This window comes from Bidens hawaiensis, unplaced genomic scaffold (genome assembly GCF_021521415.1).
Source record: "Bidens hawaiensis isolate Kalapana, Puna unplaced genomic scaffold, B.hawaiensis_p1.1 tig00024994_1, whole genome shotgun sequence".
Classification (NCBI taxonomy): Eukaryota; Viridiplantae; Streptophyta; class Magnoliopsida; order Asterales; family Asteraceae; genus Bidens; species Bidens hawaiensis.
Window position 1 is genome coordinate 14960 of NW_027493968.1, and position 70796 is coordinate 85755.

Below are 70796 nucleotides of genomic sequence, written 5' to 3' on the forward strand. Positions count from 1 at the left end.
GATGAACATAATAAAACACGGAAATATGGTATCAATGGAAACGAGTAAGTAGAAAAAATCTAGATTAGAAACTAGATAGAACATAGACTTTTAATTCTTCATACCCGAAAAGCATAAACGTAAGCTATATATATGGTCTTACATACATGACCAAACATGAAAAACTAACTCTAACACAAATAAATTATTAATTATAATATACATACACAAGATAAATAATAAAAGAATATGCAAAACCCATGTTACCATTATATATGTTGTAGGGTGATAATGACTATAGAGAAACTAACGAAAAACACAAATACCCTAACTAAATAACTAATATTGACTATGATATAGAAAAAAACAACAAAACCTAAAAAGAAAAAGGAAAAATAACATTATTAGATGAGGTTGTGAGTGCTGGCATCACAAAATGGAAGTGTGAATGAAAGGGGAGGGGGGGGGGGGGGGTTCCAATCGTGTCACACGTTCACCTCAGCATCTCCAATAATCATTCGTGACCCACACAGGATGGCCTAACTCTTTTTAAATTATATCTTTTACATATTTACCTTTTATGATCTTTAACGCTTTTACTCAATGGTTTTATTAATCTTATTGTACTATTTCTCTCTTTATCTTTTTATGATATATAGTTTTATCGTATTATACTTGCACTAATGTACTTTTTAACAATTGTTTTAAATCTAAAGAGGCTCAATCTACTATCATAATAAACAAAAACAATTGTTATACCACATGGCACCTAATTGTTTTATTTTTTTGCCAAGTGGCATCATTATTGTTCAATTTTGAAAGTCAAAATTATCTAATTGAATAATTAATAAATATTTTAAACTTTCCATATTAATGATTTATCTATAATTTTATAGTAGTAAATAAAGTAAAAAATATAAATAAAAGAATGTATATAGAACTTTTGAAACTTATTTTAGTGTGTGTAAATTCGTGTTGCATGTTTTTAGTTTATTAGGAACCAGTTCAAAATGTGTCACAATTTGTCTTTACTCTGAGGCTCTTAGCAATACAAAAATAGTTCATCTCACTTAATTATTTTTTACTTCTAATTATATATAATCAAATTTTTTATATGTATTGATAACTTTTGTTAAAGTGACATAATTAAACATTCAAGGATAATAACTGACTGATGGTTGTGCAAATCAGTACTCTTTATTTTATATATAATAATTATGTGAATTATTTTGTCACATGTTAAGTGATAGTGAAATTCATTATGCTTATTATACTTCATTTGCAAGTCAATGTATTATAAAACTTGCTTCACTAGATTTTCGGGCCAAATTGATATAGAAATAGAGTTGTTTTGATCCCCATAATACAATGGTGCCATAGTGGTTTTTGTTTATACCCATTTATATTCATGAATCAAAATTCATATCTTCTTGGATGACTATCTTGATGGTGATAACATTGTGTTGTCTATTATAGGAATAACACTTATTTCTTTTGTTTTTCCCCTCAAATTTTGCAAGTTGAGATCATAAAATATAATTTACTACTAGAAATGATACGAAAACGGTTGTAATTATAGGTGTTGCAAACCAATTATATACACAATCATTGTAAGATCATGAGCAGTGCGTTTGAAATACTAATATGTTTCCTTAGGTTAGTTGCTTAATATTATGATTTATGTGTGTTCTATCTTCTATAAAATAATCTCGAAATTGTTTGATATAAAGGAAGAATGATGATTTGGTTTTCAGTGAGATATTTATTTTTTTGTGAATAAAACATTTGCAATAATTTACTTTACTCTGATTTACGTACTGAGTCACAACAAGTTCCACTTTAAACACCACCACTTTTAGTATGACTTGGAACATGTTGGGCAAGTTCAACTTGTATTTGACCCTTTAAGTAAAAGAGTCAAATTTGCTATTTGTGTTCTCTTATAGCTGGCAAAATGGAAGGGTCGTGTCAGTCGGCGCAACGCTTAAGCACCGGTTTGGCTGGTACAAGTTTGCTCAAAACTGGTCATTTTAAGAAAAATATTACTTTAGGTTCGGAATATGTTTTCTTTACAACTTTTTTTTACTTTTACACACAAATATAAAACACTATAACTGTTAAGTTTCTTATATATTTTTGGAGTTAAGTAAAATATGTCAAAATCATCTAAAGTTATAAATTTAGTAAGACGACATGTTTGAAACTGAAAAAAATTGTTATAAAATGCCTATAACTTTATTTGTAATACACCTTCTTTGTCGATATTACCAAATATGCAGTTTCCATTACTTATAACTTTATAACCTATGAGGCATGAATTTGAAAAAAAGATATGAAGTAAGCCACACAAGTTTATTTTTTATTAGTTATGGATGGTTCATAGTTTAATATCATTAAGCCCACAATTTGAATCCTTTGGTAATATTTTTTACCGATAGAAACTCTTGCAGCTGTTGGTTCAGTAGAAAAATATGTTGAAACTAACACAACAATATACTTAGAAGCAGTTTGTTCACATTTTTAGCTCTTGTGCTTTTTTAAGAGTTTTGATGTGTTTTTTGTATATGATTATTGCAATATAAAGAATCAGAATCATATAATAAGATAATTAATTAGATTTAATTTTTCAGACCCGTGTAATATACGGGTTTCTAACCTAGTTTCATAATATTTGAAAATAGTTTCCATTTTGTCCTCTCAACCAATATTTGAAAATATCGCTCTGTCCTTCATACAAGTTGCTGTCGAAGAATATTATATCACCTTTTCCATTTTGTCCTCTCAACCAACATGTGTGCCAAGTCATATTTTATGTAATCTTTTGTATTTATTCATGTCATGAAATTTATATTAAAAAATGTTTTTACAATTATTTGTTTCATTATTAAATGAGTTTAAATCTAAAGCTGTTCTTTTGATTTCTCAATTTAGCATAAACAAATACACCTATATTTTGTTATGTTTATGAATTGAGACATCATAATTAAGATATTTTATGTGTCGAGAGTCGAGACTAGATCACTTGATTTAGGTTTTTTCCTCTTACAAGAGATTTATTTGAGTGTACTAAGAGTATTGTAACTTTGCTGTTAAAAAAAAGATAATTTCTTTAACGACTGCAAGGAAGAATCAATACTCAAAAGTTATATTGTCATTAAAACCCATAGAATTAGATAGATAGTTAAATGTGTATAAATGTGTTTTGTATATTCACAATTGTAATTAAGGTTTGTACAAGATATGGGGTTACATACTTAATCATATTTACATAATACTACAACCTAACTCAATCATTCAACTAATTACATTGTGTCTAAGGGCTATGTGTAGTGTATGGGTTACAAAATGAGACGACTTGTGCCATGTGGCGCCCAATTAGCAAAAGATGACTTTTTGTTTTAGGGGTATAATGGTGTTGTAGCCCTATATATACATATATATATTACACACGCACACATATATAATAATACACACAAAACACAAACAGGCGACAAAAAGAACCCCCCTCGCCCCTTTTATCCCCGAGGGGGGGGTATCCTAAAAATCGGTCATATCGCCTCTTTTTGCCGCCCCATTACGCATGGCTTAATAGATATCTTATAACAAAAATTTAGCATTTCTCGGTTAACGGATGAATGGATGATCAGCAGGGCCTCTTGATCCCACCCACGTGTCTTGGTATTTTATCTATGTTTATGATTTTATTAAAATTGTATATAACAGATAGTTTTACTTTTGTTCATCTTAAACTTATGTCTACCCAAACTATAAAAGTTAATAAACTTGTAAGTTTGCATCCACCTTTTTCCAGATGATAAAAATCCAGTATATGTTGCTACACATTTAGCCTCTCTCTTCTTAAAAAAAACAACTCAGAAATGGGTATGGAGTAACACAGTTTCACGTGCTTTTTCCTCTAACAAAACCTTCGATTTCCAACTTTTGTCTATTATTGATTTATTATTTCATATCTACACTACACTACACACAACACATGCATCATCTTCTTCTTTAACAACCCATGACCTCAACCCACACTCCAATGGCTGCTCTACTCAAATTCCAGCATCCGACACGAACAAACGAAACGGCCTTAACTAAATATTCATGGGTTATACTTACTTGGGTACTCATTGTTGGATTCTTGTCTATGCAAGTAGAGTGTCATAGTTCAAAGAGTTTTGTTAAGTTAATCAAGAAACCTGAACCAATATCCAATCTTGACTCACCTAATTTTGCTTTCCATGTTGGTAATGCTGATCTCCCATGCACCAATTGTACATCCAGCTGCAAGGTTTGTACATTCTAATTTATTTTAACTTGAAAATGGAACAAAGATTGAAACTTGGTGGATCTTATTTGTTTTGTAATGTTTGTTTATATAAAAATTGAAGATTGAAGAGGTATGCACCCGCCTTAACATCGAGCGGGGCGGGTCAACCCACAAGATATAGACAAGAGGCTTGAAATTAGGATGTCATGAAGACACAAAGCCAAAACCTATGCGCATGGCGCATATCACATATGCTCACGCATCATATATGCTCACGCATATCACATCTGCGCGTGGCGCATATCACATATGCTCACGCATCATATATGCTCACGCATATCACATCTGCGCGTGGCGCATCTGCGCGTGGCGCATATCACATATGCTCACGCATATCACATCTGCGCATGAAACATCTGCGCGTGAGAATAAAGAGAAGACCTTGCGCATCCCCAGGATAGGCGCATATCACACATACACATAATCAACCACGTCCTTATCCAAATCAGGATAAGGACAACCATGATTATGCTCATCAGACAACATTCCAGAAGGTATCCTTTAAGGAATAAAGAATATGCTGATGTTGACAGCTGCCAATGAAGGGTGGACAACTCAGCAAAACCCATGTGCTACCACGTGATTGAACATGGGTCAGGTGAAATACCTTGGTCAGAGAATAATCAATGAAAAAGCACCAGGTGTCCTAAGGACACGTGGCGCGAAGCAATAGGAGGAGGCCAAAAAGGCCCTAATTGGGTCTGAGCCCAATCATTGGAAACCCTAACACTATAAATACCACACCACCTCCACAAGGAGAGGTAAGCAAGAAAATACATTCTAAATCCTTACTCACTTTCAGATTATTATCTTCTCCTACAATATCTTATTCTCACACCGGAGGGTTACCCCAAAGAGGACCCCTCTGTCCCTTTCTGAGGGGTAAGTTCACGGTGCTGCTCGTTTTGTAGGTGGAAGAACTCATACTCCGAAAAACCATCGGTGATATAGCACACTCATACCCGAGGAAAGTTGATCGTCTACTAGTAAGTCGATCCACGTTTCTTCATTGGCGCCCTCACCTGTTACAACGGCAACAAAACCACTATCTCATCAGTTCTCTCTGAAAATCTTCACCATGGTTTCCGGTGTTCGAAACAGCGATCAAGTTCTGGAGGATAATGAGCTTGAGGATGTTAATGAGGGACAGCAGTTTCCGAGGGCGCCGCATGATACTGCGCGCACCACCAGTAACCATCTCTTCATCACAACACCTCATAGCCAGACTGAAACTCCTCCAGACGATCTCACGTTCCAAAATCTGACTGGTGCAAAACAAAAAGGACCAATGGGTCCGGAAGTTGAAACCAATGACCCTAAAGAATGGCTCATAAACGAACAACGGCGTTTAATGGACAAATACAATGAGCTGGTCAAACACAAAAAGTTAGCCGACTTAACACAAAGGCTCGCATTTGATAAACAAACCATTCAGGGAACAACAAAAAGGGCGCGCGCGCCGGAAGATGGTCACTCTGTTCACACCGAACACGCTGATGTTAGTGATGAGGAAGAGGTGCACAACATGAGGAAGACGCGAGATACTCATGCATGAGGAAGACGCGAGATACTCCGCGCTCACATGAACATAGCGCCTGGAGCCAAAGCCGATATGGATCTATACACACCGTAACACCCACAAGCGAGAGGGCAAGTGGACGTAACCACACCATATAGGCCAGCCATCTTGGTGAAGCATTCAAAATTCACTGAGCGCATCGCGAAGGCTCCCATTTTTTACACAAAACCAAGATGCCAAGTGGTTTGGGCAAGTACGATGGCACAACAGATCCAGACGATTTCTTACAAGGTTTTTATAACACTGGAAACCTAGAAAGCTGGACGATGCCAACATGGTGTCACATGTTTGCTCGCTGCCTCACGGGCGCAGCGCGTGTCTGGTTCGAAAGCTTGCCGACAGGACAAATCGATGGGTTCGAAGAGCTATTGGAGAAGTTCTAGGCTCACTTTGTACAGCAGCGCAGACACACGCGCGACCCCGATGACATCATGCACTGCGTGCAGAGGAATGATGAAACTATTGAAGACTACATAACTCGTTTCAATCAGGAATCTCTTGCAATTGGAGGTATCACTGAACAACTCTTGCGCGTGGCCTTTATACAAGGTGCGCGCAGTGATCAATTCTGCAGAGCTCTCGTGAGCAGAGATGGCATGCCAACCACTTGGGCTAAGCTTATGGAAGCATCGCGAGTCTTCGCGCGAAATGAAAAACAAATTGCCCAAGACAGAGCAAGAGATAGAGGGCATCAAACAGAAGCACCACGCAACAATGAAAGGAGGGGCAAACAAAACTCCGTATGGTCCAGGTTGCAACAAACCAGTTATTCTCCCGCAGAAAAGCAAGCGCAACCAAGTTCACCCCAGCCCCAAAAAGACATTCGTAATCGCGGAGAAGGTGACAAGAGGGAAGGCGGCAGAGAGCCTAACAGACCTCTACCAAGAATATGGACTCCCCTCACCAAAACGCCCTCGCAAGTGTTAAGCACAGAGAATGTCCAGTTTAAAAGCCCCAAGCCATTACTCCATAAGGGACCACCAAACAGTGGCAAGTATTGTGAGTTTCACAAGTCCAAAGGGCACAACACCGATGCATGCCACCATTTGAAGGATGCGATTGAAAGAGATGTGAAATCAGGCAAGTTGGCTCACCTGGTGAAAAACCCAAGACCAGAGAATGAACAACCAGACGGAGCCTCAGCCAGCAAAAAATTCAAAAGAATCTGTGTAGCTGAAGGAGGAAGGCAAGGGCAAGGATCGAGGAAGAGAAGCGCGCAAGTCCAAGGGGATTGGCGCGAGCAACAAGTAATCTTCCCAAGAATCAGAGGAGGCCCATCTATCAGCAGTCCTCTAGTCATCACTGCACACATCGCTCATTATGAGGTGTCAAAAGTCCTGGTGGACACCGGCAGTGAATCAGACATCATGTATGAGCAATGTTTCAGGAAGTTGGATCCAGCAGACCAAGCAAGGCTCGAAATTGTGAATACACCAATCTCGGGTGTCTCAAACGAAATTATTCACCCCCTAGGTCAGATACAATTCGAACTAACTATGGGGGATGAGAAACACAAGCGAGCTGAAATTGTTAACTTGTTGGTCTTGCCCAACACCTCATGCCATAATATGATCTTGGGTAGAGGAACGATTGCCCAATTCAACGCCATACCGTCACCAGCGCACGGCGCGTTAGGGTTCCCAACACCAACAGGAGTAACATTTGTATACCGAGATCATTTGTGCGCAGTAACAAGTATACCGCGAGAAGGGAGAATGAAGCTTCCAATGGCAAACAACGCGACAGAGGAATGGATTCTCAACCCAAAATTCCCAGAACAAACAATCACAATTGGAGCTGCGATATCAGGTGACACAAGGGTGAGAATGAAAAGATTGCTCACAACGTATATATCGGTCTTCGCGTGGCAACATTCGGATATGACTGGGGTTCTGCGAGACCTGGCGCAGCATTCTCTCAACACATTCAAGTCTGTAGAGCCAATTGCTCAAAAGAAAAGAGTCATGGGGGATGAGAAGGCAAAGGCCATGAATGAGCAAGTAGAAGATCTACTGCGCGCAAATATCATCCGCCCAATACGATACCAAACATGGGTAGCCAATCCTGTGATGGTAAAGAAGAGCAATGGGTCATGGAGAATGTGCATTGATTTCAAGGACCTCAACAAAGCGTGTCCAAAAGATTGTTACCCCCTCCCAAACATTGACGCGAAAGTGGACTCTGTGGCGCCATTTAAGATCAAATGTTTCCTGGATGCCTATAAGGGCTATCACCAAATTCAAATGGCACCGCAAGATGAGGACAAGACTGCCTTCAGAACTGACAAGGGTGTTTTCTGTTACACAAAAATGCCCTTTGGTTTGAAGAATGCAGGAGCCACTTACCAAAGACTCATGGATGCGGTTTTCAACGAGCAAATTGGAAGAAACTTAGAAGTCTACGTGAATGATTTGGTGATTAAAAGCAGGGAGGAAAAACAAATGCTCAAAGACATCGAAGAAACCCTTTGGCGCCTAAAGGAAGTAAACATGAAGCTCAACCCGAGCAAATGCACATTCGGCGTAGAAGAAGGGAAATTTCTCGGTGTAATGGTCACCAAGGATGGTTTCAAGGTGAACCCAGAGAAGGTGGAGGCTATCCTTGACATGCCCTCACCATCCACCATGAAGGAAGTTAAAAAGTTGAATGGTAGATTGGTATCAATTAACAGGTTCCTAGCGAACCATGCAAGCAAATCCACCCCATTCGTTAACACATTGAGAAATTGCTTAAAGAAAAGCCAATTCAAGTGGACGCCTGAGGCCGAGCAAGCTTTCAGTGAGATAAATGAATGTCTGATAAATCTGCCTGCGCTCACAGCTCCACTACCTGGCGAAACTCTAACGTTGTACCTGTCAGCAGGAGAGCGCGCCATTGGCACAGTGTTGTTGGTGGATCGCAAGGGAATCCAAACAACAATCTATTATGTAAGTCGGGTGCTGACAGATCCTGAGACGCGCTACACCATCATAGAAAAGTTAGTTTTATCACTAACATATGCGTCGCGCAAGCTTCATAGATATTTCAATGGTCATCCCATTGAAGTCCTGACTGATTACAACATCCAGCAAGTCTTGCGACGTCCCGCGCTCTCAGGAAGGCTGACAAAATGGGCGCTGGAATTAGGGGAGCACGCGATCACCTACAAACCTCGTCCAGCAATCAAGGGACAAGTCTTAGCTGATTTCATTGCAGAAATCCCTGAAGGAAAAGTCGAAGAGGCTAAGCGCGAAGTAGACCCTCCGCAAGCCAATAATGAAGAAAATGTTTGGAGATTATTCACTGATGGAGCTTCAAACAATGAAGGGTCCGGCGCAGGCCTCAAACTGGTGGATCTAGAAAGTCATGAGTATACTTACGCAATCAGGTTGGATTTCAAGAGCACCAACAATGAAGCTGAGTATGAAGCCCTGCTGGCTGGTCTGCGCATCGCGCACAAGTTCGGAGTTAAAAAGCTAGAGGCTCATGTCGATTCATACTTGGTAGCAGCACAAGTCAATGGCCTTTATGATGCCAAGGAGAACACTATGCCTCTGTATTTAGAGCAGGCGAAGAAACTCACCGAGCAATTTGACTTCTTCAGAATCATACATATTCCGCGCAGTGAAAACAAGTCTGCCGACGCGCTGAGCAAGATGGCATCAACCAGCTTCGATCACTTTGGCAAAGATGTCAGGGTGGAAGTAATGAGCAACCTGTCGGTGGGAGCGAAGTCTGTCCTTGTAATTCATACAACACCTTCATCATGGATAACTCCAATAATGGAATTCTTGAAGGAGGGAAAGGTACCGGACGATCGCGCACAGGCAAGGAAGATAAGACACAAGTCGCAGAACTACGAACTGCTTGATGGTACGTTATATCGACGTTCTTATCTTGGACCGCTCATGAAATGCCTGGATGCCGAGGAAGCAAGCTATGTGATTAGAGAGATACACGAAGGAATCTGTGGAATACATGCTGGCCCGCGCATGGTGGTTGCCAAGGCAATGAACGCAGGTTACTATTGGCCAGGCATGTACTTGGACACGTTAAAAGAGATCCAAAAATGCAAAGCGTGTCAGAGCTATGTGCCAAACACCATGCGGCCAAAGAACAACTTGATTCCGGTGACCTCCGCATGGCCTTTCCACAAATGGGCAATCGATATTGTGGGTCCCTTACCACAAGCGCAAGGGCGAGTAAAGTTTTTGATAGTGGCAGTAGACTATTTCACAAAATGGGTTGAAGCCAAGCCACTAGCAAAAATTACAGCCGAGGCAATGAAGCAATTCATTTGGAGCCACATCATATGCCGTTTTGGCCTGCCAATGGAAATTGTGAGCGACAATGGCAAACAATTCACTGACAGGAAGATATCCAGTTGGCTCAAGGAATTGCGCATCAACCAAGTCTTCACTTCAGTATACCACCCTCAAGGGAATGGCCAAGTGGAGCGCGCGAACCAAAGCTTGCTGAATGGGCTGAAGAAAAGGTTGGAGGGAGAATCCCATGCATGGGTCGAGGAGTTGCCTAATGTCCTGTGGGCGCACAGGACATTAAGCAAAACCAGCAATGGCGAGTCCCCGTTCAGCCTAACCTATGGAACGGAGGCTATGATTCCAGCAGAGATTGGATGCCCATCTTATAGAGTGCTCATGATGAGTAAAAAAGACAACGAGCAAGAAAGGAGGTTGGATCTCAACTTACTTGAAGGGCGCAGAGAGGTGGCTATCATCAGTGAAGCCAAATACAAGAAAAAACTAGAAAAATATTACAATCAGCGCGTGAAAGAATGCCACTTCAAGAAGAATGATTTTGTCCTTCGAAACAATGAAGCTAGTCGCGCAATACCCCCTGGAAAGATGTCTCCCAACTGGGAGGGACCTTATCAAGTCTCGGAAAAATTGGGAAAAGGCGCATACGCTTTAAAAGATTTGAATGGAAAGAAGATCCCGCGCACATGGAACGCAGCACAGCTTAGAAAATGTTTCATGTAAAAGTTGTCAAGTTTGTAATCAAGGCTCTTTAAGCCATTATGAATAATGATGCGCGCTATTTTCTCTTAATGTGTGTTCTATTACCTTTTGCATACATGTTTCACACTTCTCTTTATTAATTTTGAGCAATATGACAACATTGTATTGACATCAAACTAAAAATAAAATGAAGTAAAACATACATGCGCGAGCTTCAAGCTCAAACGCGTTAACGAGTTTTAACTCTAAAACGTCAGGGCCTTAGCCCAATAATATGAGCCTTAGCTCAGGGCCTTAGCCCAATAATATGAGCCTTAGCTCAAATTACTCACAACATCCATCCTACATGCTGCGCAGCTAAACCATAAAAATACCTAAGCACAGCTAAGGCAAAGCACATGCCAAAACATAGTTGTTAAGGTCTCAGGTCGAGGTCGCGCATGGGATTATAATGGATATAAGAGTAACACATACTGACACGTAAAGGCTAAAAAACTCATTCATAATTCCCTATAATAAATGCGCGATAACGTCGCGTAAAAGAGGAATAATGAAATGCCAAGGCACGTGTCAGCATATTCAGAATATTGCAAAATAACTTGAAATATGACAAGGATTAAGTAAAATAATTTCCTTACAACCTTGTTCAAGTTTCAATGTGCAAGCATATCTTATATTCAACAAGCAAACACATGCAATATAAAGAGATGAATTGGGAATGCGCAAGATGCGAATAAGGGAAAAACAAAATTTCATTCCAAAACATAGAAGTTTACAAATTTACAAAATGATGAGATAAAAACTACAAACAAAAAAAAAACATGAAGGGCTTCTCAAGTCTCTATATCAACATCAGCCTCTTCATCACCCTCATCATTACCTCCTCATTCAGCATCTGGCGCAGCCCGCTCCTCGTCATCTCCAAACTTACCATAATCAAGCTGTTCGTCTTGAATGGAGTCGTCTTCTATCACGATAGTGTCAGGAGTAGGTCTTTTGGCCACGCCAGAGCCGCTAGCAGAGGCAGCATTGCCCGCGCCATCATCGCTGCCACCAGTCCCTTCACATTCGTCAAGTAATTTCTTTAGTGCGCCAAGATCGGGCTGGTCAGCAAGCGCGGCTATCTGCAAGTCACAAGGAAAAGTATGAGTACAAAAGATTAGGAAAATAAGTCAAGATAAACTCATTAAGGTTAAAATACCTGCTCAAGGATGGGAATGGGAGTATTCAAATACTTCTCCCCCACCTCGGCCATGTCAGCGCAGACAACGTCGAGCTGATAAGGGTAGTCGGATGGATTCTTCTTCAGCATGCCATATTCATAGCCATCCTTAAACCCTTCAGCTCGACCCACCAAGCGCGACGCATCATTGCAATCCATCACAAGGGTCTGAAACTCGTCTGAGTATTTCATAGCGTAAGCGCAACGAGTCACACCCTGTGAAACTAGCCATTGACGATCCTGCGCGAGGGAAGAAACAGACGTCTCAAGAGCAGGAATCTGAGAGTTTAACAACTCAACAGTTTCCTTGGTTTGTTTTAGCTCTTCTCTGTCAGACGCTGCTGCCGCCAAGGATTCATTCTTTTCCGCTCGCGCAGCATCGAGCTCTTCTCGGCCAGACGCTGCCGCCGCCAAGGCTTCATCCTTTTCTGCTCGCGCAGCTTCGAGCTCTTTCTTCAGGCGCGCAACCTCACTCTCTAATAAAGATTTGTCAGTGTTAGCCTGCACAAGAGTTTGATCACGCGCCTCTGCCTCCAACTCCAAGTCACGCGCTCGACGCGCGTACCTGGCCGCATCCGCTTCTGCCGCCTGCAGCTTCTCCCGCGCTTCACAAAGGCAGCGTTGGCACTTGCTCGGTTCTCGCTAAGTTCTGCTTGGAGTTTCTCAGCTCTCTCTCGAGCGTCAGAAAGATTCCAAGCAGAATCTTAGCCTCTTGCTTGGCCTCCGCAAGGGCATCACACACTTTTATATAATCATTGCGAAGCTCTTGGGAGGCAGCAAAGAACGCAGACCCAGCAAAAAGGTGGTCGTTGAGCAAGTCCACGCGAGCGCGGTCCTCCTGAAACCTCCTTTCAGCCGGAGGCACAGAGTGAGCCCAGAAGTCTTCACACACGCCCATGGATTGAAATGAGCTATCTTCAGTAATATTCCAGCTCGAGCGGTATATGTGATCGGCTTCCTGCAAACACAAAGCAACGCAAAAGAAACGTTTTAGCTATCTACACTAATTTGGAAGTCCGCACAGCGGAGCAAAACAAACTTATACCTGCGGAGAGCCGGCAGAAAAGTCAGCGCCAGCCCCACGAGAAGAAGGCTGCGCCACGAAATCTCGTGGCGCTACAGGGCTTGCGCGGCCGCCATCGGAATCTTCAAAATTGACCTCCTCATCATCATCTGTAACAGGTCTTTTCTCCTGCGACTTGGAAAAATCAAAAACAGTCTCGCGAGGAGGGCTACGCGCATGAGGAGGTGAGGGAGGTCTTGACGCCGTTAGATCAGCTCGTAAAATAGTCTCCTGCTCCTTAGTAATCCCAATGAGAGGTGATTCAGTGCTTGTTGGAGCAGGAGCGGAACTAACGGCGCCGGCGCCAGCAGTGCCACCAGCAGCTTGTGTGCCAGCTATAATTCCTATGAAAAAACCAACAAGGAGAAATGATTCATGACTTGATCTAAAGGAAAAAAATCAGAAAATCAAAGCGCAATAAATACCTTGGCGCACCGCCGTCCGCGAATTGAGCATCGCCATGAAGTCCATTTTCCCCCTTTTCGAGGGTAAAACATGGGACTTCAAAGCAACCTGCGGCGCAGCCTCGGTACCTTGCTGCGCCTGAGGTTGAGCCACCAAAGTCGCCGGCTCTACAAACATTTGAGTGAACAAAGCTTCATTAATAACTCTATCGGAATCACGCTCATAAAACCACAAAATATAAACAAAGTATACCTGTTGGAGAAGATGAAACATCAGGCGCAGCGCCGCTTCCCTTGTCCGCCGCGCGAAGAGATGAGGTGGCAGCACCATACCTCGTGTGGACAGGAGGATTGCCCACACCTCGAGGCAAAGAAGACGAGGAAAACTTGGAGGTAAACCCCTTGGTTTTCTCAAGTCCCTTCGCTTGGGTAGGAGGATCCTGGGCAACAGGGGCATCATTTTTCTTCTGTTTTTTACTGGCCCCTGCACCAGTTTTGCCTGTAGCTTTGCGCTTGAGTTGTGGCACCTCAGCTTCTTCATCCACCTCTTCTTCCGCAAGCTCCAACTCATAGTTCTCGAGCGCATCTACAATACGTGCGACAGAAATGTTAACCAAATTTGGTATTCTAAAGACATAAGCATAAGTACAAAGGCTTACCAGGCGCATCGCTGTCAAAGCAAAATTCTAAATCGACAGGGATGAACATATCATCGAAGCGATCGGGGAAAGCAACTTCCCCAGCGCCCAGCGCGACAGAGCCGCCCTCCATATGCTCGTCATAGGCGGCGTGGACGTATTCCTTGCTTACTGCATAAAACAAGACAAATGATATCAGCAAAACGAATTATATTCGCGCAGAAATAATGCAGTGAGCTAATAACTCACCTAAGCCATCAACTTGGATGACAGGCTCAGTCGCGCTGTCGGTCCACCTCTTGCTCATACCAACCCCCACCAGCGCCTCCTCGCAAATATTCTTGACGGGGGATGGTTCAGCAGTTAACTTGTTAACCCATGTGCCCGTTGGGTTCTTAAGAACATTCTCATCCGCGGGCGCAGAAGTGATCGCGCGCATGGTCATGCGGATGGGAATCACACCAGCCTTAATATAAAAAAATTTTTCAGACCAGTCATGAAGGCTTTTGAAGGATACAGTGCAGCACTTAACCTTCTGACTGCGTGGTATGAATGAGAACCAAGAATCTTGGATTTTTGGCTTGTAAAAATATTGAAAGCGCCGAGGGGTGGGCTCCTCGCGCTGAGCTTTGCACATGAACTCAAAATGAGTCATGCGCACTAGTCCACAAGGATGGACTTGGGATATGTGAATCCCATAAAACTGAAGGAGCGCACCCATGAACCTTGTCATCGGAAGACGAAGGTTACAGTGAGTGAAAAAATGAGAGTATAAAGAGATATAGCCGGTGGGCGGAGCTGCCGCCGTTTGCCCGGCCGCCGGGAGCAGACAGCTGTACTCAGGGAGAAAACCCTGAGAGGCGATGAGATTGTCGAAATCAGATTGTTTCAATTTGCAGGGAATCTCATCCCATTTCTTCACTGTTCTGTTCTTCCCCACCTCCTCCGACGAGGCCTCGGCAGCCCGTTTACCCTTGCCGGTCTTCTTCAAAGTGGACATAACTAACGATTTTACACGGCGTTTGCTGGGGGAAATTGTGGTGTCTGGGTTATCAGATATACAATTGTGAATCAAACAGCGGTTACTTTAAGCACGGAAATCTGGAAGCAAAAGACAAAGGCTCTTAATCGGAATGAAAATTGAAGGAGAAAGAGCTCTGAAATAACAATGAAGATGAAGAAAAACAACTCAAAAGGCTTGCTTTTATAGGCCCAGAAGAGAGAAAGAAACAGATCAGAGTTACGCTCACGCGCCCCCACTCGCAGGTGCAGGCCAACATGAGCGCGACACGTGTTCCTGATACTGTATGAGGAGACATGAAAGGTCACTGTAGCACCTCGAGCACACGAAAAGTCTGACACATAACGTCTCCATCTCTGACGCATGTCAGCACCAACCAACCACGTACATGGACGATTCATTTCAACCAAAAGGATAGAATTTCGCGCAACGCACATATGAGAAATAAAAAAGAAAAGACAAACCCTATTAAAAGAGCAAACTATTAAGTTTAATATCTATCTTACCTCGCTCGCGCGAGACAAGACACACATTAGACTGGGGGGGCTTGAAGAGGTATGCACCCGCCTTAACATCGAGCGGGGCGGGTCAACCCACAAGATATAAACAAGAGGCTTGAAATCAGGATGTCATGAAGACACAAAGCCAAAACCTATGCGCATGGCGCATATCACATATGCTCACGCATCATATATGCTCACGCATATCACATCTGCGCGTGGCGCATATCACATATGCTCACGCATCATATATGCTCACGCATATCACATCTGCGCGTGGCGCATATCACATATGCTCACGCATATTACATATGCTTGCGCATATCACATCTGCGCATGAAACATCTGCGCGTGAGAATAAAGAGAAGACCTTGCGCATCCCCAGGATAGGCGCATATCACACATACACATAATCAACCACGTCCTTATCCAAATCAGGATAAGGACAACCATGATTGTGCTCATCAGACAACCTTCCAGAAGGTATCATTTAAGGAATAAAGAATATGCTGATGTTGACAGCTGCCAATGAAGGGTGGACAACTCAGCAAAACCCATGTGCTACCACGTGATTGCACATGGGTCAGGTGAAATACCTTGGTCAGAGAATAATCAATGAAAAAGCACCAGGTGTCCTAACGTGGCGCGAAGCAATAGGAGGAGGCCAAAAAGGCCCTAATTGGGTCCGAGCCCAATCATTGGAAACCCTAACACTATAAATACCACACCACCTCCACAAGGAGAGGTAAGCAAGAAAATACATTCTAAATCCTTACTCACTTTCAGATTATTATCTTCTCCTACAATATCTTATTCTCACACCGGAGGGTTACCCTAAAGAGGACCCCTCTGTCCCTTTCTGAGGGGTAAGTTCACGGTGCTGCTCGTTTTGTAGGTGGAAGAACTCATACTCCGGAAAACCATCGGTGATATAGCACACTCATACCCGAGGAAAGTTGATCGTCTACTAGTAAGTCGATCCACGTTTCTTCAAAGATGTTTCAAGATTATACTTTTGTCAAGGAAATTGGCATGCCATTATTTTGAAGATGCATTTAAATACTTAAGCTTATGACTAAAAAAAAATTATTCTTGTTTCTTCTAGATGTGTTTCAAATATCATGGTACAAAATATGAAATTAATCAAATCCATAACTAGTACTAGTTTCTTTTGATATAAAGTTAAAAGTTAAAACTTTGGGCTTTGGTAGTACTTTCTATAAGATTTTATAATATCTTTTTAAATATATTATTTGTGAGTAAATCACACTTTTTGTATTGCATAGTTCGACCTTATTTTCATTTATCAGATTAATTTTATGTTAAGGATTTGTCATGGATTTCGTCCTTTTTACCAAGTAGTGTAAAAATTATGTTGATTTACAACATGACTGTTTTGCCCTTACTTTTACCTAGCAGTAGATTTAGAGGGTGTGAGAGTTGTTTTTATAAAATTATTTGGATTCTTGCTTAAACATGTTTGACCACAAAAGTCAAAAGTTAGCTCTAGTTTGGTAATGAAGAGAACAATTCTAAACTGACACACTAACTTTTAATGCAGCTGGATGATCTCAAGCCATCAAATTGCTCATCCGGGGAAGCTTCTTACACTAAGTTGCAAGACGGGAGCCATACGTTTGAAGTGTGCGCCAACGGGCCCCGTCCGACCCACTGTGATTCATACAACTGGACCATTGGTTAACTAACTATCCTTCACCCTATTTGTTTAATTTAGTTAAAAATGCACCATTTTTATAAAATACTGGAATATAACATATTTAGTTGCTCATTGGTCATGCAGACACTGTCCCCCCTACAGCATACGTGACAGCACCGACATCATTTACAAATAGTTCAAGCATTTCTGTTAATATAACGTTTACTGAACCCTGCAGTGGCGGTGATGGTGGTGGTGGTTTTAGGTGTTTATCTGCAAATGACTGCAGCGTAAGTAGGTGCTTCCTAACGGTTATGTTAAGAGTGTGTATCTTTAGGTTTTGAACTTTAATCTGAATAAGTCAAGTTTTTCACTTGCAGCTTATAGTTTATGGTCCGGGGCAGGTTATTCCAAGCACTCTAAAGACTATCAAACCGAATCTTCAATATTCTATTTCGGTTCATTTGTCTATAAATGATGAGTATGGAAGAATAATGTTAGTAACAGATAAAGGGTTTTGTAAAGATGCAGCCGGGAATCAATTTACGCGAACAACGGGGTCCAGTTTCTTCGTTCATTTTGGTGAGAAGAGTTTTTTGAGGTCAACAAAGTAATCTTAAAATCCAAAATTTGACTTAGATATAGAATTTCATGAAAAAAATTTATAATGTATACAGAATGTTTTATAAATATATATTGAATCAAATATTTTTGATTATAAATTCAGTTAAAACAAAGACTAGTTTTGTACGATGAAAGTAGGTGGTTTGACTCAGAAAGTCAAACTGTACTCACTGATTGATTGATATTACAGATAGAAGAAATGTATATGTTGACTTGAGGACTCATATACCCGAACAGCTACTTCAACTCGATAATAACGTTAGATCAGTTCAAGCGACTAACAAATGCAAGAACTTGAAGTTGTATCTATATTTTACACAACCTATAGTCAACACATCAAGTGAAGTATTGAAATCTCTTAAAGTTAGTCAAGGGTCACTTGTTTCAACCACTAGCAACAAAGATAGCCTTGGAAACCGAAGATTCGGGTTTCAGTTTGTAGATATTTCCGATATTGCTATTGTCACCACGAGACTTGATTCAGGATTGCTTCTAAGCAGACAAGGGTCCCCAGTTTCACCGGTTGCACCAGTCACATTTCTTTTCGGTACATTTAAATATGAGTTTAAAACATATCAAGTTTGACTTCAAAAGTCTTTTCATGAATTTGTTTGTAACATGTGTAGATTCTCAACGGCCTTATGCGAGATTAAGCACTACTAGCCGTATGAGGACACAAGAGGAGCGTGACGATAAAGTTTATGAAGCCTGTTTTCGGGTTTAATTCGTCTCACTTATCTATTTCAGGAGGACAGATATTGAGGTTAGTGGTTTTGATATGTTGGATTTGTGTTCTGAAACCAATTATCTGAATGCTTGATTTGATATGTATGACTGATTCATGGTTTGGTTTTAACGGTTTGCAACTTGGAACCAACTGTGTAAACCAAACATTGCCTTTAATGTTTATTACCGAACTTTTTTTCATTTTAGAAATATAACCATGAACAATTCTTATCATTTTCTAAAATCTAGTATAAATTATGCTTTTAAAAAGAAAAGTAATATTATTGGCCGAAAACCGAACGATCAACCTGTAAAACCGTTCGGTTCATTTGGTCTTCTCCCAAAAGCGTACCTAACAGTTCGAAACAAAATTTTCATCAAAACCGTCCGAATTGGACAGTGGGCATCCATGTAGCATTTTTTTATAATTAGTTTTAAAATAGTTACATCAAATCATCAAATGCTTTTTCAAATTGATTAGGTGGTTTGGTTTAGTTTTTGCCTTTTTGGGCTTGGGTCTTATGGGCTTAAACGGGCCGGGTCTTCAGGGCATCAATCCACTTGGTTTTCAGGTTGAATCGTTAAACCAGAACATGATTCATATATTTATTCACGTCAAAGATATCAACCCTTGTATATAAATGAATTGCAGTCAAGTTATAAAAATGCCAAATGGGTCATTAATGGTTTGAGTAGTTATTGTAAACGGTTAAACGGGTTAACATGGTAAATTGCTTAATTAAAAAACAACTCACCTACATATTAACATTTTTAATAAAATGATTAACTATAACTCTCTTTTGTGCAGATTCCGTGGCATAAGTAAGATTATCTATGTTGTCGAGGTTCAACTAACCGAAGATTGGGTGCTCATGCACGTTCCTGAAAACATAACCGCAGATGTAGCCGGAAACACAAATCTAGCATCGAACACCTTACGATTATTTCATTGTAAGAATTTGTTTCTTTAAGCTCAATACAGTTCTTCCAAATCATAAATCTACATTACTCAAATAAACCTCTTACAGACTCCATACCAGCTGCATCCTTAGTACTTTCCACCTCTGCAACAGCTGCTTTCGCGTTGACTGCCATCGTTGCAACACTGCTCACCGTCTCCACTGCCTCCCTCCAGAATTACGGAGCATTTGCCACGTCATCGCCATTGTTAACTTCCAGTCCAGCCAGAATTCTTTTTGTAAGATGAATATTATATTTTATGTATTGTACGGAAAATGGTGTGCATGAAAAAGAAAAAAAAAAGTATTCGAAATGAAAAAAACATAAAAATCAAAGTAAAACTGACGGCTTGGTTTATGTTTCCGTAAAAATCAAATTTTCGGTTTGGTTTTGCTCTTATGTGTAATAAAAATCGAAAAATCCTAACCGAACCAAATTTATAGATTTTAATTTTTATTTTAAGTAATGTATGATTTAATAATTAGTGTAACCTAAAAATTTGAGCTTAAATATATAATAATCAATTAATTATTAATTAAATAACGATTTATGTTCAAATTCATTATCTTGAGTCAATTTTTTTATTCGGTCTAGCTTTTAAGCTCAAATGGGAAAAATCAAACCGAACTCAAACTGAAAACCGAAAACCATAATTTTGGTTTTTGATTTGGTCCACGCTGACCCACTAGGGATGAGCTTGGTACTGGTACTGACCCTAAAAATACCGATACCGAAAAATCATTAAAAATGAGTACTGGTACCGAGAGTGCTCGATACGGTATTCTAAGACAAATTAACCGAAAATACTGATACCAAATTACGATCCCGAAAAACTTAAAAAGCTGGTTTCATTGGCATTTAACTCCAACAAACAACTATTAACTGGTTTTCTTTTTCGTGGTGTAATCAGCGAATCGTATGCCACATTCAAATATTCGCGTTATCCGGATGGATAGCGGTTCCTTTGCCGATTGAGTACAGTGAATTCGTTAAGGGTTTAAGATGGAGCATCCCTTTGCTTACACGAAGCCCATGCGGCCTGTGAATCCACACTCGTACGGTTTCAAAATCGATGATGAAAAAGTTGGATCAATATATGGATTGCCACTCACCGCAATGGAGTATAAATCGTTTTTTGAGGTCTCATTTACAATCCCTTTTTAGTCATTAATTGCCGGTAAATATTTTTGTTCGTGTTCGTTTATTTAAAAAATGAACATGTTCATGCTCGCCTATGTTAGTTTGTTTAAAACCTAAGCAAACAGTTTACGAACATAACTGAACATATATGAAGAAATGTAAATGAACACAAGCAATCATAAATGAATACACTAAAATGAACAAATATAAAACAGTTACTTATCCATATAATATTTGATTATTTTCTATTAATACTTAAATGAACATAAATAAGTGAGCGTTCACGAACATGAATGAACGAACGGACACGTGTTCGTGTTCGTTCGTTTAATTAAACGAACTTCCCGCCGAATGGTTCACATTCACCGAACGTTTGGTTCGTTTACATGCCTACTAATTATTCTTCTGGTTATGCTTATTGTGGTTTATGTCTTCAGTTAATATGTTGGTTATTTTGATCGAGTTTAATATGTATGCTAGTTGTATAGTGGATAAATAAAAGATCATTTGTAATGTTTATGACAACTTTTGATATCATAATAATATTTATCTGATTTGGATTGTTTTTTTTCTCTCTAAACGTTTGCTAGAATGTATCTAGCACTTTTATCGCTGCCGTTTTGCGTTAGTTTCTGATCGCAGTTTGTATACGCAGAGCCAAAATGCAGCACCTGAGGCTGAATTTATTACAGATATGAATGATTCACACGGGTACGTTCTGAATTTTGATAAATTGATTACAAATTATAGGTATTGTTTTGATGATATCAACTGAGCTTGGATTTTTTATTCAGGTGGACGGATTTCAACCGGAGTATGTTTTGGCTGGCGGTGATGGGCGGTGGCTTGATCATTCTGCACATCGTGTTCATCTTAATACTCAAATTAAGAAAGAAAAGAGAGAAAGAAAACACTTATGTCTCTCTCATTTTTCCTAGATTTGAAATCTTTTTGGTTATTCTTGCAGTTCCTTGTGTTTCTGCAGCATCAGCCTTTCTCCTCAAAGGTAAATTATGCACTTTTGACTTTCAAGGTCAAACCTTTTACTTGTCAAAGTTCAAACCCAATATTTACTTGGATTTTTCCACTAGTTTGTAAACAAACCAAAAGAACACCAACTCGGTTAGTTTGTGTTTTTCCGTTTAACTTGAAAGGAACTGACTCTTTGTGTTCGTTTGTTGAGAAATTGAATGTGCTTGTTTATTTGTTCATTAATATTCTAGACGGAACATAAACAAACACATAATACCAACTAAAAGTAAACAACAATATTCGATTCGACAATATACAACATTTTAAAAGTAGCCAACCTTATACAAATTAAAGTCTAAATAGATGATCAAAAAATTAATTCAAATACAAGCTTCAAATGAATATTAATGAACAAATATATACACGATGGGCCGATTAGTATTAATAATTTAATATAAAAAATAATTATTAAGTTAATATGCTATGTATTTAATGTTTGTCCATTTAATAATATCAACAAACTTTGTTCATGTTCATTTGTTTAGTATACTATGGTATATACAGTCTTCCGCAATTTCTTGAAACGTGAGGACCAAGATTCTATACCAAATCTTAGATTCGAATATTCGTCTGTTTCGACTTCTAAACTCACTCTTATAATATGTTTTCAGGTGGATCTGGTTCAGGGATTGCAGTCGGTATTCTAATATTAGGAGCCGTAATATTCTTAATACTAGCATTATTCATGTTCCTTTCTATTGGTATATCAATGGGGAAGCTACCTCAATACAAAGAAGTCCACCATGAAGATCAAAAAATGCACTGGTATCAAGCACTTGTCAAGGTCACTTTAGGCCCTGGAAAACGAGGCCAGTGGACCTGGATCAACACCTCAAACTCCAAATGGCTAACCATATTGGGCCCGCTTTTTGAAGACCTACGAGGCCCGCCAAAATACATGCTCTCACAAATCACATCAGGATTGGATTACAACATTTCCAGAGGCAGTATAATCGCATCAGATGATGAAAACGAAGATGCAGAAGCACCCTTTGTTCAAAGAGTATTTGGGATATTAAGAATCTACTACATTTTCATCGAGTCAGTTAAACGGGTCATGTTAGGAATCTTGGTGGGTGCTTTTTCAAGAAACGGTTATTCTGAAACACCCACGAAAACATTATTATGTGTTACTTCGTTTCAGCTGTTTTTCATGGTCCTCAAGAAACCATTCATCAAGAAAAAGGTTCAATTGGTGGAGATAATATCGGTGTCGAGTCAAGTTGCGATCTTTGCGATATGTTTGGTTCTTTTAAGGAAGAATCTTTCTACCCATGATCAGACCAAGATTGGGATCACAATGGTTTGTTTGTTCTTGTTTGCATTTGTTGCTCAAATCTTGAATGAATGGAACTCTTTGCTTTGTCAAATGAAACAACTTGATCCCAATGATGAATCTTTGTTTACGGGTTTGAAAATAGCATCATGGGGGATTCTTCTGCTTTTTGTCCCAAGTAAATTTATGAAAAACGTCGAGAGTCAGTTCCCGTTGAAGGGGCGGCAGTGTGGCGGTACCACCGTGCCGGTAAGGAGATTTAGAAGCTCTACACCAGAGCAGATATGGATGAAACAGTTGAGGGGCTTGGCTAAGTCTAGCTTTAGTAGACAAGGGAGCGGGCGCGGGTGTGGTGGGACCCCGACGGATCCTTCTGATCCGTCTAGTAGTCGGACAAAATGGAGCGGGTTTTGGACCGGGATGAGAAGTGGGACCGGGAGTTCTTCACAGAAGACTTCGTCGTCGGATTCGAAATCGAAACCAAAAAGGATGTATAAAGAATTTGAAGCTATTTTTGGGTTAAACAAGTGATCTTGATCTTAAGCATTGTTTAATAAGTTTTGATGATATGTTTTAGAGTTTAACTAGCTTGTAATTATGACCACACTTAGTCTTCTCTGTCTTATTCTAGATCTGTAAAACCATGTAGAACTTGTTAGAAGGGTTCAGAGACCGGAGCCTTGCCCTTTTCTAACGAACACTCAAGTCATTGATACGTATATCTATATCTCTCTACCATAGATTTATAGAAAATATAAGTATCGTGTTAGGAGAGAAGATGATCATTTTGAGAAGGTGAAATGTCTTTTATATGGGGAACATATATGTTCGGATCTTCATGGGTGTGAGGCCCAAATCCGTTGAGCCGAGTTAGTTTAGTGATATACTTCTTATCACTCGTTACAAGAATAGGACGGAGAGTTCAACTCTAGAGACTAATATTAAGGTTTCACTAATTTTCAGGAAGTAAATTCATAAGATTTGAAGTGGTATGGCTCCTACGGATGATCCCTATAATATTTCGTGTTAACTCTGCTCGAGATTGCTTATGTTGTTAATAAAGTCATCTTGGTTATATATCTAGTTCAATCTTCTTGTGTGTCTAAAGACCTATTTAAGAGACAGCCGCATCTCTTTTCGGAAGACGGTTGAGTCCCCCTGTTTTTTGTTCGGTTCTCAAGTCTCTAAACTTATGAAGTCTCGTTTCTGTAGTGGACCAATTTGTTAACATACCACCGAGCCATTTTTTATTAACATAATGACACCGAGCCCTTATTGCAGCCCATGCTACTGAATCAGCTTCTTTATTTTTAGTGCCAACAATTAAGAATTGTTTTCCCCTACTTGCTGCATCAAAAACCAAATCCCAGTCCATGACTTAACATCAGTAGAATGCTACCTCCAATTCCCTGTATGTTCAGACTAAACATACCAATAGTCACCAGATTCATATGAGCTACTGAGGAGTAAGCAATGATCTTCTTAAGATCGATCTGTCTTAAAGTGGTCAAGGAAGTATATATTATAGCAATCGCGCTTAAAGTATAAATGAAAGGAGTGAAACAAAGTGTCGCTTCAGGAAACATGGGTATTGAAGATCTTAGCCGGAAAGAAAGATATCAAATTTCTACCAAGATAACTCGAGGTTCCAACCAACAAGAATCCTAATGAACCTAAAAAAAGGATAATAGCACAGCAGAAATTACTTATTTTTCGAGCTCCCTTTATAGGTTCTATCCATATATGTTCTGATCGACAACTCATACTTGATCCCGTTGCTTTTTTGGAATTGAGAGAATACCCCAAATGAATTTGACTTAAGTCTGTTTGTTATCTAAGTAACTCGCATCAACTAGCACTAGTTTGAACTAGTTTGATGTGAACCATTGGATTGTGGTCAAAATCAAATATATATTTCACTGTATTTGCATATATAGGTTCTCATGATTTGGCTATTCAATCACTAGTATTGCGATGCATTTTATATAAAACTAGATCATCAAATAAAGAAAAACATAATTTGGTATGCATCTTTAAAATATTATTATCTATTTTCTCCCACATGCCGCAGTGAAACACCATTTTCACAAAGCAATCTAATTCATAATCTTTTCTAAAAATCTCTAATATTATATAAGTATAATTGTTTTATTATATATACTTACATGAAGGAAGTGGTGTGTGTTCATTTGGTTTCTAAGACCGTTCGTAATGGGACGTCTTCCCCACCCACAACCTCTCAAAACGTTGGGAACACCCCAGGGGCGCCTTCAAGGTTTTGGAGGCAAGCGATGCCCCCCCCCCCCCCCCCACACACACAAGAGTGATGTTGAAGGTGACCAAACGGCAAAAGACTACTTTCGGGTGGCCCAATTCAACCGTAAGAAGCTCTTAAGCACCTTCAAGTTATCTCATGTTACGGGAAAACCCGTTCCCCCCGAAGGCTCACTGATCCTGAGTGCCCTTAGGATTAAACTGGAGATCACACGAAGATTTCAGTCTTCTTTCATTGAGTCCTCATGCCTCCAAAGTATTGAATGTTTGTATATGTATTATCACGAGCATACTTAAAAGTGTAATAAAAAGTTAAATATGTTAATATAATTATTCAATATGTTTTGGCAAAGCATGTTGATCATTAACATCTTTGAAAATTAATACAAGAAAATAGTGAATTTACTTCTTAGCAGAAATTGTTTTTTATTTCTTTACTCCGTAATATATAATAAGTCTATATTATGTTATTCTTTAATCTTTATTGTCAACATTTTCAAAAATTATAACAATAAAAGTAAAAACTTATTATATATATTTTTTTAAAACAAAGGGTTTTGAATAAACTAAAAACGCATATTGCCTCATCATTTCAAGGGTTTTATGTAAATTTCTTGCAAAGTTAGCTTTGAACCTAAACTAATTATTTTTACGTACATATGATTGAAAGATTACTATTTAAATTAGGCTGGATCAGTTAACTCATTAGTTTTCTGATAAAAATGAATAAAACTTTAATCACTTAAAAAAACATATACTATCAATATTTTAAATGAGATATCTGGTCTAGGGACCACAGATGAAATAGTACCGGGCATCTTTGTACCTGACCCCAAAAAAAAACAAATATGGCAGATGGGAGACAATAGGCAATGTTGTAAGTGGGACACAACTGTCACCAGCCATACCATCACAACGATTCTAAGCGAGACACGCGGCACTAACATCTTTTTATTGTTTATTTAATGTCATAAGGCTAATTGTTTAACATCTAGTCTCACTTGCCATATATATTATATTGTCCATTTTGTTCATAAGAAGTACAAAAATTTATTATTTTGACTATTCGGGTGGAGACTTTTTATGACATCACTCGCCCATGAATCACCTCTACCTAAACACACTTAATTATGATTTATTAGTTCTCGAGCCATCCACGATCATTACGCTAAAGACGTGTTAGTGATATTTAAGATGAAAAATTCCTTTTAATTCATTCTCTTTCATTCCATACAATGTGAACTATCTCTATCTCATCTTATATCAAAATAAAAATTCTATTTACTTTTGAAGAAGTTTCTACAACTTTCCTCCTTCCGTGATGTTGATTCTTATGTAACTAACGGCGTTACAGATGAGGTCAGAATCAAGTGTGAATACACTAAGCGGATGCCGGCTTGATCCACATGGTTTGGTTAGGTTAGGTCAGGTTAGCTTGGACAACAAGCAGCAGCAGGCACCGTTATATTATTATATTATAAATGGGGAGCGGAAGAAGAGAGGCATCGAAAGAAGAAAAAGAAATGGCACTTTCGAAAGCTAAGCAACTCGTTTCCGATAATCCCGTCGTCGTCTTCAGGTCAGATTACGATTCAAAATGAACCTAATTGCTTCATTTTGATACTAATTTGAATCTAATTGCTTAGTTTTGCTGCAAAATTGAACCTAATTGCTTGTTTTTTTCTACTATTTTTAATATAATTGCTTGATTTTGCTGCAAAAATGAACCTATTTGCTTGATTTTGCTACTAATTTGAATCTAGTTGCTTAGTTTTGCTGTTAGACTGAACTTAATTGCTTGATTTTGCTACTAATTTGAATCTAGTTGCTTAATTTTGCTGCTAGACTGAACCTAATTGCTTAATTATGCTGCTAGCTAGCTTAAACCTAATTGATTAATTTTGATATTATTCATCAACACGATCGTTTTATCTCACTGAATGATGCTGTGTTCATCATCACAAATCTCTCTGATTAGGAATTAAGAAATTTGACTTGATTTTTGCAGCAAAACCTGGTGCGGATATTGCAAGGGCGTGAAGAAAATGTTCTCGGAGCTTAACGTGACATACAAGGTTATTGAATTGGATGAAGAAAGTAAGTTCTCAATCATTTCATCAGTTGATCCATGATCCATATAGTCTACAGTTAGTTATATTAGTTAGTTAATTGGTTATAGCACTCCTACTTTTCAATAGGATCGGTTTTGTCATTCAAAAATAGTGGTGGTGCAGCTTATTGCTCAATACCTGTCTCTTTTATTATTGTAATTGGATCCTTTCGAAAGAACCAAAGTAACAGAAAAATAATAATAATAATAATAATAATGTATTGATCTTGCTTAAGGTTTATATTATCATCATCTTTACACATTAATGATAATAATAATAATGTTACCACTTACCTGAAAGCTTTTAGAAATGGGACTAATTATTTATGGATTTTGAAGGTGATGGTGGTGAAATTCAATCTGCTCTAAAGGAGTGGACTGGTCAGAGTACTGTTCCTAATGTGTTCATCGGTGGGAAGCATATTGGTGGCTCAGATGGTGAGTTTTTTTCACTGTTTTATGTCGGTTTTCGAGTTTTTGTTAATGGTGGATTAAGTTAATGGTATGGTATTTGTTTGCAGCTTGTATGGAGAAGCATCGAGCCGGGAAGCTGGTGCCGTTGCTGACCGAAGCAGGTGCAATTGCTAGCAAGTCTGCTCAGATTTCCAGCATATAAATGTTAAAGATTGGTGCGTAATAATATGAAGTGGTTGTGATTGTGGATGAATGTTTCGTTTAGTGTGTGTTGATCTTATGATAAAATGATAGATTTTTAAATATGATGTGTGTTATTCTCTATTACATCACATCACATCACAAGTTGTTCTTTGTTTATTTACATGTCATTTTCACTTGACAAATTTCTTACCTATGTTTATTCACGAGTCACTTTAACTCATTAACAGGTTCATCCAACCTCTTATTCGTACAAAGGTGGTTTAGTAATAAAATGTTTTTAGAACCCAAGCATCTTACCATATGTTTATTCACGAGTCGCTTTCACCTATTAAAATAATCTTCTAACCTCTTCTTTCACCCATTAAAAGAATCTTTTAACCTCTTATTCGTTTCGTTTGAAGGCGGTCTAATAATAAAATATATTTTAGAACCACAAAGTAATTTGATTGTTCTTAATAATGCTACACCAACGCCTACAACGGGACTCGTTTACTCATGTGTTATCTTCTATTACATCACGTCTCCTTCAATGAGACTCGAAATTTCATATGATTGTTTTGGACAAAAATCAGCTAAGGATCAATTATCCAAATCTGTTATGTGAGGTAAGGTGCTAATTCGATAATAACAAATGTATAAGCGTGATATCGGTGAACACAATGGTTTGATCACGAAGGAAAAAGCCCTTAATCACGATAGTCTTACTTCGGTCAAAACTTAACGAGGCAATCGTTGGTAAAATAGCTCCGGTCGAAGATTAATAGGATAATCTTTGGTCGAAGTACTTTAGTCAATGATCAACAAGGTAACCTTTGGTCGATGAGTATATGGTTATCGTGGTCTCCGGCACAAAATACCTCCGGACGGTGAAAACTATCACCGTCGAGTTTATTAATGAACAAAAGTGATTACAAATAAATGTGGAGTATATGTTCGAGATTACAATGAAAGCTAGTGTATAGAGAGAATAATTGCTTCTGCTCTAGTGTGTGTGTAAGTACATGTGTCTATTTCTATCGATCATACTCAAATATATAAGGAAAAAGTAATTAACAAACTTAACGACTTCATCCTATAAATCTGCTAGTCTTCCATTATTCACCAACGTGCTCTTTGACCACGTGCACTCACTAGCGAATAAAGCGGTAGACCAGGTCTAGATACCGTTATTTAAACGTCAATCTTCTAGAGTGTTTGTTCATAATCAGCTATGTTGAATTAGGATCCTAGATTCATGTTCCAGCTATAGGATGTCCCATGAGGATAACTGATGCAAGTTCGTCTTGAAGTCGATATACCTGTCTAACACATCACCATACTAAACGCAATTATTAGCAAACAAACAATACCGAGGATCGTCGATCCTTTATATCCTGATATATACTTCAAGGATAAACTATCCATAAGACAATCAAGGATAAATGATTCTCAGTATAAAAACCGTGGCCTAAGAATGATATTTAATCATGTGTTATACATCACATCACAAGTTGGTCTTTATTTACAAGACACTTTCACTTCACAAATTTTTTACATAAGTTTATTCACGAGTCGCTTTCACTCATTAACATATTCATCTAACCTCTTATTTGTTCAAAGACGGTCTAATAGTTACGTAATTTGATTGTTCCTAATAATAACCAACGCCTAGTCGCCTACAATGGGACTCTAACTTTTAGTCTCCAAGAGAGTGAAAGTGCCTTATAACACACCAAGATACCATTGGACTCAAACTTTTCTTCAAGAGAGTGAAAGCGCCTTATAACACACCAAGATACCATTGTGTCAAAAGCTCTTTGATAAGAATAAATAAAATATAGATATTTGACAAACTTCGTAACATCATCGTTTTACTTTTCACTCAGAAGATGACATGTCTACACTTAAGCCATCATATTATTACAAACCATCTATAGCAGCCTGAGTTGGCTCAAAACACTTTGTTGCCAATCTTTTACATCTTTTCATACAACTTTGTTTCTTTATTAATTTCTGCATTTTAGTTTCAAGAATTACGTGTAATATAAAGATTGCAAGCAGATAAAATAAATCTGTCACATTAAATTGAACTAAATACAGGCAAAAACCTGCATTTAGAAAACAGAATCAAATTCAAAAACAGTTTCTCATCTTCAAAATCAATACCCAAATCATATATCATCTTTTTAACATCTATAGTAACATTTAAAACAAAACTTCTCCAAATGATTAATGGCTATTGTAAAATAACACTTATAACAAAACTGTTTAGTCTCCTGAGCACTGCATCTTCCCCGTATGCACAGAATCAAAACCATCATGTCAATTCTCAAACAAACATGAGCCTGAAATTAGGATTCTTCCTTTCCTGTGTATTATAGAAACAAAATTAATTAATAAATATCTATGCAACACAGAGTTGATGTTTCGGGTCAGTTGCATATATGTCCTTCCAAATTTGATAATACCAAACTATCATTTTACTAAATAAAACAAAATCGGTTACTTACCAGAGTAAAGTATACCAAGAGAACTTTACGAGTCGAATTGATTCACATTTTTTGTTCCGTACCATGTCCGTTATCAGTAAAATGTATTTTAATAACTAGTAAGCTAATTTCATTTTATTTGCTATGTAATAAAAAATATTATTGAAGACTTTTTTGACAAGGTGCTATGAAACTATGATATATCATATATATTAAAATATGTAGCTTTTAAAAGAATATATAAGAAAAGTAAGGTCCTCACCATCAATGGCTGTTTGCGTGTTTTCTCGTGGCTTCTTCGCCGTCTTCTTCGCGTTCTCAGCTGTCATCATCATTCATATTAAACAATGAGATAATCATTTAACGTATTAAACATGATTAAAACAAACTATCATTAAAATATTGATCTAGCTTGTTTTTAGTAGAAGAATTTTGGGAGGTTATAATTTATAAACACTTGCCTACGATATAGACTACATTCAATCCGTAATCCATTTAGCCGAGTTTTTTTCTGGTTATAATAAAGCAAATCAACTGATTTTCACATACACCGGTTGAACTTGTCACAGATTCATATAAATAGGCCTACCTTTAAATTTCCTTTTAATGCTAGCTCTCCTTCTCTTTCTATCTGCCTGTGTTAACTCTGATTCTTCCTTAATGTCACCTTTACCAGAAAAAACCTCCTCAGGTGCCAGCATGGCAGCATCCGACACCGCCAGTGGGGCAATCTAAATCCATTAAAAACATCAGATACTTAATATTTTAACCAAAACAAAATATGAAGAGCGTAGATTAAGCATGACGAGGTAAATAAAATGCAAAGAAATGAATACCTCTTCCATTGCTAGAGCAGGTACATTTGTTTGAATAGACATGTCTTCAATCACCTGTTTACAAATATTTCATTTATGCGTTAGTATTAAAACTTAAGAAGGGCAAAAAACAAAGATGTACGGATAATGGATTCATACTGGTTTTGGAGTGAAGTGGAAATGTGAGAGCGCGTCCAACTTTAAGCATAGTTTCTTGAAAAGAAGACTAGCCTAACAACATACAATGAAATATCCATATAGATTTAAGGTAAAAATATATAAATAAAAATAGAGCAGTAACTACACATAGTATAAGAAAAAGATGCACCTCCTTCTTTTGCTCGTCAGAGAAAGACAACGCTTGTGAAACCAGTCCAGTTTTTTGAGCATACTCATCCTGCATAAAGATAACAAGTAAAACAAAACTTAATATCTATGTAATATATAAATAGGGCATGAGTATTAAACAAAGCAGCCAAAAGACAGCTTAAAGCAGACAACACTAACCGCATATAGTTCACCAAGGCCCTTCTTACTCTGATTTTCATCCTGCAAAGTTAACATTCAAGAATTATATCCTCACAAACATACATAAAACCAACAGATAGCATAAGTAATTAGAAGTCTGATGCTTTACCAGTTCCTTCATTTCCCTTGGTGCTTTGGAAGGTAACCTATTAACTTTTTGTACATCATCAAAGTGCCCCTCGGCTATACGTTTCATAATTAGTTCTTCAATCGACTGAGAAACCTCCTCTGTGATGACAGGTGGCGGCTTTGCATTCCGTTCCCAATCCAAATCAACTTCTAACGCACTATTTTTAGGTCTTTTAGTAGCAGTTACCTGTCACAATACACCCAAGTAAACAAACAAATTGCTAACAAAAACTACATGTCCCAAAGTTACACAAATAATAATTAAAATTAAAATTATGTACCTCTCCCCGCATAGTCCATTCCTTTGCTTCTAAACTTTGCTTCTCCACTTGCTCTATTTTAGCACGTTGTTCTAAAAGCTGCTTCTCGTATGTAGAAAGATTTTCTTTCTTTGGCTATAAAAGTGAATAACAAATGTACATTACTCAAATCATTCCAGTATCTAACAGTAAAACAATAGAGTGGTAAATATGTTATGAATATATAAATAATACCTCCTCATCAGATGACACGTCATCGTCATCGTCTTCTTCTTCTTCTTCTTCTTCTCCATCACCGTCTTCTTCGCCTGTATCTGAATCCTCATATTCTTTTTCATAGCTCATGTTCATATCTTCAACTTCCTTTTTCGCTTTAGGTTTCTTGTCTTGGTCATTTTTCTTATTGGATGTAAAAAAGTCATGGTAACTGCCAAAAGAAAACAACAATATTCAGAACTCAATGTTAGCACTTGATGCAAAGAACAACCTGGAATGCATAAACAAACAGGAGTTGTTAGAACACAAACATGTAGATTTATCATCATTTAGGAGACTTAAAGTTGGTGAGTGTGAGTATTGGTGGGCACTTCACTGTAAACAAGTGAGTGGGAGTGTGCATACGTTTCGCGTGTTTTAGGGGTTCCTGGGTAGCATGATGTGTTTAAAACTTTAAATATTCGAGCATGCTACTGACAGAAACCTGGTTCGGGTTAATACCCATAATGCCAAATGGGTCAAGTCATTTAAAGAATATATTTAGTTTCCCGCCTGTCATTTAACTTAAAGAGTATTCAAAGGAGAGTCAAAGTCAAAGGCTTAATTTGAGAAGTCAAATGCTAAAGTAATGGAGAAGTTTCAACACTCATTTAAATTAAATAGGCCTAGGGTCATATCTTTAAGAAGGTCAATGTTTAATTATTACTATCTAAATATTAGGTTTTCTTTAACCTTGTATAGAAGACTTCCCATCTCGAATCGGGCAATCGGAGACCTCCCATCTCGAATAGGGTTATTATGTTCAAGTAATTGAATCGTTTGTTTGAGACCAGATTCTAGACTCTATCAGCTACACAGGTTTGAAATACAGAAATAACACAAGATTAGGTGTGAGCAAGTTGGAGAAGACCGTTCAAGATGGACACATCAGCAAGACAAGACAGATTGCATGATCAATATAGGAGGCTCTCAAACACATACAGGCACGAAATGTTACCGGTTGAGTCAAAGGAACCTTGCGTTTGTGAAGTAAATGGTACCAGAACCATCCATACAACATAATGAATAAATTCAAAATAAAAGACAGAAGATGGAAAAGAACATTCAAGATGGAGGTAGGGCTGATATCTAATGGAATAAGGAAAGAGGCTGCAATTTAACACCTTAGCTTGAAAGTTTTCAAGATGATTAAATAAACGGAAAAGGAACAGTGTGCCAATGCTAAGGAAAAGGATTGTTTATTGATGGCACATGGTTAATATGCCAATGCTAACTCAGATAGGTGATGGCAGTAGATTCATGCTTAAAGCTTGTATAAAGCTAACTACTATATGTCCTCTGATGTAATATATGTTGTGGTTCGTTTCAGCTCCTGGATGAGTTGTGAAAACTGGTCTTGTTTTATTCATAGTTATCAAATGCGTTAGGCGCACTCAAGGCGCATAGGCCTCGTCAGGGGCCTAGACACAAGGCGCAAAAAAAGCGAGGGCCTAAGAAAAATAAGCGCACTCAGATAAAAAGTTAAAAATATATTACGTATATGAAAAAGAATATTATTCTTCAAATAAAACAAACAAAAAATATTATATAGCATTTAATACATCTAATTAGTACCAACAGTTCTAAAATAGTCAAGATTAGTAACAAAATGTATCAATATAATGCCTTTGACATCTCCTAGATCTAAGTTTCAATAGCACCCCTAGCGTTTCTTTTACTCGGCTTTTATGTGCTCATGTTCTTTGCATAGGCAATGCCAAAGCACTCACCCAGGAACTAGAAGCGCATTTATTGAGCCTCGATTGAAAAATGGGCACAAGAAGGGAGGGCTTTTAAAAACTATAGTTTTATTTATGTAAGTTCATTTTTGCTTGTCAAAAATATAAAGAGACTTTAATGCATAGAAAAGATTACTTGATCTCTTCAGACTCTGAACCATCTTCAACCCCTGCCATATCCAGAATTCCAAGCTGCAGTAACACAAATAAACAATCAAATTATTCAACATAAATTAACACAAATTAGACTAATTTACTAACAAAATTAAGTTAAATCATTCCACCTCATCATCATCTTCATCTTCATCTTCTTCATCGTCGTCTTCATCATACTTTCTAACGGCTTTCTTCGCCGCTTTATTCTTCTTATTAGTTCCGAAATCTCCATCCTCATCATCATGCATCAACTCCATCTCTTTCAAATCCAAAAACTCATCCTCAATTCCACTTCTCTTTCTCTCTTTAACTTCTCCCTTCTTTCCACCTTCAATCTCATCATCATCATCATCATCATCATCCACGTCATCATCTTCTTCTTCCATATCATCATATTCTTCACTCTCTTCCTCTAAACCTACCTCCTTCTCATTCTCATCACGTCTAAACATATTCACAACCTCCTTGGGATCCTTCTCAAACTTATTAACCTGACAGCGTAAGGCGGGGATCAACGGCTGAGATTGGAGGTCCATCTGCTGCCAAATCTGCTCCGCGTCGAACTTCTCGTCCACTAGGAGGCGTTTGAACGGTGATTTGGGAGTGTAGGGTTTGAGTAAAGCGAATAGGTGTTCGGATGCGGTACGAGCGATGGAAGCGATGTCGGACGATGGCGTTAGGTACATCGTCGGCTCCGTTTGTTTCAGCCGGTGAAGTGCTTCTACTCCGGCGGAAGGTGTCGCCGCCATAGCTAATCGGCCGGTGGTGGTTTGTTGATTGAGCAGAGCAAAAGAGGTGTTTTGACCAGGTGTTAGGGTTTTAGTACACAAAGGGGATTAGGGATATATGACCCGTTTTCTTTCGAAAAAAAAATACATAGAACTCAATTAACCCCACCTGACTCAAACCCGAATAAGTTAATTAGGGGCGAGTTCAATAGGGTCAAGAAGCATTAATCGGGAACCCAAATTGTTAATGGGATCGGATTTTCGGTTTCATTTTTTGAAGAAAAAAAATGAGTTTCGGGTTAACTCAAATAACCCAATTAGTGGTGATACTTAACTTCAAATACAATGATGGAATGTGTAAATGGTGAAACAAGCAAGAAATAGTCAATACTGGAAGTTTTATTGGCGGGATGTTCATCTAATTAAACGAACAAATATAAACGTATGTTTCACTCGTTCATCTATGTTCATGAACGTTTGTTTATGATAATTCATTTAAGTTTGTTTATGTTCGTTTTTATTAAATTTTATTTGCATTATAAATTATATCACCCTAATATAATAATATGTTTTATATCTGTTTGTTTGTGTTCGTTAATATATGTATATTTATGTTCCTTCATGTTAAAGAATTGTTTGTTTAAATTTTAAATAAAAGAACACGAACATGTTCATTTTTTAACTAACTAACATGAACACAGATATTTGTTCAATTAAGAATTCGTGTTTGTTTAAAGTTAAATGAATGAACACGGACATGCCTTTGCTCATGCCCCTTCGGTTCGTTTACATGCCTATGTGTAATTATAAGATAATTGCTTGTGAAAGAAATTGAAAATTAAGTGGAATGTGAAATTTTGTAGCCCCCAAGTTACAAACACAAAAGGCAACTTACAATTATAAAGTAACATGGTTAACCCAATTAACCTGAATAACATGAACCTTAATAGGGGCGGATTGCGAGTTAGATTTCCCGAAACCCGGTCGAGTTGACCCGATGAACACCCCTAATTACAATGCAACGGCAAATAAATGAGTAACTAGTTGAGCCACAACTCTCCTTTTGAATAGCAAGCAAGTACTGGAGATTATCACCACTGAACTTGCAACTGCCTGTGTAGAGGTGTAAAAAAGCCGAGCCCAGGCTCGTTTAGACAATTAGGCTCGATCCTCGAGCTCAATTCGCTTAGAGCTATATTTCCAAAGCTCGACTTGCTTAGAGTTACATTTCTAAAGCTCGAATTCGACTCGCCTATTATTTATTATCTAATTATTTTTATCATATGTAAGTATATATCAATAGTTTGTATATCAACATATTAAATAAAAGTTATATAAATAAAAAGCTTGTTTAGGGTTGCGATCTGGCCTAAGCTCGAGACATATGAAGCTCGGGCTTGAGCTCGTTTATTAAATGTGACTTATAAAGCTTGAGCTCGAACTTGTTTAAACTCAACTCGATTTGACTTTTCACCGAGGCAATCGAGTGGCTCGGCTCGTTTACACCTGTATGTTGGTGAAGTAAGTTACACATGAAGAATAAGTTACAACTGACAGGGATAAAAGACATCAATGGCATGCAATTATCTTTAATAGTGGCAGATCGAGACTAATGTAATATAAATGTCTTGATTGTTAATTATGTTGTAACCATTTTTGCTAATTCGACGAATGTTTATATACGATGAGGAGATAATCATAGCAATATTCTTTTAAGAATTAAGACGCCCACGTTTCATTCTTGTTTTCGAATTTCGCTGAACTGACACACAAACTACACTTGAATTTATATCATCTATTGTATGTATTCACACGCTTAACTAGTTTTATCTCGAACTTGAACTAGCTAGAGTTGAGTCATATGTATAATCAATTAAGTTGTTGAAAGTGAATACGTATATACACTACACCACCTTTGAAGTAGACAATTTACGATAGTGCACATCTAGCGGTCCAATCAATAAGACAACAACTTTGGTGCACATGCGATTGTGGGGAATGACCACTATTCTATACTTGGTGCAGAGAACACGTCGAAGTTCACAACTTTAATCCATTTTACGTGTGAAAAAAGTTATAATATTATATTTGCTTTAGTTCTAGCGTATCTAGTGGATAAATAAATCTTAAAAGCTTTTAGAAGGAACTTAATCAAATAGCTTAAAATGTTAAAACTGTTAATTAACTTTGTTAAATTAGAATAAATCACCGAATTTTATAACAGTTATACTTAAGAAAATGAAATGGGAAAACAAACAATCATTTAATTATTGAATCTTGAATACAAATGTACAATAATAAAAAAAAGGAAATTTTCTTTTTTACGAACGACAATTTTCAATAAATCGGCAAATTAGCAAGACTCTAAACGAAAAAAACAACAAACGAGTTACAAAGAAAATACACGAGTCTTTCCAATTTAGAACCTTAAACAAGAAGTTGTTTAATCTAAAGAAATTACAAATATTTAATCTCTTCCATAACTTTATGCATCACAACGGCTTTATCTTCAAAGACTGCATCGTTTCTCGCCTTCCAAATACACCAACAAGTCGTCATTATGTATATATATATGTGTAGAGCCTACTTCTTTTTATTGCTTAACGGAAATTAACTCTTTATTTCTTATTATATACTCTCTTCTCGCTCATTATGAAATCATATTATAACGCACACAAATATTCATAACTAGTCCTTTTAAAGTATGAAAGCTATATTAACTATACGCACAATACTATTTAAATTTAACTTTATAAGATTTGATATCAGATTCAACAAACATATGAGTAGGCATAACATCCTAGTTTATAAAGAAAAGATTTTTCAAACTTCAATACTTCTAACCATATAACCATTCATCACCTTGACTCGTTTTTCATTCATCACATTATATCCTAACAACTTTACTAAAAAAAATAGGTTGTTATCTTGGTAATAACATTTAATATATTATGCCATGCCCATATCATGCGATGGTGGGAATGTGGGGCGTTCCCAATCTCACGGTCACTCCTAACTATATTATTCTTTTTCCCTGTTATATTTAGCATAAACCCCGATTTCTATCATAGAATTTATTTTTATTTTCTTATAAAATCTATTAAGTGTTTATAGTTTAGATTGGGGCTAACTCACTTGACAAAGACACACGTCTATTAGAGAAAATGTCGAAGTAACAAAATATAGTAGTCTTTTCAATGAATGATCCGTGCTTAAGTATAATATACTTTATTTTTCACCATCTATTAAAAAGTAAAAATTGTGGCTCATATTTAAAGTTGTGATGTGTAGAGGTTACAGTTTTCACTAATATAATGCTTTAAATTTAAGTTTTTACGTTGTGAAATGTGTGTTCTTGAACTATTTGAATGTGTTATTGGCTCAAAAATAGATGGGTCACAAAAGTGTAAAGTGGCTAAATCCGATTCAATATCTTTTTGACCACCCATAAATTATCTGCAGATCCAATATACATGTTATAAAGCATAAAGCACCAGTCGATATAAAAGCTAAACCAATCAAGAAACAAACATGCCTTTTAATGGGGATGGTATTTTAATATTTTATTCATTTATTTGTAATATAAAAAAGTTTTATTCTTTTATTTCTAGTCATTAAATTTATAAAATTACACAACTATCCTCATGTGTTTTGCAGATGACTGGTTTTAACGAGAAACTTAATCGGGTTATGACCAAATGACATAACGTGATAAAGCTTTTAATCAAAAAGGATGTTTCTTGACATTTTTCGTTAAAAGGCATCCGCTAAAAATCATGTAAACATAAAAGACGAGTGTTGCTATCTTTCCTTTGAAAAAAGTAGGAATATTTAGAGTCTCAGTTTATAAAAAAAAATAATTTTTCCAATAAATATAACCTAAGATGAAGATTGAAGAGTGCAAAAATAAATATTGTTTGGTGGGCTATTGGTGATTACATGACTGCAAAAGAGTATGCAGTATTCATTGCTTCACTCCTTTATCATTTTCTATTCTATTCTATCACATTACCCCCAATTCAATCCAATCCAATCCAATCCAATCCAATCCAATCCAATGGGTGCAGTAATTATTCCAATTTCTGCAAAATGGGTTACCCCAAAACCCCAATTCACAACCCTCAATTCACTCCCAAAAACACGCTCACTCACCGTCAAATCAGCCTCTGAAAACACCCAGCAACCGTCTTCCAAACACCCACTTGCAGCTGTTCTCGATATCCCTCGAACCATCTGGAAACAATCCCGGCACCCACTAGGCGATTTCGGGTTCGGTGACAGGAGCGTTTGGGAAGGTGGGGTGGGTTTGTTTATTGTTTCCAGCACCGTCTTACTCGCACTCGGTTTGGTGTGGTCAAGAGCCCTTCTCTTAAACTCTAGGCTTAGAAAATACATTGCAGTGTTTGAGTTTTCGCAGGCTTGCGGGATTGAAACCGGTACACCGGTTCGGGTCAGAGGGATCACCGTGGGTAATGTGATCCGCATTAACCCCTCGTTAAAATGTATCGAAGCGGTCGTTGAGGTTGAGGATGTTAAAACTGTAATTCCTAGGAATTCATTGGTTGAGGTGAATCAGTCTGGGCTTTTGATGGAAACTATGATTGATATTACGCCCCGGGATCCGATCCCGACGCCTTCGTTTGGGCCGTTGGATCCGGATTGCGTTAAAGAAGGTGTGATTGTGTGTGATAGAGAGAGGTTGAAGGGGCACCAAGGTGTGAGTTTGGATGCGTTGGTTGGAATCTTTACGCGTCTTGGACGAGAAGTTGAACAGATTGGTGTGGCGAATACTTATGCATTGGCTGAGCGGGCTGCGGCTGTTATTGAGGAAGCGAGACCATTGCTTTTGAAGGTTTCGTATTATAATATGCTCATTTTTTACATTCATTTGTTGGTAAATATTTAGGTGTTAGGATACAAATACAAATAGATTTAATGTGCGAACTGCTAAGCGTACGCTAGTGGTTCAAAACTGTAGAGTAATATTTACTTTAGTTATTTTGTACGATTAGTATGTTCATAGTTATCAAATGTGCTAGGCGCACTCAAGGCGCATAGGCCTCGCCTAGGGCCTAGGCGCAAGACGCATAAAAAGCGAGGTCCTGAAGAAAAAAGCGCACTTGAATAAAAAATTTAAAATATATTATGTATATGAAAAATAATACTATTCTTCAAATAAAATAAACAAAAAGCTATTATATAACATTTAATATCATCTAATTAGTACCAAAAGTTCTAAAATATTCAAGATTCAAATGTAATTCCATAAATTCAATCACAAAATGTATCAATATAATGTCTTTGACCTCTCCTAGATCTAAGTTTTAATAGCACTCCTTGCGTTTCTTTTGCTCGGCTTTTATCTTCTCATGTTCTTGGCATAGACAATGCTGAAGCGCTCACCTAGGAACTAAAAGCGCATTTATTGAGCCTTGCCTGAAAAATGGGTATAGACGCAAGAAGCGAGGGATTTTAATAACTATGAGTATGTTAACTTCATTTGTACCCCGATGCTTGGCATTCGCATTGTTTTTTGATGCATCTGCTATATGATTGAATTTATGATTAACTTGGTTTTAAAAAGCACGCTAGAACAATAGATTGACTCATAACAATAAGTTGTAATGTGTTTTCATGCACGGTGCACCATTAATAGACTACTTTCTCAGATCCAAGCAATGGCTGAAGATGTTCAACCTATGCTGGCAGAGGTTCGAGACAGCGGTCTATTGCAGGAAGTTGAAAGTTTGACCAAAAGTTTAACTCAAGCATCAGAGGATTTGAGGTATGTTATAAGATCGTGTGTTCCTGCACATCTATATTTTGAAGCATCATGTTTATATGATATGTTTGTGATTTGGCAGAAAAGCACATGCATCTATTATGACTCCAGAGAACACGGAGTTGATTCAGAAATCCATATACACCCTTGTTTTTACTTTGAAGAACATTGAGGTAGGTTATCAGTTGATCTTCATTTTTTTTTTCGAACATATATATACTTATATTTCTTGATAAACGTTTGCAACTTCCAGAGTATAACTACGGATATTCTGGGATTTACGGGTGATGAAGCTACTAGGAAGAACTTGAAGTTGGTCATTAAGTCACTCAGCAGGCTATTATGAAGACCAAAAGCTTGATTTAGAATCAAAATGTTTTACAGTCAAAGTGTTTATAGATCCTGTTGTGATTCAGTGTTTACTAGCACGTGGGTCGTTAGTCATTACATAATGACCCGTAGGATTGAAATTTCAAAACATTGGTTACTTTGTATTACCAAATTTTCATAATAGTATGAACACAACATTATTTATATAATAATATTTTACATCAAGTTCAGTACATAGAGCAGTTTGAAGTTCATGATTTCTATCTTCATGCCTTGCCAATGAACTCGACATCGAATAGGAGAACTGAATCTGGTGGAATGATGCAATATCCTGCAAATGAATGCATCATTTGGACATTGTTATATTCAGTATGTTTTGATTGTCGGTTTTGAAATATATGTTTTATGTTTACCTCCTCTGCAACCAGCTCCTCGCTGGCCATACCCGAGTTCTAGAGGAAGCTTTAATGTTTGTTTTCCTCCTAATTTCACAATTGATAACATGAACCGTTAACATGATTCAACGCTAAGTTAAATAATTTATAAAGCACAAAATTTGTAATCTACTCTTCAACTTCTATTTTAAGGTGTTAATTGTGTTAGTATTATTTGTAAACCATGTTAACAAGCTGTTAAACTTGTCATATCATTCGTGTTATCTAACTAATTCTTGTAATACGATTCACTTATCAAACATGTAGTATTGGTCTTTAACCTAATAACACAACATATTTTATCAAAGATTATCGATCTGACGAAAGTGGGTTTCGTACCGGCAAGCATAGGAGGAACACCATCACCACCAAGTATACCTTGATCCCATCCTTTAATCACCTGAAAATTTTTTTAACGGTAAATCTTGTTTCTACTCTACTTTAGATCAATATTTCTAAACTACTTTAAAAGACAGTGTCCTATCAAATTGGCTAGCCCCATTTTGGACCAGTACTCACCTTTATTTAGGGCTGTAAATGAACTGAATCAGACAAGGCCTTGTTCATGTTCGTCCGTTAATATATATATATATATATATAACCTTTAATGGATATACTTTTAAAAAACATAAACGGAAAACTTATCGACACCCAATTAAACAAACATGGCATTTTCGTTCATTTAGCTAAGAAATAAAATTCCTAGCTTGTTCATGTTTGCCCGGTTATTAAAGAAACGAACATAAACCAAGTTAACTTCCGAGTGTTAAAGTTAAAGGTATGGTTGATTACCTCACCAACGCCGATTCGAAAAGTGAGGGGTTTTCCTCGATTGTAGCTGCTATCAAACACCGTTCCACTTTCAAGTTTACCAACATAATGTGCCTGTGACAGTATAAATTAGCATGCATTATCTGATGATGGATATGAATATGATTCCGTTTAACTTGATGAGTTGTCCTTTCTCAGCCTGAGATCCATATCCAAGAAGCTTGTCACAAAATGCAAGTCCTGAATCAGCGACAGTGAACTCACACTCTGCTGCTTCGGCTGATGTAACCACGTCGAAAACCGAGAGAACCAGTCCGAAACCAATGGTGTGTCTTCTTGTCAACTTGAGTACTGCGTGCTTGTTATTGTTATTGGAACAAGAAGCTGGTATTGAGGTTAAACTGATGGTTTGGTGGTGCGATGGAGATGGGGCGGATGAGGACGGAGGTGTCGGAGAGAGAACGGAGGGGAGGAGGAGGGTGGTGGCCATTTCTGCACCATCCACACTTGGAAGTGAGGGATAAGGTGGGAAAGTTAAATACAGATATTTGAGATATATTTTATCGTGGAGGGATATCGGTAATTATAATATCATGCATAAATACATATACGGGTTGGTATCATTTAAGAACTTTAAAAAAGTTAAAAACTCTTAGAAACTCTTTAACAACCAAATATTTTTATAAATTTTTTATATATTAACATTATTTAAGAGTAGTTTTATTATATTTTATATATAAACTTTTTATTACATATATTAGTCACAAGTTTGCATATATGTAAAATTTATGTACTAACAAATTTACATGTGTTAAAAAAACATATATATGTATTACATCGGTAATTTATTAACAAAAAATGATTAACTTATATGTGTCAAATGGATGTGGATATTTATGGTAGTTTGAGTAATGGAGGATGAAAATGATGGTTTAAAACTTTAAATTTAGGTTAGATTTTAATTCATATAATTAAAATGACACAAATGAAAATAAATAAACCTCATTCAATCTTGATATTTAATTGTTCATATCTAAAAGAAGTAAGGTAACATGACTTGATCACTGAATGCTCTTAAGCAATTTCTCTATAAAAATCTTCTGTTGAACCAAGCTGAGAGATTCTGATTTCTGTATAGCATTTCCAACCAGGATCACTGTTGATGCTTGTGATGCATTCACCTGCATATCAGTTTCAGCAAATTCAAAACTATATTAAAAAACAACTGAAAAAAAAACATTTATGCTTTAATATGAACTTATTGTTTCAAGAATCATACCCAAAATCGACCATTTATGCCAACTGCTATCTCAAACGAGAGTTTCTTTCCAAGCCCTTCAAGAACAGGATGAGGCGGAGAACTCAGCAGCCTGAAAATATCAGTTTTATGCATCAAGTAAGTTTCAATGAAATAATAACCAAGTTCAACATTGTTCAAATATAATAATAACTCGCCTCTTCTAACTATAAAAAGTTAGAAACCAATCGGGTTTCATTTAAAAAAACTAGGTCACTTTACTGAGCTAAACCCATAGTTATCAAATACGTTAGGCGCATAGGCCTCGCTTGGGGCTTAGGCGCAAAAAAAGCGAGGGCCCGGGGAAAAGTAAAAAAATTAAAAATGTGTTATGTATATGAAAAATAATACTATTCTTCAGATAAAATAAACAAAAGCTATTATATAACATTTAATATCATCTAATTAGTACCAAAAGTTCTAAAACTGTCATGATTCGAATGTAATTCAAAACTTGAATTACAAAATGTATCAATATAACGCCTTTGACTTCTCCTAGATCTAAGCTTCAATAGCACCCCTTGTGTTTCTTTCGATCGGCTTTTATGTTCTTGTGTTCTTGGCATAGACAACGCCGAAGCGCTCGCCTAGAAACTAGAAGCGCATTTATTGAGCCTCGCCTGAAAAATGGGCCTAGGCGCAAGAAACGAGGGCTTTTAATAACTATGGCAAAACCTAACAAAAAGTAAATGCGAACAACGTAACTGGCCTAAAGAATTTAAATGAATACACTAATGAACGAACTTAAATAAACATAAACTAACAAAAATAAATGAACGTAAACGAACAAAAATAAACGAATTTAAATGAACAAACGTGAATGAGTCACACACATGTTCATTCGTTTATTAAATAAACAAAGTAACAAACATCCTGCTGCGGTTCACTCAACGTTGGTTTCGTTTAGAGGACGAAATTTATGTCACTTGAAAAAACAAAATTTATACAAACTTCTAGCAATGGAACAAAATGAAAACCTGAGTGGTTCTTTTTAGTTAGATAAAAAAGTGTGTGACTTTAGCGGAACACTGAAGAAACTCGGTTGCTAGTTGCTACTATATTAAACATTCACAATAAACTAAATTTGTTAATTAATGATTACATAAATTAATATAAATTTTTACGCTCTTGCGAGGCCAGTGGATGATTCAAACATATAGCCTTCTTTAATTACACCATATTCTGCTGCTTTGCCATTATCTATAAAAAAAGTATGATGAAATATAAGTATCTAACTTTAAACTAATACCAAAACTGTGATACTAGTAAAAACGTTACTAACCATCCATGCATGAAAGTTCGGGGTTCATGCCAGTGTTGGCACTGACCACGCGGACATACAACAAAGTTCCCACCTATAAGTCAACACCTAGGTCAAATGAGAAGTTCTGCTAGATATATTTAACAGAAAATAATAAACAAAAAAGCAGTATTGTTATTATTATACCTCAAACTTTGGTATGTTCCTTCTAGTTCCTCCTTCGAATGCCAAAACAGGTAGAAATGCTAGTGCGGTCCTTTAATGTCCACAAGAAAATTCTGAAACACAGACAAAATAACAAAAAATAAAAATAGAAATTAGACTAAAACGTAAGCCCAAAAATCATTCTGTATAAGAATTAAAATAAAACTTACTTCTGGTTTAGTATCCACCACCACTCCAAGAACATTATCCCCAGCACTGGGTACATACTAGAAAATATAAATGAAGTCAAGTAATATAATATGCATAACAGAATTAACATGTTCATATATAATAATGGTAACACATAAAACTTTATAAAGATATATAGCAATAAGGTTAGAAGGTTACCCTCTTTTGGGAGGTTTCAACCCAATATTTGTTAGGCTTCATAAATCTCAACTTCCCAGCCTTCATTACACAAATGAATCACCATCCTAACAAATCAAATATCCAATTTAACAAACTGTCATTCAATATAAACTAGGGCTGACGTCAACACTCAAAACAGTAGGGATCAATTAAAGTGATGGAGGCAAAATTGAGCATGAATATAGTGAATAACAAGTGTGTGAAACAATAAACCCTAAGAGATTGAAATTGAATGAACCTGGCGAAGGCCGCCTCCGAGCTTGAGGGTTTGATTAGCCATGTTTGTGAGGTCCAATACCACATCTCCTGGAACCTAAATCGCAAAGAATAGAATGAATGGAAAACGGTATACGAGCACGAAAATAAGAAGAATAGAGAGACTTACGACTAACTGATCGATGAAATTTGAAGGCTTGGCTTCCATTGTTTTGCAGACGGTGGTGGAGGGTTTAAGGGCTATGGGTTTATGAGCTAAAACAAAGTGTATTGTTTTTCTTTTAGGACAGAACTATTAGGTGTGCCATTGCGTTGCGACGAAAGGTAATAGTATATGTTCGGTATGAAGGTGTTTTGCGCGGGGTGATGATTCGTTGAGTAAGATGTTTTATTTATTTGGAAAACTAACTATTAACTACATCATAATTACTAAAACGTCGTTTACTATGTTAAGAATGATGGGGTTACCCCTAGAGGTGTACAAATCGGGATTAGGTTCGGGCATTTTTTCTAAAAAGTAAAAACCATACCTTATGTATCAGGTTCGGGTCAAGTATATAACCGGATATTTTAAAACCGTGTATTTGAATACCCCGTTTTTAGGTATTGAAAAAACATTATTTTCATGTTTTTATTCGAATACCATATCTCAGGGATATTAAAAAACCCAATTTTCGGACTTGTTTCGGTATAAATTGGGTATTTGAAAAACTTGGTTCCAGTTTTTGTGTACTACCGAGTATAAATCGAGTTCGGTGGCACCCACCAAACCGAGACTCGGGCTCAATTACGGCCCAAAAAACCAAATGCGACTTAAACCCGCTCACTATCTAAAGCACAGGGTCCAATAAGAACTTCACTTAGGGAAATGTATGTATCAAGCCTTGATGAGGCTATACCCAAAAGCAATGACTGAAAGCGTGAGTCGGTTGCGTCATTCGACAACTTCACCTTCAAGTCTTCAACGGAAGTAACGCAGGAATGTAGCGGGACCATAACGCACATGTGAATTCCAGTCATGGCCTAAAGGATTTGCCACGGTTGGGGAACAAGTTCAGCACATGCATATGAAGCCAAAGATAATAACATGTCTTCAACACTCATAAAATATTCAAGGTGATAAAAAGGAATCACCCTAGTGAGTCATTAGCAAATAACAAATGTGGTAAGAGGCTAAGAGCACAAACCAACAAAGGGCTAACTACCAAGGAATGTATCATAACATCTTAAAACATAAGGTACGCATGAGAGGTCTCAGAGGCAAAGCTTAACTATAGGGACCAAGGACATGTATGATGCCTTAACCCACATTACAAATTTACACCAAAACAAATGTAACATTATGCATTAAGCATAATCAGTCCCATAATGTTGACTATAAGTTCCGCAAAATAAAACTTTAATGGTCGATTAAAATGAAGCAGTCTTTCTATCTTTAGTATAGAGAAAATGTTTCGTCTCATGACTCATCGTGACCATATTAAAGGTGTAATTGAAATATTATTATTGGGTGTATTTGTTTACTAGTAAATTTAAGAAAGATTTTACAACACGCTAAAGGGCCACCTCAGGTGATGCGGTCTCCAAGGACATAAATCGCCGCCTCAATGCCGCTTCATACGATACATGCTTGTTACTCTCCCCCAAGGCATTTTACCCGATCGCAGGTCATAACACACCGTCATCTTTAAAACCAACAAAATCACCAAACATACATTCAAAAACAAGAATAATATCATCATCACCAAACATCCTTCTCAGTGCATTGATAGTCATACAGTACAAAGTACAACATCGTCAGCATCATGACGCCTGGATATGAAATTATGAACACAAGACTTACCTACCTACCATTCTCATTTTACATCATTTTCAAACCACATAAAAAAGAGCCACAATAAAAAATAATAATAAATATAAATGGGCCAAAAAACATCTGTAAAGACAGGTGCAATAATTGGTTTGTAATCAGAAGATCTGCATACACATGGTAGACAAGACAACTATCATCAACTTGTACCTTACAACCACCACCACCCATCAATGATTGTCTACTACCATTTCAATTCTTCCAAAATATATAAATTGTTTTCCAATAAACCAAAAAAAATTATATTTTTTACATAGCAAGAACAGTTTCACTATAAAGTGAGTTATTCAACAAAAGCCTTTAAACGTATTAGGTTGAAAGGGTTTAGAAGGTCGTGGTTCGAATCCCATAAATATCAAAAGTTAAAAGAAAGACATAGGTTATTCCTACACAATATAGGTTATTTGGACACCAGGCGCGCCTATATGGCTCGTATAGAAGCTATATGGCTCATATAGACTGAAAAAGTTGTCATCACGTCCCCTCCGTACATTAGTTAGTCATGTGAGAGCTTCTATACAAGCCGTATAGAATGTTAACACACCAGGACAGATGATGAATGAATATAACGACTCTAAAATAAATTCGTAGTTTAAAAAAGTGTACATGATAATGATACCTTATATGGGGGTCCCTACAAACACTTAAAAGACACATCTGAGTGAGGTGAGGTAAACTATTAAGGTCTCTGAAAAGCATTCTATAATTGTACTAGACATCAACACTTTCTTCAAAGGGGCATATAATAATGTACAAATTCAACTCCACAAATAAAAAACTTACATAACTTAAAAGTACAACACAATTTCATGAACCCAATAATGACAAAAACAAATATCAAAACTATTTAATCATTTTTTTCTCAAACTTTTCTTCAAAATATATCTATATATATATAATTATCTGTTTATCAACTTGTATAGTACAGCCAACTTGATCACCATACCTTAATCAGTAACAGTAAGAGTAGCACCATTGTTTATTGTTGGCCCGTGGCTCGAGTCAAGAAGGTGTTCCAGTGACCTGTTCTTTCTGGTCCGAACCTTTCCCGCTTCTTTTAACAACTCGGCTAACCGCCTGTTCTCGTCATCCACATCCGGGTGCGCGGTCCCCAGCTTTTCTTCCCTAATCACAACGATTCGTTCCAAGAGCGCGATTGCATCATCCAATCTAGTTAAAAAAAAAACAATATTAAAAACACATGCAATAAAATTGTGTTTTTATCTTTTAACTGTCTTGATTTATTAATGTATACCTGCCAACAGCATCATAAGTGCCAGCAAGATTGCTGTAAACCGCAAGGGTGTCGGGGTGATACGACCCGCATTCGTGTTCCAATACGCTTCTCGCCTCTTCAAAAAGATCGAGAGCTTCGTTAATCGCGTACCGTTGAACACACGTGAGTCCCATCTGGTTCAACGCAATACCAAAAAACATGTTTTTCTTCTCGCCACTCGCACGAAGTTTTAATATCGCGTTTTTAAACGAGTTATAAGATTCCGAGTATTTCCCTAACACATAATATATTACTCCCATTTGAGCTTCAATACCCGCAACGGTGTTTTGCTGACCTGGCACGTCGTTGTATATCTTTAACGCTTTATGTAGAAGCTTTAACGCGTAATCAAGCTCGTTCATCGACTCGTAAATAGCTGAAATATCTGTAAACCCGCACGCGATTTCCTCTTGCGGGATTCCATGATAAGGTTTTTCGTATATTCGAAGCGCGTTTTCGCAGTATGATTTCGAGTCCCGTATTTTGCCAATTTTGTTATGTAAATCAGCCAAACGCACATAAACCGAAGCAACCGCGGGATGATTCTCGCCTTTTGATGATTTTAGAGCCGAGAGCGCCTTTTGATACGCGTGAATCGCCTCATCAAATCTAGATAACGATAAATATGTGTCACCAATGCTTACATCAACCGAACAAACCTCGGCTTCATGCCCGTTAGCCACCAAGGCCATACTGGCTAGCACCAGATGCTCGAGTGCAGCCTCGTGGTCACCTTTCGTTTCACAAATTAGACCCATTAGTTTTCGGTCTGCTGCTTCTTCTAAAGATGTGGGTAACCCATTTTGTTTATGGATTTCAAGAGCTGTTTGACAAAGCTTTTCCGCTTCATCAAATTGCAGAGCTTGAACATGAGCTTCAGCAAGATACCTGCCAGTTAGAAAACGTGTCAATTTGGGTAAACACAAATTAGAAAACGGGTCAATATGGCTCTACTCCACCTAGACAAGGGGTCAAAATGGGTCACTTTATGAAACTCGTTAATTTAAGATATAGCAAGTGAACCCGAGTGCATTTAGGTCAGGGCCCGTTTGACCTGAACCAAATTGATGTTTTTTTCAAGACGGCTCGTTTTGACCGAAACTCATTTTGCTTACAAACAGTTTTGACCTGAACCAAATTGATGTCTTTTAAATTGGCCCGTTTTGACCGGAACTCATTTTATTTCCAAAGCGTTTTAACCCGAACCAAATTGATCTTTTTCAAGACGGGCCGTTTTGACCAAAACTCATTTTGCTTACAAATCGTTTTGACCAGAACCAAAATGATGCCTTTTTAAGACAGCCAGTCTTGACCCGAACCAAAATGATGCCCTTTTAAGACAGCCAATTTTGACCCAAACAAAAATGATGCTATTTAAAACGACCCGGTTTGACCCAAACTAATTTTCCTTATAAACAATTTTGACCCAAACCAATACCATGCTTTTTTAAAACAGCCCGTTTTCCAAACTCGTTTTGATTACAAACAATATGACCCGAACCTGTTTTGACATGTTACCCGACCCGCCCGGTTTACGAGGCTTACCTACAAGTTTCACCGACTCTCGGGTCAGTTTCGCCCAAAATCTTTTTTTGTAAATCCAAACCCGATTTGTAGCACTGTAACGAGTTTTCAAGCTGACCCAACATAGAATAAGTATCACCCAATTGCATATAGCCCGCAAATTTAGCAAGCGCTTGATCTTGACTTTGACTTTGACTTTCTTCTGTTACCAGAATATTAACCGAATTCTCGAGGGTCCGAATGGCGTCACTGTACTGACCTAAGCTACAATATATGGCTGCTGTAACATGCATACACATAACAGCATCCAAACCGAGGCTCCCGTTAGTTGACTTTTCAAACGACTTTGCAGCTCGGAGAGCTAAATCGAGTGCCTTACGTGGGTTATCACCCGAAGATAACAAATCCCGAGCTTGTTTAAGCAAATGTGGACCGAGATCCGGCTTTTTATTGGGTTTTTGATGGGATTTCGTCTTAGAAACTGTTGCAGAGTTGACTTCTGGTTCAATTTCAGAATCTTTCTTCGACTTCTTTGATGAATGAGACTTAGAGCTTTCTTCTTGTTCATCTTGTTGAATAATTTCAACTTCTTTCATTTCACCTCCCACCAAATGTCTCAATTCTGAATCAATTCTCGATTCTTCACCATCCGACCCGTAACTGAGCCGAGACGGCGACTGATCAGAACTCTGCATCTCGCAAACATTATCGTAAAGCTGATCGATAGACGGCTCGACCACGACACTCACATTGTTATTATTATTATTATTATTACTACTATTCCCAGTAGCCACATTATCAGGAGACTTGCTCAAATCCAAATTATTATCTGTTTTCGGCAAATTTCCATTCTCGGGAATCTCGTCAAGCACCTTTTGTTCATTAATCTCATCCAAAACTAACCCAGGCATCTTTTACCAATAAACTATGCACAAAATACCCAAATAGTAAATTGATTTTACACCCTAGGCAAATACCCCCAAAGGGTAGAAAAATTATAGATATGGTAAAAAAATCAAAATGAACAATAATGGCATTAAATTTGATTCTTTGTAATAATGGATAACAGATCATAAAGAAAAGGACCAGTTGTTTTTATAATCTAAGTACACATAAAAGCCTGAAAGGAGGCACTATACCCAGTAAAGTTTTTAACTTTTCAAAAGTTAATTGCAGGTAAGATGCTTCAAACTCATACTGTTGAATAGGATGCATGATACAGATCTTATATAATGTCATAATACACTAAAACCAATCAAGAAACAACAAACCCAGATGAAATAAAGTAAAAAAGCATATAAAGATTGTAACTTTATAAGCAGTTGACTTGTTTTAGCAGGTTATTTGCAAGAAAATGATTAAAAAGCATCAAAATTTATGAAAACTTGGTGGGAAATCATACCTCAGTGAGGATCCATGAAGAAAACTTTGATAAAAATTGAAGCTTTTGTGGTAAAGATTAAAGTGGAGGTAATGAGAGTGACAAAATGGGTATTATGAGGAAATACAAGGGACAAAAATGGAAACTTTGAAAGTCATTGTTGAAGAATAGAAACACAATGAAACCCAGAAGGGTTCATGCCTTTCTGGCAACTGCAGGCTTGCTTTGGTTTGGTTTCCTATTTGTTTGTTTGTTTGTACTTGCTAGATATAGAGGAAATGGGGTGAGTGAAATGACGGATTTGCCCCTGGTGGAGTGGGCTCATGTGTTGGGTAAAATGTTAGAAGAGTATTAGAGACAGGGTCACAGTCAGTCAATTGGTAAGGTAAGATTACTTTGGAATGGTGCAAGCCACTAGGTGGACAGGCCTTGTTCAAGACCAGAAATGGTATCCTAAGCAATCTTTAAGAGACAAATTAGATATTGGTAATTGGTGGTTGGTTTATTCTTTAATCATATGCTTTATACTAGTTTATTATTATTAAGGAATGCTAAAAGGAAGATTCGATTATTGGTATGATTGTTTAATATTATAAAGTTATAACATTGTTATTTCAAATTAGCCACTTCAGTTATAAAGAGGGTTTAGTTTTCCTTTTAGATAGTGCTAGCAATTTATAATGGTAAAAAGGTGTTTTGCAATCCACGAATGGCCTCTTGAACTGTTAAATAGCGGGTAAGTAAACATGGCGTCAACATTTCGGGTTAGCATAGGTGTTTAAAAGTTTGTAAAATGAAGATAGTTAGACAACTTTTTTGTGTGTGTACTACACTTGAATTATCATTTTTTATGATCTTTCAAGTTCATTTAAGGTAACATAAATTTAAGTCTTTGTTTTCCTGTTCAACCTTTTGGTGGGTGAATTCTAGATTTAGAATCATGTGTTTGTTTATAGAACATTGCAAATGAAGACAAAAATCAATCACATTATAATTTTCTTGTTATAATATTGATGAAGTGTGGTCTGATTATATTAGACTCATCTTTTTACTTACTCCATTGTGTATTTTTACCCTTTTGGAATGTGTTTTCTACTTTTACATTAATCTATAATATATATAAACGAAAATATAAAAATCCTAGTGTCGTGATGTGGTCGCTCCCCCTTTTTTTGGAGTCACCAGATTTGCTTGATTTTTAAATGGAGACTTCTCATGCATTTGACCCGAATTCATGGGTATGGGTCTTACCAAACCCAGATATTCCTCAAACGGGTTATAACATCTCATTAAATAAAAAATTATTCTCACCAAATTATTGATGTAAAAATCCTATAAGATAGGATATTCTAAAAATTAATATCATATTTATATTAAAAAATATGTATATATTATTTAAATTAAAAACCAATTTTATAGTAAAAAAATTAAACGGGTCTTGTGTCTCATCAAACCATATTTATATTATTAACTTTCATAAATATTATATATAATTAAAAAAACCAATTTTATAGTAAAAAAAAATAAACGGGTCTTGGGTCTTATCAAAACCATATAGCTTTAAGACCGGGTTATAACATCTCATTTATTTGTGAAACAATTTGTTATCAAATAATAAATATATTATTAACTTTCATACAATAAAAAAATATAAATTCAAAAAATAAATAAATGTTAGAACAAACAATATAAAACAACCCCCGTAATAAAATAGGGATATACTAAAAGTTATTATATGTTTTTCTAAAGATATTATTTATAATTAAGAAAAAAAATTTATAGTAAAAAAAATAAGCGGGTCTTGGATCTCATGAAACCCAGATAACTTTTACATCGGGTTATAACATCTTATTTATTTGTGAAACCTTTTTGTCATCAAACTCTAATTTCATTATTAATTTCCTTACAATAAATAAAGTTAAACTCCAAAAAAGTATATAAATATTATAAACGAATAATGTAAAACAGCCCCCGTAATACGGGGGACAAAAACTAGTTTGTTTTATATAAAAAAATTTATATTCGATCTACTACATACACACTTCTTGTATTATCGATCTACTATATGAGTAGATGGTCATACTAGAATAGGGTGTTAAAATGTTAAAGGCTCTCTTATATTACACACAAAAAGTTATTTACTATTTATAATTCTTGCTAATAATTAAGAATTACATGTTTACCTTTTATGATTGATATAACATCTATAATCAGAAAAAATAATCAAGCATTAAACATAAACATGAACTAAATCTAATATTCGAATCTAAAACAAATAGATTATAGGCTATTAACAGTGATTGAGAAAACGATGTGGTCCTGTAGTGTAATACTATTGAGTAGACAACAGCTTGAATATAGAGTATTGTGGTATTGGCTCGTTGATAGTAGTATCTTGAAAATAAATTGCTTTGAGAAATCACTCAAGTTTTCGGTAATCCATATTATACAACAACGAGAATTGATGCGAAAATTTGTATATTGTGTATGTGTAGTTAGTTATGTTTTTAGCAACGAAGTTGCACCAGATGGAATGCAGATTTTTTATGTTGAATTAGATCTGAATATTGTATTGATTAGTATATAACTTTAATTATTTATTTTTTGTTTTCAGAACTGGGGTTTTTGAAAATAGTTAAATACACGCTTGCATTCTGTCTCTTTGGAACCAAATAGGTAAATCTAATATTTTATAAATGTTAACTAATGATTATAAATCCATCTCATCCTTTTATCACCCATCTAAAATTAGTATAAGGGTGGACGAAGTGCCATCAGGGTGAGCTCGGACCCACCGGGAACACCACCCCGGGTGGCTCCGTGCCAACTAAAAAACTCCCCGATTTGGGTAGCCACGTTGAAGACCCCGAGACATTTAAATGGTATTAACAAAAAATCAAGATTACCAGGGGGTTGAACATAAATTGGTTAATGGCCCAAATTGATTTTTATTTAAATAGCCCAATTGATATTTGAGATGTTTTAAGGCCCAAATTGATTTTTAATATACATAAAAGTCATATTAGTTTATATTAATGAAACTTTTAGTTTTTATTTATATTTTTAAATTTTTTGTTTTTAATTTGAAAAAAGTTTAGTTAATTTAGTTTTATTACTGATTAAAAGATGAATTGGGTGAAAGATGGTTAGAGATAGAATGAGGTGGTATGACGTGGAAAGAAGAGAGCGTGAAAGATGGTTTGGGATGGACACTCCCATTGCCCTAATGGTTATTTCATTAAAAATAATGTTACCTATATGGCTATAGCACCTTAAAAAGGAGATATAGTGAGTTAAAACTTAAAAGCACAAATATGTAAATTTTATCTTCTCTATGTGTCTCACTTATTCTACATACACAAAATATTCCAACATAAGCCCAAGTTACTTAAAATGTCTCGTGTAGTACATACATGGTTATTAAGGTGTAAACGAGCGAGCTAATCGTTTAGCTTTAGCTCGACTCCTTTCTTGGTTCTCTATAAGATAACTCGGACTTGGCTTGTGAGTAAACCATACCATTTATATAACTTGAGGCCAAATAACTTAGCATATCTCGTGGTAGGGCATACATGGTCATTAAGGGTGTAAACCAGTCGAGCTAAAGCACAACTCGTTTGGCTTTCTATATCTAAAACTCGATATTGCCTCGTAATAGTTTTTAAACCTAAAATTCGGAATCAGTCGGTTTGTTTATCATGTATATATATGTAATTGATTTTAATAAATGTATTAGTATTTTTATTCTACTAAGATATGATTATTGTGTATATATATGTAACTGGTTCAGTTAGGTTCACGAGCCTAATCAAGCTCGGACAACGGTGCATTTATTAATGAGCTCCAGTGAAGGCTCGAGTTCGTTTAACTCTTTAAGCTCAACTTGCTTTAAAATTTTACCAAGTCGGTCTCGAGTAGCTTATAAGCAGACAAGCTCTTGTACACTCCTAGGTCATACACGTTAAATTTATTTCTTATTTTAACGACAATATAAACATGAAAAAAGATGTGATATATAGATGTCAATTATAACTTTACATATGAGTTCAAGTATGAAACACGCTTTTACAATCATGTATGAGAATGATATTACTAGACTAGCAATATTTGTTTAGTTGAAATCCCTATTCCCTACTATTCAGCCAATACCAACTGGTTCAAAAAGAAAAAGAACTCGAGGACAAAATATTGTACAATGGGGCAGGAACCATAACGACAACCAAAATTTAAGAATATGAGAGCTGAAAATCATGCTGTATGTCGCCACTCACCAAAAACGAGATAAACGTATCTAATTTTATCCACATTATAAGGTAGTAAAGATGTCATCAAATTAACAAGGTTTGATTTCTAAGTTAAGCACTAATATAACATCATAACCTAAAGTTGAATAATTACCCAAAACCGAACACATTTGACCCAAAATAGCTGACTATTTTCATCGAATCAGTCAGGTTTGGGGGGTTAACTCAAATTTAAATACATCTTTTATCTACTTGAACCTAAAGGCTAAATTAGGTGACAGTCAGATTAGTTATTTTCTAGTTGACTCCAATTATGCTTTACTATCACACCTAAAAAAAGTATGAAGTATGAACTAAAAAACTGCTAATTATCTCCTGTTGAATAAATTATTTTGGCCATAATTGCATCTATATCAAAAGGTGGATTTAAAAGGCTAACAACATGAGCATGCAAATATATATAAAGATCCCAAAACAAAATAATATTTTTAATATCTAAATCCCAGGCAAATTAGTCAAAGTTACCAATAAGTCAATAACAACTCCAATATTTGTAATCACGCTTACAATATCATAATAATCCATAATTGCTCAGTTCACTATCTATTAATACCTGATAATGAAGGAACAATCAGATCACACTCACATTTGGCATAATCCATGATTAATTCCCAAAAGCAGTTCTACGGGGACCGAAACATCCACGGTCACAACCAAATGAGCTACCATTACCAGGTTCATATGTAGTCAAGAAATCAGGATTTTCCTCCACACAAGCCGCAAATCTCTCTAGAATCCTCACAATTTCATCAAACCCAGGTCGCTTTTCTGGTTTGCTTGACCAACACCGGGTGATGAGGTGGCGGAACGCCATTGGACATGAATCAGGTAACGGAGGTCTAGCATTCTGCAAACATGTAAGTAAACAGAATTACACAAATGCATCTAACATCAATATGAAAAATACCAATATGATTTAACAAGGAGGTTTCGTACACCACCTCCGACTAACACCAGTTAGTTGGTTTTCACTGATACGAGTCGTATAATCCTATACGACTCATATCAATCCAACTTTCCAGACAAGGCTGCAGAGCTTGTCACATCAGTCAAATCTGGTATGGATACAAGTCGTGTAGACCCATACGAATTGTACGCCAAGATACTCATACGAGTCATTGGCCTAATATGACTTGTATGAATGATTAGTTTTACGTGCCAGTCAAGTTTTTCTTCAAAAAATGTGCCAGATTCCGCCAATTATTTACCACTACACAAGATTCCACAAATTATATGATATGGCATGATATTCCTCCAAAACCTATTTTATGTAGGACTATATGTTTCCTTCATTTTGTTAATTCAATTCTCGTTTCTCTGATTCATTGCATCACATATTATCAATTTTAATCAAAAGCTAGTTAGTGAAGTCAAGTCTTGATGGTAACTATCTAACGTCAGGTAGTGAATCTTATAGCAAGATATCAATGATTTCAACCGACCAAGTTAACATTTTATGATTATATTCTCATAATCTAACTCTACCGTTGTCTTTTATCGTCCAACACAATTTGACACCGCTGACATCAATACGAGTTGAGCTTGTTGCCCCATACAATTCATATAAACATCAGTAGTGTCTGAACATCTGAATTTGGCATACAAATATCAGCATCCTTAAAGAAAAATACCTTTTGACAGATGGCAAATGCAGCTTGTTCTGGGGTCATGTCATCAAAAGGTGTCAAAGCAGTTAAAAGCTCCCAAAGAACAATGGCAAAACTGTAAACATCAATTTTCTTAGTATGTTTCTTTTCTCAAATCATTTCGGGTGCCATCCAACGGTAAGTACCAGTAAACCCTTTTGCACTACCGCATTGCGATTCCAAACACGAGATGCCAAAATCGTCTACTTTTACACTCATGTTTTCACCGAGCAGTAGATTTTCAGATTTTAGATCCCGGTGAAGTATGCCTTGTGAATGAAGATATTGCATACCCCACGCAATGTCAAGTGCCAGCTTCAAAACTAGGTTGGGTGGCACCGAATATGGCCCCTGCTGATGCAGATACGCCCTAAGGGACCCACCCGCCAAATATTCAGTGATAATACAAAATACAGGAGGTTTTTTACAAGCAGCAACTTACTGCGTTGAAACCAAAATATGATCTTTAACATAACATATATAGCTCTAGTTATTGATTAGTGTCATATTCTTTAACCACACTTTATATTACTTTACAACATGAAATATTACATTCGAATCATATGGTAACAAACTTATTTAGGTTGCTGAAGATATCACGCCACAACAATTAAGGTAATCAAGCAAACGGATCTAGAGTCGTTGATATTACTAAATACTAATCAAGCTAAACAATGTATAACTTATTCCTATTACTTTTAACCTAAGTATTCATGTTCAATCGAAAAAATTAGGCGTTTAAGTAACTGTAACATATTCATTTCAAGTACATCACATGACCTGAAAGTGAAAATGCAGCCAAATTTATACATGTGCCACATAAGATGATAACTAATTTCATATACAAAGCTATAAAAAAGGTATAGTGGTCCATTGCCTTGAAAATTCATGTTACTTTCATCCTCATGCTTAAACACTACAATCACCTAACATTTGAAGCCTTCAAAGCAGTGCCATAATAAAACTAAACTTAAAACTTTAGGTGTGACATAATTAGCAATCTAGCTAACTATACTAATTATGATTAATTGACAATAGCCTATCACCAACAATTGCAGCCAGCTATGAACACTTACATTGATAATATTCGGATGCTGCAGCCGAAACAACAAGACGACTTCCGAAGTGAATTGATTCTCCAACATCAAAGCCAACTCCCTATCTTCCTCGGGCTGACTAACGAGCTTAATCGCGACATCTTGTTGCTTATACACCCCTCTGTAAACCCGACTGTGTCTCCCGGTGGCGAATTTGTTCCCAATAAAGAGCTGTGACATGTCAGCACTCCATTCGGACTCGGATTCGGATTCTTCACCGCCTCCTTTCCCCTTAATCTCGCCTCCGGACGATATTAGATATTTCGACCACGAAACCGCTCTTCGGTACTCGCCGAGTGATAACCGTCTCTCCAGTTTCCCATTGTTGGAAACTTGCTTAAACCAGTTTAATTTCCTCATTGATTATTCATCAATTACACATTAAGTAATAATAATAATAACAATAATAATAATAGCTAATGACTGTAAAAGTGAGATTAGATTAGATTAGATATTGTGCATAGATATCCGTGCAAATCAAATCAAAATCCAAATCTACTACTACTACTACTCCGTCTGTAACTACTGCCGTAACGACGACGATGACGAACTACATCGAGAAACGTAAATGTGTACGGTACAAATTAGAAGATGAAGAGATATGCGTAATTATAAGAGCAAGAGCTCCGTGAGTGAGTGTGTGTAGATGTTCGTCCGGTGGTGGTGGTGTCTCTCTCTAAAATATTAATATTGTGGTGTTTCTCTCACTAGAATTAAGTTGAAGAAGAAAGGAGATTGAAGTTTGGAGTGTGGAGGGTGTGTGTGTTTGTTCACTACTGCCCACAGAAACAAATAAATGCTTGTAATAATAATAATAATAATATTGCATTTGATAACGACGTTTACTCCTTTTTTAATTCCCAATCTACCCTTTTGTTTATTATATTTCATATGATATTATCTTGTAATTATAATTACATTATATTATATGTATATTATTTTAAATAGGATTTGATTATCACTAATATCTAAATTAGCCTTTTCAAGATAGAATGTCAATTTTCATATTGATTTTGGCGTTTCAATTTGAAGTTTTGAACTTATCAAAAAAATTATAAAAGGTAAACCAACCATTTGGTTCAAGTTAAGAAGTTGAGACCATGAAATCTCAAACATTAACCATCAATCATATGTTATTAGACCTAAAGGTCAATGAAATTATATTATATTAAATTTATAATATATATTACTATATTACGTTATTAGTTATATTTATGTTATGCTATCTTTATGTTATGTTGTATTATGCTAGTGTGTGATACTTACGCCAGGCAACAAGGTGTACTTGTTACCTGGTATATCGATATGGACGTTACTTAAACGACAGTATGAAACAGACACTTAAGTAAACATGTCTAGAGTTTTCAGTTATACAAAGTTAAATAAAAAAATGTATAAAAAAATACTGGTAAAAGAACGAAAAAAAGATACTTTATTAAACTTCAAGAGCGGTGTCACAACTCTATTGAAGTTAATGAGTAGAAACGTAGATTGCATAAAATAAAAACTATTAATGTTTTGAGCCATATACTAACTTTATTAAAATTTAGGTATAGCAACATTAGTTGTTTTAAAGTTTAGGTCTAATTGCAAATATGCTATGCGGTTAATAAAGAAAAATCGGATATCATTCCTTATCGGTCAATGACCGATATGTGAGATATCGGTTATCACATGGAGATATCGGTAATTTTAATATCATGCAAATTTTATATATATAGCAATTTAACACTAATAATTCAGTATACAGAATATCATTAACAAATTAACCTTTTACAATTCAGTATATAGTCTAAAGTAAAACTAAAATTCATAACCATTTGATTGTAAGATATACTTGAAATTTTCTCTAAAATTGAAACCAACTACATTTAATCAATAAAATAGGTTAGTTGTCGTATTATTAGGTGAAATGTCAAATTGGATAACACCTTTCAGGATTTGCTATTAACACTTTTTTTTTTCTTTTTCATTCCATTTACTTTAGGCATGTATAATAGAGGTGCGATCCCATGCTACTTCAGCTTTGCAAACAATCAAACATCATTAATTTTAGTGTGTATTCTTGGTTGTATAATATTATGTTTAGTATAGGTGATTGCATTTTCTTATTTATCCTATCTATTGTAATTATATTTGATATGGTCCAAAATATACATATTATTATATAAATATTTCCTACACTTTGAATGCTTTTAAGCTTGTTATTATTTAATATTTACTCCTAAGTTGGTTCATATATAAGTTTTTAAAAAAGTTACATGATTAAACGAGCTTAAATGAGATATATAGTGTTAATATAAAACGTCATTAATTTTATGAAATTGTAAAGAGTTAATTATTATATCTTGCATTTTAAATTATTAACATATGTTACAAACGTTGGCAGAGTGAGTTTTCAAAGAGAATAAGATGAAATTAATTTGTGGTGTTCAACTTTTGTGAGGTGATTTGCATCGAGAATAATCGGCCCAATTTAAAGGGCCAAGATATAACATAGGTCGGTTAAAAAAAGAAAATATTTAGGGGCTTTTGTTTTGACTTTGAAGGCTGGTCTGGGGTGTTGGTAACTAGAAAATATATATTTATTATTGAGAGTTTGACAGAAAAAGAACCCTACGACAAGGAGGAAACGCACAGAAAGAAAAATAAAAAGAGACTTGGAACGCAAGAAAGGGGTTTTGAGAGAGAAGAGCACTTGGTTCGAGGAAAGAGCGTTCGGGTTCAACACCTACTCAACCAAACATCATTATTATTGGTTTGAATTTATTATTATCTTTATGAATTCATTATTTGAACCAATTAATTTTCTTTTGTTCTTGAGTATGGTTATTGGCTAAACCCTTAGACTGCCTAGGCTTATGATGAACTATTGTTTGAAGTTTTATTTTATTTGGAATTTGCTTTTCGTTATGGGTTTATGATTCAGTAAATTGTTTGGTTTATTTGAATGATGCGTATGTGTACTTGGTTTTGGTTCTTCTAGTTTTATTATTCCACAAAATTTTTGGTGATTGTCTGTCATATAATAGGATTTTGTTAGGTCATCTACTGTGTGTTTTTGACTAGTTTATGATTGAATTCGAATAAGATCATAAGAATAATATTATTAGTCAAACGAATAAAAGTGTGTTGCTAACCTAAAAAGTTGTAAGACGATAGGTTATTGTTAGATCTTTGTTGATTGAGATTGCTAGATTTAGTTCATCGTAAGGAGTCCGTCTAGGTTTGATTAATTAATATTGTCTAGCGAGTCAATTAAGTTAATCAAATTACCTTTGATTTCCGCGCTGTAAGGTAGGATTTCACTATAAAGGTACTCTATCATAAATACCCGTAAGGAAGTTTAATTCATAAAACTGGTGAGTTTTAAAACTTGTTAGAAATCCATAGGTGTCTTCTTGAAGTGTCAATGGTCCTGTTCGGGTTTTCTTTTAAGTGTCTATTTTACGATCCCAGTTTCATAACTATTATTTTCCAACTATTTGATAACTGAAACTTTGGGGATTCTAGCCTATGTGATTTTTCATCGTCATCTGATTTAAACTCATAAAAATATTCTTTTCATTTTTACTTGTTTTTTTATTAATTAGATTTTAATATTAGTTTAATTAATAGTATTATTAATAAACCCCCCTTAATATATAAAATAAATAGCACGCGTCAGTTAGTAGAGTCTAATTTAGCTAGTTATGTAACTTAAAGAGTCTCGTGGGTTCGATATCCGGACTTACTTAGCTGTACTAGAATCGACCGGTTCACTTGCCGGTTAGTAGTTTTAGTTTAGTTAAGAGTCTAGATTTATTACTTAGTGTCTAGATTAGCTTATTTTTAGTTAATAAATATTAGAGTACTTTTTGCACATCAATATTTCATTGTGGTTGGAATGAGAAATCATCGATTCAGAATCCTTTACGTAAAATCAATAGCCTAGTATCGTCGCCACTGACTTCGGTCGTTGGCTCGTTGCTGCCTGTAACTGGTTCTCCTCCACGTTCCAGCTTTCAATTCCTCTCCCACCCTCGTCTATTCATCATGGAATATGTTGTGAAGACGGCTGAAAAAACTAATTCAGTACACCCTATTTATACGGTTACTAAATTCGGCTCATGTTCACACTCTGGATGAAACCAAGGTAACCTATTCTGTTTGGGTTAACCTTTTCAATTGCATGCTCATGAGTATGACTTTTTGAATCATATTAATGACACTGCTATCCATGAGAAAACCAATTAATCGTATTACATGTGGATTAAAATTGATTCCATCATCCTCCAATGGATTTATACTACTAATTTCGATGGCATCCATGGCCTTGTCCTCGAGACATAATCTACAGCTCTCGAAGCCCTGAATCGCTCAAGAACAACTTTTTCAACAACAAAGGTCTTAGGGTTGGTGCCATAGAACATGAGTTCAACATTTAAAGCTTTAGTACTTTTCGTTTATTGAAGCATATTGAAGAGGTAGGTCCCAGCAGAGCCCAGTTGGACCCGCAAGACTCACCTTGAAGAGGGACGTCTGCGCAAGGACCAACTGATTCCGCAGGACCCACCATGCTCAGAGATGAAGACCTTACGCGCAGTACGCCAGCTGTTCCCGCAGGGAAAGCCTCCCAATGGTGAAGTACCCCGCCTGTTCCCGCAGCTGCGGATACAAGCCATCAGGGAAGGCTACCCGCACTAATAGCAAGGCTACACGCACAAGGCACTAACTCTCAATAATTCAGTGTCACCTGAAGGAATGAGCAAGGCGGGAATACTCCCGCCCAAATGAGCCAGTCCGTATGCTTCTGGAAGATCTTTTGTACTATACCTGCCAAGGTATGGACAAAATAGACAAGATCTGACCAAAGCAGCCCATGAACCAATCACAGGGTGACAGCTCACCGACAACAGTGCGAGGAGGAGCACGCTCTAGTACTGTTTGTCACTATTAGCCGATGCCTACTCACCAACCCTTGTCGTGGCACGCACATAGCCTGCAGTTGGTGGAAAGGGAGCAGTACACAGCCGGCGGAAAAGGAATAGTACATAGCCGGCGGAAAGGGAACAGGACACAGCCGGCCTTGTCACTATCAGCCGCTGCCTACCCACCAACCAGAATGGCACGTGCGTAGCCCATAGTTGGTAGAACATGAATATTATACAGCTGGCTGTACCTGCTTGGAAACCTACCTTCGGCTATAAATACTCCAACACCTTGGAACGGTATCATTATCTTGTATCTTATCTTCACTAGCTATTTCTCTCAATATACATTTATATTCAGAGCAATCTAGTCTGATTCTCACGCCGGAGGGTGGTCACAAGGAGGAACCCCCCCTCTCAGTGACGAGCTTACGGTGTTTGTTTTGCAGGTCAACTGAAGAACAATCGTCTTTGTCAGACATAATCCTCGTGGGAAACATCTACTTAACCCCCAGATTATCCGTAATCTGCCCGGGGTCACTTAGTGTTTCTTCATTGGCGCCATCCGTGCATAAAAGCTAGAACTAATTCTCAGTTTTTTCAAAACTTCTGAAAAAATGGTTAACGTTACTCCGGTCCCAAGGCCAGTAAGTGACCAAGAAACCCCGGTAACCACAACCCCAGCTACTGGGGGGAACACCGGCGGTTACACAAATTTTACGAACACTACCCCGGTTACCCAAGCCGGGGCAAGTGCAGTAAACAATGTTTCACTGGGGTTCACTGATGCCCAGTTGGAGGAACAGACGAGGCTCCCTCGCCAAACACTCGATCAAGTTAAGGCGTGGACCAAAGCACGTCAGAAGGAATTCCAAGCTGAGTTGGATGAACGCTTGCGTTCACTCCAACAGGCTGACGAATTCGGAAGCACTTGACAACAGCTCAACATGAACAGTGAGTGCGAGTACTCGGACGATGATCGGGAGGAATCCGACACCGACGCAAACCCTCGCCACAGGGCGAAAGGGAAGCGTAAGGAAACGGACTTCCAACCAAGAAGGAATTTTGGAGAAACCTTCAAACCAAGGAACGCGGGGGGAAACCCACGTGACTTCTCCAAAACCTTTAGACCAACTGCTGCAAATACGGGAACGTCCAAGTTTGCAAGGGACATTGCGGAAGCAATCGCCCCGAGAAGTGCCAAACAGATGTCCAACATCGGCACTTATGATGGTATATCCGACCCAGACGATCACTTGAACAGATTCATAGCGGGGGCAACCGTCAGCAACTGGACGGAACCCACGTGGTGTTATATGTTCCAGATGACGCTGGTTGGAGCGGCCAGGGCGTGGTTCGATCGTTTACCGGTCCACCACATCTATGATTGGGCGGACTTTCAGCACAAGTTCAGCCAACACTTCAGTCAACAGAGGAAATATACTGAAGAACAGTGGACGATCCTCAACTGCGTTAGAGAGGAGGATGAATCTTTACTAGACTTCATCACTCGCTTCAACTCCAAAAAGCTGAGTCTGGGCAACATAATTGAAGATCTTGTTCGCGCCGCTTTCATCCAGAGCGCCGAATACCCAGAGCTTATCCGCACGTTGACGGGTAAGGACGGCATGCCATCCACATGGGATGCCATCATGACGGCGGCCAAGCGCTTTGCCGAGACGGAGAAGCAACTGGGTAGGGATCTTCCCCACAGTACACACTTCTACACGCAGAGGACCAGAGAAAACAACGTTCGGACCGCCCGGCAGAACAAAAAGAGGAAGCTAGGTATTTGGCAGTCAAGGGTAAACTTTGACACCACATCCAGCTCTCGCCCTCTCGTAGGTGGAAGGGATAACACGCACCCTTCAAACCGAAAACACCGGTGGACGCCACTCACCAAAAGCGTCACGGAGATATTTGCCACTGAAAAACTCCCATGGCCGAAAGCTCCAGTGATTCGGCAGCGACCTAATGCGGATCAGAGCAAGTTCTGTGATTTCCACGGGACAAAGGGTCACAACACTGAGGAGTGTACATCCTTGAGGGATATTGTTGAAACATTCGTCAAGGATGGAAGACTTACACACCTTGTGGCATCAATCAAGAATGGAGGGAGGAATGATAACCGGTACAAAGGCAACGGACGAAAGCCCGTTGACATCAGCATCCACATGGTTCAGAGTAACATCAGAGGAAGAAAAGGACGAACGACAGAACCATGCGCGTGGAAGGAAGCTGAGGTGCGCTTCCCGCGAGTGCCAGGAGGACCCAGCAAAGAAGGCCCTATCGTCATCAGAAGCCAGCTGGGGCACTACATCACTTCCCGCACTCTTGCTGACAACGACGCCTCGTCAACGGTTATGTACAGGCAGTTCTTCGACAAGCTAGACGACGAAGACAAGGAACGCCTGGAAACGGTCTACGCCTCAATGGAAGGGTTCGATGGCAGCACAAACACCCCCATGGGTATCCTATCTTTCCCCGTCATTCTCACGAACGAGAAACACTCCCGCACAGAAGACGTGGACTTCGTCGTGATGAGGAAGCCACACCACACATACGACATTCTCTACGGGAGAGACGGGATGGCAAGATTCAATGCCGTGGTATCTTCAGTCCACGGCATGATGGGATGGCCAACAGCTGAGGGTGTAGCGATGATCACCGGTATTCCCCAGTATGCATCGCATCTGTCTCATCTAAACCCAAACCAAAGATGGCTAAACCAACCATCACCGAACCAGAAAAATGGGCCCTCAATGGCAAATACCCTGACCAGGCTGTTACCATTGGCCCAACAATCACTGATCCTACGCGCACCTTACTCAAACGCTTACTACAGTGAAACGCTAACATCTTCCTGTGGACACCAGCTGACATGACTGGTGTACCTCGAATTAAAGCAGAGCATAAGCTCAAGTGTGACCCGGCTTTTACGCCAGTCATACAAAAGCGCAGAGTAATGGGGGCGGAACAGGCTAACGCGTGTAGAACCCAAGTCAAGGAACTCCTTGACGCGGGCATCGTACGCGTTAGTAGATATCAAACATGGGTTGCAAATCCCGTTATGGTACCGAAGGCTAACAAACAATGGCGCATGTGCATAGATTTCAAAGATTTAAACAAAGCATGCCCCAAAGATTGTTACCCGTTACCCGAAATTGACCTCAAAGTGGATTCATTAGCACCGTTTCGCCTTAAATGCTTCCTTGACGCATATAAGGGGTACCATCAAATCCACATGGCCGTAGATGATCAGGACAAAACCACATTTCGGACGCCCGATGGCACATTTTGTTATCAAATGATGCCATTCGGACTTAAGAATGCAGGGTCCACATACCAAAGCCTGATGGACAAAGAGTTTCATGTCCAAATTGGGAGAAACTTGGAAGTCTACATGGATGATTTGGTCATCAAAAGCCCTGAGCCAGAAGCAATGTTGAAAGACATCGAAGAAACTTTCAACACGCTCAGAAAGATAAACATGAAGCTCAACCTGAGCAAGTGTTCCTTTGGAAAGGAAGAAGGGAAGTTCTTGGGAGTCATTGTTACTAAAGATGGCTTCAGAGTGAACCCTGAAAAGGTCGAAGCCATTATTAAAATGGAATCACCTACTACCATCAAGCAAGCCCAGACACTGAATGGACGCCTAGTCGCACTTAACCGCTTTTTGTCAAACCATGCGGATAGGTCGTTCCCATTCGTGTCAACATTGAGAAACTGTTTAAAGAAAACGCACTTCCGCTGGACACCAGAAGCGGAAGCAGCTTTTTAGGAAATTCGGTCACGCCTGATCGAACTCCCGACGCTCATAGCACCAGAAGTGGGGGAGGAATTAATCATATACCTTTCCGCCACAGACAGAGCAACCGGGGCAGTCCTGCTAGTAGAGCGAAAAGGTATCTAGATGCCTATTTACTATGTTAGCCGTGTCCTAACAGACGTAGAAACCCGGTACACTACCCTGGAAAAATTAGTCTTAGCGCTTGTACAGGCTTCACGCAGGCTAAGACGATATTTCCAAGGTCACCCAATCACCATTCTCACCAACTTCAAACTTGCAAACGTTCTAGGCAAACCCGAGTTATCGGGACGTCTAGCCAAATGGGCAATTGAGTTGGGGGAATATGCGATAAAGTACAAGCCAAGACCAGCCATAAAAGGCCAGGTCTTGGCCGACTTTATTGCAGAAGTCCCCGCTTCGCGGGAGAAAGAGTGCCAGGAGGAGGCTCAACCCTCCCCAGCACAGGACATCGATGATGTCTGGCGACTCTACACTGATGGAGCAGCCAGCAACGAGGGTTCAGGCACAGGGTTGAAACTAACCAACCCAGCAGGCCAAGAATACACTTACGCTATTCGACTGGATTTTCCAAGTACGAATAACGAAGCAGAATATGAAGCATTCTTGGCCGGGCTGAGAATTGCGCGTAAGATGGGAGTGAAAAACTTGGAAGCCCACGTGGATTCCATGTTAGTAGCCAACCAAATAAACGGGACGTACACGGCCGTGAATGACACAATGGCCCTGTACCTCGCACAAGCAAAAACCCTTATGCGCGATTTTAATGATTGTAAAGTCATACATGTCAAGCATAGCGAAAACAAATCTGCGGATGCATTAAGCAAGCTTGCATCATTAGCCTTCACCCATTTGGGAAAGGACATCCGCATTGAACTCCTTGGAGCACCATCAGTCCCGCACAAAGAAATTTGTGTCATCCAAACCGGCACAGAATTTTGGATGACACCGATAATAAATTACCTTGCAGCGGGTATACTACCAGAGTCGAAAACACAGGCAAGAAAAATACGTTGTAAAGCATTAAACTATCAACTCATCGATGGCATCCTTTACAGACGTAACTTTCTTGGCCCACTCTTAAGATGCGTGGACAACCAAGATGCTGGCTACCTCCTAAGGGAAGTGCACGAGGGCATCTGTGGAGTACACGCTGGTCCACGCGCTGTTGTAGCTAAGCTAAACAACGTGGATACTTTTGGCCGGGGATGCATACAGATGCGCTGGCATACATCAGAAAGTGTAGGTCTTGCCAGCTCTACGCACCCAACACGCATCGCCCGAAGAATGAACTTGTTCCAGTCACCTTTTCATGGCCATTTCAGAAGTGGGCCATCGATGTGACAGGCCCATTTCCTACAGCAGCAGGAAACGTTCAGTTCCTAGTGGTAGCCGTCGACTACTTCACCAAGTGGATAGAAGCAAAACCCTTAGCCCAAACAACCGCAAAACATATTAAAAAATTTATTTGGGAATTTATTATTTGTCGTTTTGGACTTCCACAGACTTTGGTGAGTGATAACGGCACCAACTTTGCTGACAAGAAGCTACAAAAGTGGTTGGAAGAACTTCAAATCACCCACACCTTTACCTCAGTGGCACACCAAAAAGGTAACGGTGAGGTGGAAAGAGCAAATAAAAGAATCGTCGAAGGCATAAAGAAAAGACTCCTGGAACACAGATCCGGCTGGGTAGACGAAGTTCCACACGTCCTTTGGGCAAACAGAACGCTGAAAAAGGCCAGTACGGGAGAAACCCCGTTCAGCCTCACTTATGGCACTGAAGCCATGGTCCCAGTCGAAATTGGTTTACCCTCACCAAGGGTCTTGATTCAGCCAGAAGACAATGATGCGGAAAGACGGTTAGACCTTATGCTAACCGAGGAACGCAGAGATTTAGCCGCAGCGCGTGAAGAAAACTACAAGCGACAAATGCAAAAGTACTACAACACGCGGGTAAAACTCTGCAACTTCAATGTAGGAGACTACATATTGCGTAACAACGAGGCTTCAAACCATGAGCGCCCAGGAAAACTGGCACCGGTCTGGGAATGACCGTACATTATCAAAGAAGTTTTGGGAAAAGGCGCATACCGGCTCGAAAGGCTCAATGGCACTCCTATCCCAAGAACATGGAACGGAGCTCAATTACGCAAATGTTACATGTAGATCAATTCCAAACTTGTAAAGAAAAGGCCTAGAGCCACTTCTAATGGAAATGATTCTTCTTTATCACATTGTGTTGATAGCCTTACCTTTATACTTATGAACTTCCCACACTGATATGCCGGTATTCACCGCATAAATATGGGAAGAAGTAAGTCGTTGCGTGTGGAAGGCGGCAAAACCCGCATAAACACATAAAACGGTAAAAATTTCTAAGGAAAAGATAAGGAAAACCTTCACGCAGGTCAGCTATAGGTGAAGTTTGGTCATCCCAATAAATGAAAGTGACGGTCCTACCCGCACAATCATGATAAAATGAACATTAACCTATTGGCAACCGCGCGTCGAAAGGTTAACTTATTCAAAACACTTAGAAAATTTCAAAGGAAAAGATGAGGAAAACTTCCACGCAGGTCAGATATAGGTAAAGTTTAGCCATCCTACTAAGTGAAAGTGACGGTCTTATCCGCACAATCACGAAAGAGGAAGCAAAACTTTAACTTATTATCTGCCACGTTGAAAAGTTAACTTATCTAAGTACTCAAGAAATTGCTAAGTTAAAACAAAATATGCGCGAAATAAACAAGGCAATGCATTAACAAATAATCTTTATTCCATCAACATTCAAACATTACAAGAATTGCTGGGTACATACCCGCATACAAGATTAGAAGTCTATACAAACATAAAAATCTACTCTAATGGTGGAAAGGGATCTAAAGTATCAAGCTTCAGGACCACTCCCACTTAGACCCGCACCATCAGTAGAGTGTGGCGGTTCAAGGAAAGCTTTGAGGATAGCTAGCCCATCAGCAGCAGCAATCTCGTTTACCTTCTCCACCACCGGATGCGGGAAGGCGGCATACTGATTCACTGCTTGGTCATACGCAGCTTCAGTATCCACATTGTAAAGAGGGAAGTTGGAAGGCGGAATGCCTTGTTCAACAAACCCTAGACCA

General features: G+C 37.7%; 7 protein-coding genes and 2 pseudogenes across 9 annotated transcripts; 4 read left to right on the forward strand and 5 right to left on the reverse strand.

Moving 5' to 3' along the window:
• Window positions 1-3634: 3634 nt before the first annotated feature.
• On the forward strand, window positions 3635-20680 carry LOC143570483 (uncharacterized). Its single transcript, XM_077056124.1, has 9 exons — window positions 3635-4273; window positions 17259-17394; window positions 17499-17644; window positions 17735-17936; window positions 18169-18525; window positions 18605-18741; window positions 19513-19655; window positions 19733-19902; window positions 20575-20680. The coding sequence occupies exons 1-6, from the start codon at window positions 4001-4003 to the stop codon at window positions 18700-18702; spliced, it is 1212 nt and encodes a 403-aa protein (XP_076912239.1). The 5' UTR covers window positions 3635-4000; the 3' UTR covers window positions 18703-18741; window positions 19513-19655; window positions 19733-19902; window positions 20575-20680.
• A 67-nt stretch (window positions 20681-20747) lies between these two features.
• LOC143570476 (uncharacterized) lies at window positions 20748-23757 on the forward strand. Its single transcript, XM_077056118.1, has 4 exons — window positions 20748-20804; window positions 21460-21515; window positions 21599-21810; window positions 22448-23757. The coding sequence occupies exons 1-4, from the start codon at window positions 20781-20783 to the stop codon at window positions 23641-23643; spliced, it is 1488 nt and encodes a 495-aa protein (XP_076912233.1). The 5' UTR covers window positions 20748-20780; the 3' UTR covers window positions 23644-23757.
• Window positions 23758-26795: 3038 nt separating this feature from the next.
• On the forward strand, window positions 26796-28195 carry LOC143570484 (glutaredoxin-like). The gene is made up of 4 exons (XM_077056125.1): window positions 26796-26965; window positions 27395-27483; window positions 27836-27934; window positions 28018-28195. The coding sequence occupies exons 1-4, from the start codon at window positions 26868-26870 to the stop codon at window positions 28110-28112; spliced, it is 381 nt and encodes a 126-aa protein (XP_076912240.1). The 5' UTR covers window positions 26796-26867; the 3' UTR covers window positions 28113-28195.
• Window positions 28196-30207: 2012 nt separating this feature from the next.
• Window positions 30208-35293, reverse strand: LOC143570485 (M phase phosphoprotein 10-like). Its single transcript, XM_077056126.1, has 12 exons — window positions 34593-35293; window positions 34445-34500; window positions 32549-32741; window positions 32336-32449; window positions 32035-32241; window positions 31905-31946; window positions 31726-31794; window positions 31557-31628; window positions 31419-31472; window positions 31172-31313; window positions 30845-30904; window positions 30208-30461 (listed from the first exon to the last, which is right to left on the reverse strand). Exons 1-12 carry the CDS (start codon window positions 35211-35213, stop codon window positions 30445-30447), a joined length of 1647 nt encoding a protein of 548 aa, XP_076912241.1. The 5' UTR covers window positions 35214-35293; the 3' UTR covers window positions 30208-30444.
• A 3853-nt stretch (window positions 35294-39146) lies between these two features.
• Window positions 39147-41539, forward strand: LOC143570486 (protein TRIGALACTOSYLDIACYLGLYCEROL 2, chloroplastic-like). Its single transcript, XM_077056127.1, has 4 exons — window positions 39147-40044; window positions 40862-40977; window positions 41057-41147; window positions 41228-41539. The coding sequence occupies exons 1-4, from the start codon at window positions 39148-39150 to the stop codon at window positions 41318-41320; spliced, it is 1197 nt and encodes a 398-aa protein (XP_076912242.1). The 5' UTR covers window position 39147; the 3' UTR covers window positions 41321-41539.
• Window positions 41439-43044, reverse strand: LOC143570487 (peptidyl-prolyl cis-trans isomerase FKBP13, chloroplastic-like). The gene is made up of 5 exons (XM_077056128.1): window positions 42685-43044; window positions 42531-42623; window positions 42078-42138; window positions 41718-41786; window positions 41439-41635 (listed from the first exon to the last, which is right to left on the reverse strand). The coding sequence occupies exons 1-5, from the start codon at window positions 42997-42999 to the stop codon at window positions 41571-41573; spliced, it is 603 nt and encodes a 200-aa protein (XP_076912243.1). The 5' UTR covers window positions 43000-43044; the 3' UTR covers window positions 41439-41570.
• A 430-nt stretch (window positions 43045-43474) lies between these two features.
• LOC143570488 (uncharacterized) lies at window positions 43475-46079 on the reverse strand (annotated as a pseudogene). Its single transcript, XR_013141937.1, has 9 exons — window positions 46026-46079; window positions 45879-45953; window positions 45620-45705; window positions 45442-45498; window positions 45254-45345; window positions 45089-45161; window positions 44931-45006; window positions 43789-43879; window positions 43475-43690 (listed from the first exon to the last, which is right to left on the reverse strand). The product of XR_013141937.1 is annotated as an uncharacterized LOC143570488 (transcript).
• A 2469-nt stretch (window positions 46080-48548) lies between these two features.
• Window positions 48549-52145, reverse strand: LOC143570489 (protein KINESIN LIGHT CHAIN-RELATED 3-like). The gene is made up of 4 exons (XM_077056129.1): window positions 51929-52145; window positions 50548-51451; window positions 48982-49890; window positions 48549-48896 (listed from the first exon to the last, which is right to left on the reverse strand). The coding sequence occupies exons 2-4, from the start codon at window positions 51435-51437 to the stop codon at window positions 48674-48676; spliced, it is 2022 nt and encodes a 673-aa protein (XP_076912244.1). The 5' UTR covers window positions 51438-51451; window positions 51929-52145; the 3' UTR covers window positions 48549-48673.
• A 4093-nt stretch (window positions 52146-56238) lies between these two features.
• Window positions 56239-59362, reverse strand: LOC143570492 (serine/threonine/tyrosine-protein kinase HT1-like; annotated as a pseudogene). Its single transcript, XR_013141938.1, has 3 exons — window positions 58930-59362; window positions 57843-58294; window positions 56239-57058 (listed from the first exon to the last, which is right to left on the reverse strand). The product of XR_013141938.1 is annotated as a serine/threonine/tyrosine-protein kinase HT1-like (transcript).
• Window positions 59363-70796: the final 11434 nt, after the last annotated feature.

Coding starts and splice junctions, on each gene's coding strand:
- LOC143570483 (XM_077056124.1), top strand. CDS start 4,001: ATGACCTCAACCCACACTCCAATGGCTGCTCTACTCAAATTCCAGCAT. Junction 17,395..17,498: donor TTCATACAACTGGACCATTG/GTTAACTAACTA, acceptor TTGGTCATGCAG/ACACTGTCCCCCCTACAGCA. Junction 17,937..18,168: donor CAGTTTCTTCGTTCATTTTG/GTGAGAAGAGTT, acceptor TTGATATTACAG/ATAGAAGAAATGTATATGTT.
- LOC143570476 (XM_077056118.1), top strand. CDS start 20,781: ATGGAGTATAAATCGTTTTTTGAG. Junction 21,516..21,598: donor GATATGAATGATTCACACGG/GTACGTTCTGAA, acceptor TTTTTTATTCAG/GTGGACGGATTTCAACCGGA. Junction 21,811..22,447: donor ATCAGCCTTTCTCCTCAAAG/GTAAATTATGCA, acceptor ATATGTTTTCAG/GTGGATCTGGTTCAGGGATT.
- LOC143570484 (XM_077056125.1), top strand. CDS start 26,868: ATGGGGAGCGGAAGAAGAGAGGCATCGAAAGAAGAAAAAGAAATGGCA. Junction 26,966..27,394: donor AATCCCGTCGTCGTCTTCAG/GTCAGATTACGA, acceptor TGATTTTTGCAG/CAAAACCTGGTGCGGATATT. Junction 27,935..28,017: donor GCATATTGGTGGCTCAGATG/GTGAGTTTTTTT, acceptor ATTTGTTTGCAG/CTTGTATGGAGAAGCATCGA.
- LOC143570485 (XM_077056126.1), bottom strand. CDS start 35,213: ATGGCGGCGACACCTTCCGCCGGAGTAGAAGCACTTCACCGGCTGAAA. Junction 32,242..32,335: donor AATGGACTATGCGGGGAGAG/GTACATAATTTT, acceptor GTATTGTGACAG/GTAACTGCTACTAAAAGACC. Junction 31,947..32,034: donor CAAGGGAAATGAAGGAACTG/GTAAAGCATCAG, acceptor TTAACTTTGCAG/GATGAAAATCAGAGTAAGAA.
- LOC143570486 (XM_077056127.1), top strand. CDS start 39,148: ATGCAGTATTCATTGCTTCACTCCTTTATCATTTTCTATTCTATTCTA. Junction 40,978..41,056: donor CAAGCATCAGAGGATTTGAG/GTATGTTATAAG, acceptor GTGATTTGGCAG/AAAAGCACATGCATCTATTA. Junction 41,148..41,227: donor TTACTTTGAAGAACATTGAG/GTAGGTTATCAG, acceptor TGCAACTTCCAG/AGTATAACTACGGATATTCT.
- LOC143570487 (XM_077056128.1), bottom strand. CDS start 42,999: ATGGCCACCACCCTCCTCCTCCCCTCCGTTCTCTCTCCGACACCTCCG. Junction 42,139..42,530: donor TTCGAATCGGCGTTGGTGAG/GTAATCAACCAT, acceptor AAAAATTTTCAG/GTGATTAAAGGATGGGATCA. Junction 41,636..41,717: donor AGGAGCTGGTTGCAGAGGAG/GTAAACATAAAA, acceptor ATTCATTTGCAG/GATATTGCATCATTCCACCA.
- LOC143570489 (XM_077056129.1), bottom strand. CDS start 51,437: ATGCCTGGGTTAGTTTTGGATGAGATTAATGAACAAAAGGTGCTTGAC. Junction 49,891..50,547: donor AGAGTCGGTGAAACTTGTAG/GTAAGCCTCGTA, acceptor TCTAACTGGCAG/GTATCTTGCTGAAGCTCATG. Junction 48,897..48,981: donor ACTTATGATGCTGTTGGCAG/GTATACATTAAT, acceptor TTTTTTAACTAG/ATTGGATGATGCAATCGCGC.